At 49.0% G+C, this 70,064-nt stretch overlaps 2 protein-coding genes across 12 annotated transcripts; one reads left to right on the top strand and one right to left on the bottom strand.

The window, feature by feature from the left end:
* The first annotated feature begins 18,721 nt into the window (after positions 1-18,721).
* On the top strand, positions 18,722-33,900 carry ETV4 (ETS variant transcription factor 4). Of its 9 annotated transcripts, none has more exons than XM_070483311.1 (14): positions 18,757-18,962; positions 19,496-19,606; positions 19,797-19,890; positions 20,115-20,162; positions 22,069-22,144; positions 27,118-27,171; positions 28,629-28,755; positions 29,246-29,407; positions 29,634-29,902; positions 31,658-31,732; positions 31,857-31,925; positions 32,108-32,280; positions 32,545-32,646; positions 33,026-33,900. In XM_070483311.1, exons 5-14 carry the CDS (start codon positions 22,069-22,071, stop codon positions 33,248-33,250), a joined length of 1,332 nt encoding a protein of 443 aa, XP_070339412.1. In that variant the 5' UTR covers positions 18,757-18,962; positions 19,496-19,606; positions 19,797-19,890; positions 20,115-20,162; the 3' UTR covers positions 33,251-33,900. The 9 variants fall into 9 exon arrangements, with proteins under 9 accessions (XP_070339410.1, XP_044602127.2, XP_044602129.2 ...); XM_070483312.1 differs by having other exon boundaries at positions 18,806-18,962; positions 29,264-29,407; XM_070483309.1 differs by lacking the exon at positions 22,069-22,144 and having other exon boundaries at positions 18,722-18,843; positions 29,264-29,407.
* A 1,382-nt stretch (positions 33,901-35,282) lies between these two features.
* DHX8 (DEAH-box helicase 8) lies at positions 35,283-66,635 on the bottom strand. 3 transcript variants are annotated; one of them, XM_070483308.1, is made up of 24 exons: positions 66,343-66,633; positions 61,750-61,835; positions 61,135-61,207; positions 60,638-60,723; positions 59,596-59,705; positions 58,834-59,205; positions 58,003-58,147; positions 57,707-57,910; positions 56,952-57,039; positions 55,455-55,552; positions 54,314-54,461; positions 53,080-53,261; positions 51,056-51,250; positions 50,319-50,504; positions 49,990-50,200; positions 49,451-49,632; positions 47,187-47,327; positions 43,367-43,522; positions 40,406-40,543; positions 39,781-39,909; positions 39,404-39,600; positions 38,764-38,943; position 38,515; positions 35,283-35,501 (listed from the first exon to the last, which is right to left on the bottom strand). In XM_070483308.1, exons 1-24 carry the CDS (start codon positions 66,488-66,490, stop codon positions 35,415-35,417), a joined length of 3,543 nt encoding a protein of 1,180 aa, XP_070339409.1. In that variant the 5' UTR covers positions 66,491-66,633; the 3' UTR covers positions 35,283-35,414. The 3 variants fall into 3 exon arrangements, with proteins under 3 accessions (XP_070339409.1, XP_014704792.2, XP_070339408.1); XM_014849306.3 differs by lacking the exons at positions 35,283-35,501; position 38,515 and adding an exon at positions 37,324-38,031 and having other exon boundaries at positions 66,343-66,635; XM_070483307.1 differs by lacking the exons at positions 35,283-35,501; position 38,515 and adding an exon at positions 37,324-38,031 and having other exon boundaries at positions 60,624-60,723; positions 66,343-66,541.
* Between the last annotated feature and the right edge of the window lie 3,429 nt (positions 66,636-70,064).

The raw sequence follows: 70,064 nt of genomic DNA, 5'->3' as shown, positions 1-70,064 counted from the left end.
CAACCACAGGCCCCCACTGGGCCCCAAATCCAATCTCCAAAGGGAGAAGAAAGATTCTGGGCCCTGTTTCAAGGTGATGCGCACACACACAAAACATCTCACACACTGACAAACACAATCATACTCACACACACACACACGTATCATACACACACAGTCACACCAATGCATAGGGACACACTCACACTGCATCTCTCACACACTTACAAACACAATCACATCCATGCAGATACACACACTCACACACACACAACACATCTACTCACACAAACACACTCATACGCAATCACAACCACTTATACATACACACATCACACCACACACACACAAACGTCTCACACACTCACTCACACACACCTCCAACTCATGCATTCACAAACCTAGTCACAACCACTTGCACATACACACAAGTCTCACACCACACAGATATACACACACTCACAAACACAATCACACCCACTCACACACGTACACGTAGCCACACACACTCACACAGTTTCTGTGTTCCAGTGAAGACTAGCACCTTCTCCGTTCAGGTGGCAGATGGTATCTGGGCCGGTGAACTTTGGTCTCAACTGCACAGCTTTTCCAGTAGTGTCCTTTGCTGCCCAGCAGAGCAAGAGGACTCGGGTGACATCAGCATTGCCTTCCTCTTCCTCCAACTAGACTCACCAAAAGTTCCCTATTTTCCCAGACTGCCTTTGGCACTATTTTACGTACAGTTTATTGGAGTAGAACATCCACCCAGAAACGTGCCAAGGTCATAAGTGTAGGTTCGATGCCTTTTCACAAAGACCAGTCTCGGATCAAGGGGCAGAACATTTCCTGAGCCCCATGCCTGCACTTAGCCCACATGCCTCCTTCCAGGGGTAACAACACTCCTGGCTTCTAACAACATAGAGTAGATTTGCCTGGTTTTGAACTTTATATAAACGTGGTCAGAAGTTCTCATCGAGGCTCCTAATGACGCCAAGATCAAGAAAGTCATCACACTGACACCATGGGACAAAGAGGACTAGGAAACAGGAGTGGAGTGTAGCGTTTGTCGCTCTGTTTAGACAAACGTTGAGGAAGGGCTTTGAAGAATAAAACTGCACTCGACAGACGCAAGGGTCCTCTGATCCATCAGGCGAATCCAGCCTCCCAGAGTGAAGCCAGACTTCTTGCGGCAAGACGTGGGCCCTGGCAAAGGGGACGTGAGGGATGAGACTCCTCCCTCCATGGGCATTTTTCAAAGTGGGTTGAAACCACCACACTGAACGCAGACTCAGGAGATCTGGGTTGGAGTCTCAGCTCTGCCACCCCTCCCCAGTGACCCTGGGTAAGTCACCCTGCCTCCCTGCCCCTGCGCTTGCTCACCTGTGGGGGGAGAGTGATAACTAAACTTTCTTGAGCACTTGCCATGTGCTCTGACTCATTTAATCCCCTAGACCAGGGGTCAGCCAGATCCAGCCCCACACCTGTTTGTGTACAGCTTGCAAACTAAGAAACATTCCCACATTTTTAAATGGTTTGAAAAAAATCAAAAGGATGAGATTTCATGACCCAGGAAAATGATATGATACTCACATTTCAGTGTCCATAAGGAAAGTTGTATTGGAGCACAGCCATGCACATTCATTTATATCTATGACTGCTTCCAGAGTAGCTGTGGCAAAGACGTTCTGGGCCACAAGCTGGAAATATTTACCACCGGCTCTTTACAGTAGAAATTTGCTGACCTCTGCTCCAAACCTCCCTCAGCTTGGGCACTCTTTTTATCATCCCCTTGTAGCAAATGAGGCAGCTGAGACCCAGAAAGGTTAAGAAACCTGCCAGGGGACCCAGCTAGGAGTGGGAGATGTGGGCTAAGTGCAGGCGGGCTGGCTCCAGTCCACCCACTCCAGGGAGCTGCCCACCATATGGGAGGCCCCCGAAGGCAGTGGGCATGATGGCGTCGCCTGGTGAACTGCAGAGAAGGAAAGAAACGTGAGACAGGTGCCTCGTTAGGCTCCCGGCAGGCATCACTGACTGATTCTACACTCACCCCTCAGATCAAAATGCCCCAACACCCCACACATACCACGGCCAGCCCAAACACCTCCTGATTAACTAACTAGTGATTTTCTACAAACTTCCACCTCAGAGGCAGAGGGTTGAGTTAACCATACTCTCCATTCATGGCCTGTTATCATAGTTAGTCTTTGCAGGGCCCTGCTCTTGGTTTCATTCATTCATTCATTCACTTTTATCCTCTTAGCCTAGATCCATATGATAGTGTCTCTCTTCCCTGTTTTCTGAATTCTTGCAGAATGGGTACTGCTATTTCACATGCATGTGGTTGGTTATTTACATAAATGGTATTGTGCCATATCTTCACATTTCCTACTTTTTTTCCCTCGGCAACAGTTTTTGCTCTTTACTCTCCTGTTGAGGTATAACCCACATACAGTAAAGGGTGTAATTCGTACCGATCTTAAGAATAAAACTCAATTTTTAATCTATGTATACAGCTGTGTAATCAGCAACTAGCTCAAAATATAACACATTTCCAGCATTCCAGAAAGGTCCTTTGTCTCCCTTCTCAGTCAATAAACTATTCCTGTCCCCCTTCTGCTGCCAGAGGTAACCACCATTCCAGCTTCTGTCACCACCCATCAGTTCAATTCGTTCTTTTTTTTTTCTTCTCCCCAAAGCCCACCCGTACATAGTTGTATATTTTAGTTGTGGGTCCTTCTAGCTCTGCTATGTGGGACGCTGCCTCAACGTGGCCTGACAAGCGGTGCCATGTCCGCATCCAGGATCCGAACCGGCGAAACCCTGGGCCGCCGAAGCAGAGCGCGCGACCTCAACCACTCAGCCACTGGGCTGGCCCCCAGTTTGTTCTTGAACTTCATCTAAAGGGAATCACACAGTGGGTCCTCTTTCACGTCTGATTTCTTTCACTCAGCTTGTCTAGGAGATTGCTCCCTGTGGTAGGGGGAGCCATAGTTTGCTCTTTGGTTCTGCTGGGGAGCGCTAAGTTTTTAAGATCTAGCCACGTGGCTCTGTGAACATCCAGTCTGCTTCTTCTTGATGCTCCATGGTGCATCCTCCCCATTTTACCTTTCCTCTCTCCCAGGGAGGGACACACACAGTGCCTTGGTGATCACCCTCATCCATGTCCCCTTGTGTGAACGTTTTGCTGTGATGAATACCTAGGAGCAGGATTGCTGGGGCACAGGGTCTGGGCAGGCTGAAACTGACAAGATCTACCCACGCAGAAGCAGCCAGGAGAAGGCACAGCTGCCCCGGTCATCCTCCCCTGACCCCAACCTCCTCCCAGCCCCACCTCCAGGCAAGCCTTTCAGCTCCTCCTACTGTCCTCTTGCAGGACCCAGCTAAGTGCCTGGCTTCCTGCGTGTCACTGCCTCCATGGCAGCCCGAGCCATCCTGCTGCATTATAACAAGATGATAATCAATGAACTGCTAACTCTATTGCAATAAAGGAGCGAGCCCAACCTTATATAATTCTTTTTAATTGTTTTCTCACATTACAAGGGTTTTTTTTTTTTTTTTTTGCTAAACTTATTCCGCCATAAGTTATGTCGTTTAATTTCTCAAAGTGCTCATAATTTAATTGCTTCCTTCCTGTGCACAAAGTGCCCGTGCTCTCCTCCCTCCCCGGTGCGGAGATTGTAGAACGGAGTTGGCAGGAATACCTAAGAGGGAGTCTTTTGGCGGCAGGATTTGATGGGAAGCAGCTTTCTCAGAAGTCAGTGTGTGGGACTGGGAACCTGGCTGTGGACTTCAAAGGGGCACGAGGCCCAGCCAAGCCTACCCTGCCCGCCAGCTAGCTAGCTGGAGGGGGTCGGTGATAACCACAGGGGAGGAGAGAAGGGGAAGGAGCGGAGATGAGAGGGGCAGGAGGAGCGGGGGAACAGTGAGGACAGAGGGCGTCCCTCTCCTGAAAGGCGGTCCGGAAAGCTGGGGTCCATCTGCGGCAGGAGGGGTTTAGGTCAGACTCCGGGATGTTCCAGACAGTTAGGACTCTGAGGTGCCGAGTAGACCCACAGGGTAGGGTGGGGAGGTGACATCTGATAACAAGAAATAACATTTATTGAGCCCTTCCTGAGAGCCTGCCTCTGTGCTCCCTATATCATCTCACTTTATCTTCACTCCAGCTCTCTGAGGTGGGCCCTATTATTACTGCGATTTTACTGATGAGGAAACTGAGGCAAAGAGAGGTAAACCTGCTCAAGTCCCCATAGCTCGTTGGTGGCAGAGTAAGAAGAGTCAGCCTCCCGACTCTGTACTTTCATCTGCTACGAGGTAATGCGTCTGCCAGCTGTCTGGGTAGAACGATGGCATCATGTCTTATGTGCTAAGAGACAGGAGGTATAGATCTCAGGACAGGATCAGGGATGAGCCATTTTTGAGGGTTCCAAGGTAGTGCCCTCCCTCCCTACCTCTGTCCAAGATCTGATGGGTCAGAACTGTTTTAGGGGGCCGGACCCGTGACCAAGTGGTTAAGTTCTTGAGCTCCACTTCGGCGGCCCAGGGTTTCACCGGTTCAGATCCTGGGTGTGGACATGGCACTGCTCATCAGGTCATGCTGAGGTGGCACCCCACATGCCAGAACTAGAAGGACCCACAACTGAAAATATGCAACTATGTACCAGAGGGTTTTGGTGAGAAAAAAGCAAAACAAAAATCTTTAAAAAAAAAAGAAAGAACTGCTTTAACACCCCCTAACTCCTTATTGTCTGTAAAATACTATCCAAGCTCCTCCACATGGTCTCCAAAATGTTCACTCCCCAGCCTCACCCTTGACGTCACCACCTGGGACGCATACTTCCTCTTGGGCTTCTGCACCTTTGCAAATGCTGCTTCTTCAACCTGGAACCCATCTGCGTCCCCTGCAGATGAAATCTCGCAAGGCCCGGCTCAAACGCATCCTCCACACTTCCCCAAGCAGAGCCCCTCTCGCAAATCTCCCGGGACACGCGGAGCACACCTCTCTGGGAGGGAGAGCTGGTCTGCTGTATCGTATAGGTTTTTTTTTGTTTGTTTTAAGATTGGCACCTGAGCTAACAACTGTTGCCAATCTTTTTTTTTTTTTCCTGCATTTTCTCCCCAAAGCCCCCCAGTTGTGAATCCTTCCAGTTGTAACACACATAAAACATTTAGCCTGGCACGTGGTGAGTGCTGAAAGAAAGACTGACTGTTATTTTTAGCTGTCACTATGTATTCTCATGTCTTAGGACAGTACCTGGCATGTAGCAGTTGCTCAGTAAATGAATAAAATGCATAAGATAACTAATTAATTAATTCCCTTCCACCATCTCCCCCACCCCAGCCCCAGAAATGCTGCTGTTTCTTCAAGTTTGGGGATCCAGATGTAGCATCTATTTGCTCTTTCTGTTAGCCTGGTATTTCCACTGGAAGGCAGGGCCCCAAGGGTTCCACATAAATTAGCACCTTGTCCCCACCCCCACTCCAACCCAGAGCTGGGGCGGCAGAGGGCATCCTGAACCTGCAACCACCAGGCCTGGACCCTTGTCTGGAATGCCTCCAGATGTGGAGAATCCAGAGCTCCGCCATCCACAGTTCCTTTCCTTTCCACTTTCCATTCTCTGGCTTTAGTCACAATCTCTATCAGCTGGAACCAGGAGGCCTCAGTTGGGACTCTCTGCCTCCTTGCCCTGCTCCTTGGGATGGGGGTGTCTGGGACAAACTTCATATCACCTGTTCTTAGTCTCCTGAGTCCACCAATACAGTGGAAAGAGCACTAGACAGAGAATCGGAGGGGTTCAGGTTCCAACTGCCATTCTTGGCTGTGTGACCTTGTGCAAGTCACTGAACCTCTCTGAATGCCCAGGGTGTGGTATAATGTAGAGATGGGTGAGACTCAACAACGTGAAGCCATACAAAGATTATTCTGATGGTCCCCCTTCCCTGCTACAGGTGCCTGCACTGGGAGACTGAGTGGTGGGGAGGCACCGGGGATCAACAGCAAGTGCCTTGGGATCTCCAGAGTGTGAGGTCCTGGGGGGACTAGGACAGAGGGGTGGAATACAGAGCCACCACCACTACCCTGGCCATAGAAAGGTGGGTGACTTGGAGGACAAGGGCAGACACCCTCCTACCAGGGGGACCCATGGAACAAGGCACCATGATTGTGACTGGGGGCTGCCATCCTCCCCCTTCACGTGCAGTTGCTGAAACTGGTTTTGAGCAAAAAGCACAACTCGCTCCCCAGCACTGTCTGAGCAGAGAAAGTAAGCTTTGCGACTCCTGGAGGAGGTCAGGCATGGGAGGGGGTAGGGGTGAAGTCAGCGAGGCCCCCTCCCGCCTCCCCAAGGAGGAGGTACACATATCAGTGTGGTTCTGGAGTCTCCATCCTCGGCAGAGAGCAGCAGAGCCCAAAGGAGGGCCTGACACCCCAACTGTGAGTGGGAGGGGCCCAGCACAGAAGGATCTCCAGGAAAAGCTGCTGCTGAGCAGAGCGGGAGCTCAGGGCCTCGTCAGACCAGAATTGGGGAAGCCTCCTCCGGAAGAGGCTCCCCCACCATCACGTTGACACATACCTCCCTCAGATGGGCTTTGGTGCCTCAAACTTGAGTTATGAAAAGTGTTATTATTATAAATCACACTGCGACTCCCCCACTCACCTCCCCGACTAGACAGGAAACCTCTGGCAGGTAGAGGCCTGTTTTACACCTCCGTGGACAACCCCTCCCCGAGCACCCAATCACTCCTTCCGTCATTCACAAGGATTTATTGAGTACTGATGTAGGCGCCAGGGAGCGAGGTTGGACGCCTAAGGTTCATTCTTTTGGGGTGTCAGCTGCTAAATCGCCAAAGTTTGCTCTCGCAGGTTCCCAAAGGTAAGATTTCCCCACTTCATCCCAAAGGGGGCAGTGGGTCCAGGCCGGTAAGGAGAAGCCGCATGCTCAGAGGAAACCAATTCCCTCTGTCCTCCTTCCTGCAGCACCGGGGTGTGATGGCCCATGGAAAAGTCACAGGCAGGATCTGGAATCTCAGCGGGGGAGCAAGCCCAGGCTCCATTCAGGGGAATCCCTGCCACCCACACCAGGCCTGAGCCCTGGGAAAGGCGTCCGACGCCACTGGGGTGCGCAGGCCAGGGCAAGGTCAGGGCCAGCTGGAGCCTCTCTTTCACTCACATCAGCCTGGAATTTCTCACTCAGCTTTGTGGACAGCCAGCGCAGACATCAGGCCTGGGGCCACAGATTCCAAAGAGAAAATTCCAAGACAAATATCTCAGGATTTTTCAGTCTCCCTACTTCCCGCAACTCCCTTCCACACCAACCCTGGAAACTTCCCCTAATCCAGCCTGTGCTTCCGAGACTCCTGCCTTTGGTCCTGACATCCTCTAAGTCTGGAATACCCTCCCCACCAGCCCCACACCCAAATCCTACCCACCTCAATGCCAGCTCCAGTGCCACCTCCTCCAAGAAGTCTTCCCTGATCCTCCCAGTGAGGAGAGTCTCTCTCCTTTGAACACCCAAGTTCAGGCTGTGGTTAGGACTTTGGCTTCTGAGGTCAGACAGGCCTGTATTCATGGGCCGGCTCTGCCCCTTCCCAGCTGGGTGACCTCAGACAAGTTCCCTCTTCTCGTTGAGCCCGTGTGTTCCCATGTATAATAAGGAGATAATGACAATCCCCTCCTGCATAGCGCTTTTGAGAGGATTAAATGATTTCATACAGGCTTAGAATAGTGCCTGGCACCTAGTAAGCCCTCAATCAATGTTAGCCATTTCTATTTTACTTACCACACTCTCCCCATGGCAGAGAATGTCAATCTTCTCTACCAGAGAGGAGCTCAACCCACAGAAGGAACCCCAAGACTGTGTGTTGAATGAATGAACAAATGAGGAGGGACAGGGCCAGCACTGCAGGTGTGAGCTTTCAAAAGAGTTGCTGTCAGTGCTGCTCAAGATGGTGTCCTGGGGTTGATCCCAAAGGTGACCTTTCCCCCTTTGGTCCCAAGGAAAGGCCACCCAGGCTCAGGGTCCTCTGCTCATCTCTCTGACTCCTGACTGTTCTTCAAGGCAGGTTCCCAAGTGTCTCTGGCTGCCCGGCCTCCACCACACAGGTGCAGGAGGGAAGTGGGGAGCACCAAGCACGCTACTTGAATCCCTTTTTCACAGGTGGCGGAGGGCGAGCTGGGGCTGACCCCAGTGGTGCAGTGGCTGAGCCTTGTCACCCTGTGGACTCGGGTCTAGAGTCCATGGTGACGGGCAGGGCTCTTCCCTGAGGATTCTCAATCTGCTTCTCCATCTCGTTCTGAAAAAGTCAGGCTTCAGGAAAGAAAGAACCCGGTGTATTTGGAGCCCCTTCTTTCCCTTGTGCGGGTCCCCCATTCCTACACCCCAGAGGGCTCTGGGAAGAAGCAGGGAACTGGAGCCAGACGGACATACCACATGGAAGCAAACCCGAAAGCCCCTGCCTCTTTGTCACCTAACTCTCCACCCTCCACCCCTGGCTCTCCTGACCCGGGAGGACGCACCTCCTACCGTCCTTCTCAACCCAGACTCCCCACCGGCAGGGTCGTGCTGGGAAGATGCATCTCGGGCTGCCTTTGCCCCTAACTCACCCAGAGACACTCGGCCCCTCCCCTGAGCGGCCCCCCTTCAGCATGGACTCCCACTATCTATGCATCAGGTCCTCCATCTGCACTTTAGAGCAAGGCTCCGCGAACTTTTTCCCCCGTAAAGGGCCAGAGAGTGAATATTGTAGGCTTTGCAGGCCGTACCATCTCTCCCGCAACTACTCAACCTGCCGCGGTAGCACAGAAGCAACCACAGGCAATACGTAAACAGATAAGCATCCTTACGTTAGGCCTCTATTTACTGTGTCCAAGAAAACTAGTAATGGATGCTAACATGTGAATTTCTTATATTTTTCATATGTCATAAAATATTATTTTTCTTTTTATATTTTCCAATCATTGAAAAAGGTAAGAACCCTTTATAGCTTACAGGCCCTACAAAAATAAGCACTGAGCCTAACTTGGCTCACAGGCCATAGTTTTCCAAGCCTTGCTTTCGAGGTTCTAGTCCTTCCAAGCCTCTCCAGAGACCATCCCCTGGTGGAAAACTCAGTTCTGGGGGCTCCAGAAAGCAGCATCTTCAATTCAGCCTTAGCAGGCAGTTTGCAAAACCCTGACTATTCCAGGGGCTGGGCTGGGCACCACAACAGAGTACAGAAAAGGAGAGAGGGGGCCGTCCCCATGGCATAGTAGTTAAGTTTGGCATGCTCTTCAGCAGCCTACGTTCAGATCCCCAGCACAGTCCTATACCACTCGTTAGCCATGCTGTGGCAGCAACTCACATATAAAGTGGAGGAAGATTAGCACAGATGTTAGCTCGGAGCTAATCTTCCTCAAGCAAACAAAGAGGAGGATTGGCAAGAGATGTTAGCTCAGGGCTAATCTTCCTCAGCAAAAAAAAAAAAAAAAAAAAGGAGTGAGGCACCCAGCCTGCCCTCAGGAAACTTCTAATCCAATGAGGGATGCAAGACAAGACAGAGGAGGATTCTAATACAAGGTCAAGGAAGATTGTATCACGAGAGAGACCTTACCTTGTCCACTGAATAGGTAAGTTCTCCGCAACTTGGATTGGGAAGGTCAAAGAGAGTAAGTGGCTCCCTGGGAGATTAAACGTACCAGGAAAGATTCTATGGAGGAAATGGCTTTAGAGGCAGACTTGAAGGAATAGAGCTCCAGGACCGACACTATCACCCCTAGTCTCTTCCTCCAGGGAAAGGGGGCCCTCTGGCTTTTGCCCAAAAACACTGACATACAGTATTGTTAGAGCATAGTTACTCCCCACCCCCACCTCCCATAATGCCATCACCAGAGGATGGGCTCCTTGGGGCAGGGGTAGGGGCCTGACTCAGTTCTGAGCCTCTGGACCCCAAGAACATGGTTTTTTTTTTTAAAGATTTTTTATTTTTCCTTTTTCTCCCCAAAGCCCCTCGGTACACAGTTGTACATTCTTAGCTGTGGGTCCCTCCAGCTGTGGCATGTGGGACTCTGCCTAAGTGTGGCCTGATGAGTGGTGTCATGTCCGCGCCCAGGATCCAAACCGGCGAAACCCTGGGCCGCCAAAGCAGGGCGTGCGAACTTAACCACTCGGCCATGGGGCCGGCCCCCCAAGAACATGTTTTTGCACAAAGTATATTTTGGTAAAAGCTGGCTGAGACTGAACTGAGGTTGGGGTTAGGGGCGAGGAGGACAAAGAAGATTTCTGATGGAAATTGGACCAAATAGATTGTTCCCTCTATTTTATGCAGCTCCCCAGGCCTCAGGAAGACCTTTCCCACAGAAGGTGCCAGCTGTCTTGGGGGTAACCTTAGTGTCTCTTAGAGGGGACTCCTCATGCTGAAGAAATTACTGCAGCCTTCTGACTTCTTGGAAATGAGAGCGAAGGGGCTGGCCCTGTGGCCTAGTGGTTAAGTTTGGCCCACTTTGCTTTGACGGCCCGGGTTCGCTTCCTGGGCACAGACCTACACCACTCATCGGTGGCCATGCTGTGGCGGTGACCCACATACAAAGTAGAGGAAGACTGGCACAGATGTTAGCTCAGGGCGAATCTTCCTCAAGCGAAAAATAAAAGAAAAAGAAATGGGAGTGAAGCAGTCACTGTTATAACCTTTGTACGTGCACACACACACACACACAGATCCACAATCCTCCCTCCCCCAACAGCCACATCCTGTGGCTTAACTGGACCCCCCACTTCTCTGCCAAAGAAAGTGGAGCCCCTTGTGCCTAGAAGCATAGACAGCCCAAGAGCCCCTGCAGACTGGGCCCTCGGGACCCCGAAGCCACCTCACCTATCCAGATGAGCCTAGCCAGCAAACCCAGTAAATGAGAGGCCACTGCCTCTAAGCTGGCACACCAGAACCATGGCCAAGCAGTTGTTGATGCCTCCCCAAGACGGCAGCATGCAGGAGAAGTGGGGGCAGGGGAATAGCGAGGACAGGCTGAAGAGAGCCCCCTCAGGCAGCACCCTACCTGCTTTCTCCTTCTCACCCTGGTGCCGTGCCTGACTGATCTCCCTGAGAGGAGTTCTCAGGATAGAGGACTCAGCCCCTCCCCGATGGATGCCTTTGACCCATAGCTACCCCAGCACTGCCCCCAAGATCTGCCATCCCATCCAAACGTCAGCCTGTACACTGGGAGCAGAAGAGGCCTAAAGTGGAGGAGGCAGTGAAGAGAGGGTGTGCAAGGGGAAGGGGGCAGCCACAGAGACCTTGCACATTTCTGTGGGTGCACGCATATACCGAGCGATTAAAGGAGGCTCATTCCTGTTAACTTGGCATTTACAACACGTTTATCTCTAGTCTCCTCATTCCTGCAAAGTAATTGAAATCAAGAGCCAAGGTAGAGCATGTTATCCACACTGGACAGATGAAGAAACTGAGGCTCAGAGAGATCGACTCACCCAGATCACAAAGCCAGTCAGAGGCACAACCAGGATTTGCCTGTTTCAAAACCCATGCCAGGTAATCAGACTAAGATTGTGTTTAGGGCTCCAGCAAAGCGGAGGCACCAAAATTCTCTTTTTCACGGAAGTATTTTGGTATTGGGAGTTAGGATAAAAACAAACCTTGTCTGGACTTCCTCTAACTTATTCTGTGGTTTATATTGTTATTTTTATTTTGTGGGAGGTGGGGAGTGAGCATGATGGTCCTAACAGTACATGGAACAACCTCTAGAAACTCTAGTCCAGCCTGAATTGCACCTTGCGCTCTGCTCATGCCAGGCTCTGTCGGGATGGACTTTCTTTGCCTCTGGATCCATTCGTACCAAAGTGCTCACAATTCTACACTATTTTTGTGAACAAGGAGAGGGGATTAATGAATGTGTGTGAGGCCTGTATTTGTTGTATACATACGCATGGTCTGTGTCACCAAGAATGCACCAGAAATTGAACATCTTGCCTGCCTCTAGGAAGGCAAAATGGTTTACCAAGGGAGAGATGACAAAATTTCACCGGAGAGCATTACATGGCTTTTGAATTTTGTACTTTGTGAACGTCCTACCTACTCAAATAAATAAATATGTGTTTTACAACATTTACAACTTTGTTTTAAACAAAAGTGACATAAAATAGCTTCTGTTTTCAACTCTGCAGATACAGCTGGGACAAGAAAAACAAAAGTCTGGTTACTACCTCGTCGTAAGGTAGATAGGAAAATACAGAGAACCAAATACAATTTAAAATCTCACCAAATGAGATTCACGCAGAATGAAGATCCCACCTGGGAAGCCAGGAAAGCCAGCAGGAGGGAACGGGTTAGAGAAGCATGGGTACCAACTAGGGAGGTAGGGGGAAGGGGCTCCAGGAGCCAATCCCCTCCCGGCTGAGTGCACACTGGGGACTAGGGGGAAGGGAGACATTTAAAGGGAGAGGAGCAGAGGCAGGGGATGCCTGCCCTTGTGGTACCAGTAAGTTGAAGTAGGGATGGAAGGTGGAGCCGGGAGGAACCAGCCCCTCGCACATCACTGGAACTTCAGGGGTCCCTTCCCCAATCTGAGACTCAGTTTCTTTGTCTATAAAATGAAGGGTTTGGCCCAGAAAGATCTCCAGGTGCCTCGCAGCTCTAATATTCTCTGATTTGATGGCTGCAGCCTTCTGCAAACGTGCATAAACTAGATTAGTTTTAGCAGTAGTAAAAACAAAACTGAAAATCAGATTTATCATTTTAATTAAATATACTTTACATGCTCAATTTCTAGGGAGCAAAATGCTCCCCCCGCCATCAGTTTTCCCTTTGTGGGAGCCGTTCATGTCTGATGTGCAATTTAAGAAAATGCCGAACCACCCCCTAAGAAGACACACAATTAACAAGACCCTAACAGGTATTTCTTAACAGGAAAGTGGGACTTGTAGGGGGGAAAAAAGAACATAAAAAGGAAATGTCAGGGAGGGTCAGGTCAGGTGGGGTCAGGATATCAGAGGACTGGGGATCGGGCTGGTGAGAACAACCTGCTTTTGTCACCACTGGGCTCTCAGAAGCAAGTGCGCGGAGCGCGGACAGGGACTCAGGAGCTGGGAGTTTGGTCCCTTTGCCACCCCCCTTCACACACCCCCACCCCACCCCAGGGGTGACATAAGGCAAATTGCTCTCTGAACTTTAGAGTGCTCAACTATAAAATGGAACTAACAATACCTACTTGGAGGAACGCTGGGAAAATGTAATAAGATAACATATCTGCACAGGCTTAGGAAAACAATGAAGTACAAAGCAGACGTCAAACACCGTATTTTGGAAACTTAAATTGGGATCCAGAGCGCCTGGTCCCCATGTGGTTAGGCATTGTGTCCTCCCAGCATGCATCCACCTAACATCCTTCCTTTGTGCCATGCTCTTGCCCACCCAGGCGCTGGGTCCCCACAGAAGCCAGAAGAAAGCAGCGCCTTCACCCAGGAGGAGCGTCATTTCCTGGGCTCTGGGCACCATGGCCCCAACTCGTAAATTAACAAGTGAGGCTGTAAATTACGAGATAAATCTGGGCTGGGGTCGCCAGCAGAATAGATGAGAATCAACAGGAGAAATAAATCTACAGCAGCAGCTCCTTGAGTCCCAAGGAAGCCCTAGAAGCCTCAGGGACAGAGGGGTGGAGGGGTGGGGTCGGGTGGGTGGCAACAGAAGGGGGAAAGACTTTCCGTTAGAGGAAAGAACACTCAGAAATGAAACCAGGAATCCCCAGCCTCACCACCATTTCCCCCAGAAAGAGTCCAGGATGAATCAAGTCCTCAGGCTTCTGCCAGCTGTGGGATTTCCTGACACTGTCTTAGTGAGCTGGGGCCTCCACTCGGCTGCCCATTATTCGTGATGACAAGAGCAAATATAGGCACTCTCAGAGAACTCAGGAGAGACTAAGTGGAATAAATGGCAGCGTTTAATCTTTAAAAAGAGCAACCGCCTTCCCTGGGCAGAGCCCCGCCCAGTGGGAGCTGTGGCCCCTCATAATTCAAGTCCACACTTAATTAAAAAGGGGAGCATCCTGGACTCTGCCCAACTGGCACTGATTCCATTCTAATCCTTCAGGCTGCTGACATTTGTCCGTTTGTCTCTCTTTGACAGAAAGGGAAAAAATTCAAAAGGAAAAATAAGATGTTATATGCCGCAGCTTTCAGCGAGGGCCTGTCCTTGAGCTGGGGTGCTTCGTCTCAAAACAGAGGGTTGAAGTCTAAATGAACAGGCGAAGAGACAGAACAGGACAAGGAAGGCTCTGCATTTGGGGGGAGCCCTGAGCGGCTGCAGGCAGCAAATAGGACAAGCTGAAGTTACCAGCACCTTCTAAAAAGAATTACTTTCCTTGGGCTGCCCATGGTCTCTCTTTGGCCTCCCAGACAGATTCTTTTCCCAGCCTTAGGCTGAACCCCTCCTCCTGGACAATGTTCCAGATGAAAGGAGGGCGCATTTATTCAGGCCTGTTTAGAATATTAAAATGCTCTTCACTGGGTTCTGACAAGTTCCTATTACAGTTCCCCAAAAGGTGACTCCCCAGGAGGAATTCCAAAATCATCCCCTCCCGGGATTGGCTTGGTCCCACAGAGGTCACTGTGTCCAGCCCGCTGCTCCTGAGAATTTCCTAGCTGTCACGCCCAGATGAGGGTCTCTGGGGAACCAGAAGCTCCCACCTCAGCTCCTCCTGACTGCCGGCTCTACCCACAGTAGGCGAGCCCGAGGGGGTGGGGCTGGGGTGACCCTCTCCTCCTTGTTCTCCCAAGGTTCTTGAGGACATCCCAACCCTACCACACTCAGGGGAAAGAGAGGCTCGGTCCCCACCCAAGCCCTCATTTTTAGGACTTTTCTAATGAGACAGCTCTCCTCCACCGGAGCACCTCTGGAGTTGAGCAAGACACCAGCTTTACCTGTACCTTCCGTCTGCAGCCCCAGCTGCTCCCAGCCAGCTTGCTGGAGCTCCTGGAGGGCTTCCTTTTCTGTGGGATCTCAAGAGAGGTCTTGGGCTAAGTGGAAGGCAGAGAGGAACAAGGGAAGCAGTTGTTCTGCCCTCTTCCAACCACATACTCCAAAAGTGGTGCCTTTCCAACCATTTTTGTTAAAGATTTTATTTTTCCTTTTTTCTCCCCAAAGCCCCCTGGTACATAGTTGTGTATTGGGTCCTTCTAGTTGTGGCATGTGGGACGCCGCCCCAGTATGGCCCGACAAGCAGTGCTGTGTCTGCGCCCAAGATCTGAACCAGCGAAACCCTGGGCCACCGAAGTGGAGCACACGAGCCCAACCGCTCGGCCACGGGGCCAGCCCCTTTCCAACCATTTTTAAGGTAAGATCTATTGACAAGATTTATGATCTTGTAAAGCCATCCATGAAAAAAGACATTAGCACAGTGGTTCTTAACCCAGGGAGGGGGCTTCACACATCTGCTCTGTGATGACCTTGATAAAAGCTATGGACCCTCTCCTCAGCAAAATGCACACACACACGCACACACCAGTGCACGCAGTGGGTCTCAGGGGCTTGCACACCCATGGACCCCAGGTTCAGAACCCCTGCTGTTTAGAGGAAGCAGTGTGAAAGTGGGGCTGTGAGACACGGACAAAAGGAAATCCAAGCGTGGCACTTCTGTTTTGGTGGTCCTGACCCACCAGCCCATGGGGAAGACCCATGTTCCCCGACCCCTAGTGCCTGACCCTGCTCTCTGGTTCATTCCCCCTGGTGACAGCTCCAGTCTGGGAGACAGTAAAGGGACATAAGATACCACTTAACCCTGTTATTTCATCTCTCTGTCCTTCCTAGCTGTCTCCCTAGGGTGCCCTCTGAGTTCCCCCCTTTAAGCCTCTGAGACTCTCAGCTCTTCCAGAGTCAAGGATGAGTCAAAGGAAGCCGGACCCTTGAAGACATTTCTGTCTTCCCCTCACAGTCCGGCTGCACAGGTCACCCAGCCCCCCACCACTACACTCTCTGGAGGCCGCTGGAAAGAGCCAGCATCTCTGACGGCTCCTGGGCCTCTTGGTCTGCTCCAGGTGCGTCAAATAGCTTCCTCTCCCTTCTCATCCCAGTGCTCCAACCTTCCAGCTCCCTGAGCAAGCCCCAGGCTGCCTTTGAATGAATATTTGCATACCTAAAATCCACATTTACATTTTATAACTTAGACTCCTGGGAAACAGGTCAGAGTCCAGCCCCAATAGACTAGAGGAAAGGAAGTATTTACCTGTGCGACCCCTACCAAAGATGTGTTGAGGGGTGAAGGAGTATGTTGTGTGTGCTCTCCATGAAGCTGTGTGTCCAGGAGGGGACTGTGAGCGCCCTTAATCCGGTGTACCTATGTGTACTCTCGGGCTCAGGCTTGTCCCCCATCTGCCCTGTTGTATGTTCCCTCAAAGGGTAGTGTTTGCGCCTATGAGTCCATTTGGGGTGTCCTCAGTCTTTTGAGTGGACCCTTGGGGTAGATGTGTGTCTTCGAGGTCTCGGTTTCCTCACTTGTAAAGTGAGGACGCCGCCTCACAGGACTGCTGTGAAGGCCGCATGAGTTAACGCAGGTCAGGCACTGGCAGCAGCGTGTGGCAAGTGCACGCGCTCACTAAGTGATGGTTATTGTCATGTGATTTCCACAGAAACCTCCAGCCCCTCCTCTCCTCTCCCCAACTACCTGGGGCCCTGGAAGAGGCTCGAATGTTCCCCCCAGAGATGTTACTGCGCTGAGCCTGCAGGTTGATTAGAGGCCAGGTAACAGCAGTGTCGGCAGCTGAAGTATCTTCTCTCACTCAGCCTGTATGCTGAGCCGTAGCTGGAGGAGGAGGGCTCCCCAGCCACGACCCTGGATGGGGAATGGGGAGGAGTGCTTACTCTCTAGGGAGCCAAGGGCCCTTCCAGAGAAATGAAAGAACTCAGAACCAGTAGGGCACCCCGAGAGAGCCACAACTGGAATGCTCACTCGGGACCCACCGGACTCTTCCTCATTGTCAGGGAGACCACATCACAGCTGCCTTCCCTGGAAGAACCTCTGTCCTCCTCCCCGACTTCTCTTGGCCCTGAGACACAAGCTCCTCCCTAAATTGCTTCCATCCAGCCCTAAGCTGGGATTTGCTTGGGCTTGTCTCGCCTTCCATGGGCAGGGTTCCTGCTAAGCTCGATTAGTTTGGTCTTTATTGTACCTATTCACTGAACAAGTATTTTGCAGGATACTCACAAGATTGAAGCAGGCTGGAAGAGGACTTACAGAAGCAAATGAGACCTCCTCCGGGCCCTGGAGAGCTCTCTGTACATAGGGATGATTATACCATGAGGCAGAATTGAAGACATATGCACCAGAGATATAGGCAAGAATGTTGTGGGGCCGTTAAGGAACTGATTCAGGCTGTCTGGAAGGCTTCCAGGAGGAGATGGGCATTAAATACGAGACTTAAAGACTATTTCAGCAGAGAGGAAAGGGAAATTTATTTTCATTTACCCAAGATGATCGCATGGAATGAGCCCTAAACAGGTGTTCTAGTCCCAGTTCTGATTGACCAGCTGAAAGAACTTACAGGTATCATCTTCTCTGAACCCCTGCTGCCTCATCTGTAGAGTGATTTTGAAAGCAGCCCCTACGGGCCTGGGGTTTGTCCAGTCTCTTGTATTTATCACAAACAGGAAGCAAAATCAGGCTGTCCTCAAAGATCGCATAGACTGTAGACCCAGAGAATTGTCTCAGAAAAAAGGCCTGGGGGATTTTATGTCCTGTGTGTCCCCATGGCTGCAGCCGAAGCAGACCAGCTCCCGTCAAGTGCTTGTCTTAGTCACAGCTGCCTGCCTGGCACCCAGCATTGTATCTGGCACAATAAATGTTTATTGAATAAAGTGAACGAATGAGGTGACAGAGACTATGACAGCTTTTTGGCTAGAACTGAAACCAGTCCTGCCCCCAGATCATCAGATCCCTTGAAGGTTTTGCTCCCTAATACACTATATGTGCTCTCAGGATAAGAGGAAAGATGGCTGAGAGGGAGCTATGCTTTCAGAGGTCTACGCTGGGGCCTCTGGTTTCTGCTGCAATCAACAGAAAGTGGGTCACAGAACAGCTCTACAGAGCACAGACCCTTGAGGAAAAGCCTTGATTCCGTGCCAACTTACATCTATTGTGTACCTACTGTGTATCAATTGTCACACAGCTTTAATTCATTTAATTGTGGCCTCAAAAGGCTGTACAGGAGAATGCGGAGGGTTGGGGGCTGTAAGCCTCACCGTGCTGACTGTGACCTCAGCAGAGTCACCGCCCCTCTCTGAGTTTTCATTTTCGATCTCTGTAAAATGGAAACAATAGAACCACTTCGCCAGGTTATGGGAATGAAATGAGCACGTGGAAGCAGAGCGCTTCATAAATGCTAGTTATAATTGTTCCTCTGGGCACCCAAGTCCGCTCGCCTTCCCCCAGGGCGCACACACAGACATGTTCACACTGCCACGTACGAGCAGAAGCAGAGACGTGTGCAGACGCCAGCTGGAGGAGCTCGCCGAGCCTCAGACCCCGGGCCACCTCCAAGCCCCGCAGAGAAGCCGTCGGGTCCCCGGCTTCGCTCCTTTTCTCTCAGCTCTTATGAATGAACTCCGGCCGCGAGTTTATTTTTTTATGAATGGGAGCGCAGACCGTGAATGAAGCCGGGAGCCAGCCCCTGCGTTCTGATTGGCCCTCGTGGCTGGGAAACTCCGCCCCCCGGCTCAGCCGGGCGAGTCTCCGGATTGGCGGGCGTGCCGGCCCTGGGGTTTCATTCACAAAAGTCAATGAAACAAAGGGAAAGGGGTGGGAGGGAGAGAGAGCCGAGGCCGAGGCTAAGGAAATGCACCAATCAGCGGCTCCCCCGGGCTCACAACTGTCGGCGACGCCGGGAAAACAAGCCGGTGAGCGGGGAACCCGGGGCCGGGGCCGCCTCTCTCCACCCTAGCCCCGCGGTCCTCGGTGCGGCCCCGGAGTATGCTCGGGAGCCCCCGCGACTCCAGCACAGACGCCCCGGCCTCAGGTGAGGCTGCGGGAGGGGGAGGGAGGGAGAGTGTCCGTGATTCCCCTCACGCCCCCAACAAACACCACACTCTCACCGCCGCCTCCGCAGATTCCAGGGTGGGGGTGGGAGGCGCTGGGATTCAGGGTTGGAGGGGGCGCAGGAGTTGTGGGCGTGCGAATGGTGCGCGCCTCGCCTGCTCCTCCGCGCGCGAGCACGCGAGCGCGCTCGCGCATGCACACACACACACACACACACACACACACACACACACGTCTTATGTAACCGAGCCTGGTCATAGCAGGGCTGCAGAAAGCAGCCGAAACGGCAAGGCCGGTTCCCAGAAGCAGGTGGGACCGCCTTTGGCGGGAGGGGAGTGGCGGCGGCGCTCAGCTCCGCAGGCGGAAATCTCCCCATCGCCGAGTGAGTCGGAGAAGTTTTGCCGTCGGACCCATTGCCTCGGGACTGCCCTCTCCCTGCCGCCCTTACCCGCCCCCACCCCGCTGCCTTCCCAAGACAGTCTGCGAACGCAGCCCCACCCCCCCCACCCCCAGGTCTCTGCCCCCGCGCGGGGCCCGGGCCGTGCGGCCGGAGGGAGCGGCCGGATGGAGCGGAGGATGAAAGGCGGATACTTGGACCAGCAAGTGCCCTACACCTTCTGCAGCGTGAGCGGCGCGCCGGCCTCCACGCCCGCCCCCGCCCTCATCCCGCTCCTCCCCGCCCCACAGCCCCGTACCCGCGGCCCCAGAGGGGTCCAGAGCTGCCTGGCCCCTGAGTCACCCCGGGACCCCAGCCCCGCCCCCCGGACCTGGCGGCCTCAGGGTGACTCGGGGGCATTCTTCCCCTGCCCGGCAGAAATCGTCCGGAAATGGGAGCTTGCGCGAAGCGCTGATGGTCCCGCAGGGGAAGCTCATGGACCCAGGCTCCCTGCCACCCCCCGACTCTGAAGGTAAAGAGCCGGAGAGACAAACTGCGACCCTCCTCCCCACCACGCACAACCCGAGAGCCGATCCTGGAGCCCTCACCCTTTCCCAAAATGGCTTGCCCTCCAAGGGACTCCGATCATTCTCCGCGCCTAACCCCCAAGGCGGGGGTCACCGGGCTCACTAGGGCTCCCTCTCTCTCACCATCACCTCCACCTCACCTTCTCCAATTCCATTATTCACCCCTCAGATCTCTTCCAGGATCTAAGTCACTTCCAGGAGACGTGGCTCACTGAAGGTGAGTAGTTTTGTGACCGTTTCTCCTATCGGGATGGGGGTGCTCTCTGACCCGGTGTTACAACTTAGCCCACTTCCTCTCTCCCTGGCCTCTAGGAGCTCTCCAAGGCCCCCTCCCTAAGTCCTCTGCCTCTCGGCTCTCCCCAGCGCCCAGAGTGGACACTTACATTGATATTTATTTTCTCTGCCCTGAGCTAGGCTGGTGTGACTAGGCCTGGGGATGAATCAGACCATTGTGTGGGGTATTTGCTTATTTGAATGGAACTTGGCCCCAGGCCCGTTTTCCTGGTTGAAATTTTCACTTGCAAAGTTTGTTTGGCAGCGGTGTGGAGGTGTGTGTTGGGGTCTGGAGGGGGAGTTGAGGGACAGGAGGATGAGGAGAAGGAGCAGTTAATTTGTTACCTATCTTACAGAGTTGCCAAAACATTGGTTTTTACTCCCTTGGTTTCTCTTCTTTCCAACTCCCAGCACCAAACAATTTACTGTCTGAGCCAAAAGAACAATAAAAGTTTAAATAATTTCCTTTTGCAACACTTTGGCAAAGAGGGCCCAGGGCTTCCCCCCCAAGTAGCCTTGATTGTAGTTCTGACGGCAACTGGTCCTCCCTCCTTCTTTCCTCCTGAATTCCTCGGCCCCTGGCAAATTCCTCCTCCTGGGTGCTGGGAGGTTAGCTGCAAGCTGGCTGGGGTGGGGTGGGGTTAGTAGCTGGACCTTGGCTGGCTGGGGAGTGTGTTCTGGGCATCTCCTGGTGGGATTCATTGCCTGTTTTGGTGGGGCCTGAGGGTGTCGCTGGCGGGGCTGCAGGTAGGAGGCCAATGGTGTTTAGACAGTCTCTGAGAGGGAAGGGTTAACACCCCCATCTTACAGACCCTTTATTTATTTTAACACTCTGAAAACCAAGAAACCACAATATTAGGAACACCTTTCTGAGGGCTTTTTCTCTTCCTTAGGATCTCCCCATCCCTCCACCTGGGTATCTTTGGTGATTTTTTTAAGCTCAAACCCAGCTCCTCTGGAACCCTCTATAAAAGCTTGGGGTAGAAGGGAAACACCCCTGACTAGGTCCTTGGAGTGGAACTAGGTCCATCTTGACCACTGTGGTATCCCAAAAATATGTATGTTAACAGGACGACTATGTAGCATAGAGCAGGCACTTGAGACATTTTGTGGAATTCATGGCTGGACAGCTGCATGGGCGCTGGAGAAGTCTCGGGGTTCTGGGTATTTTGCACATCTTCCCCAACTCTGCAAGCCCTGCGTGCCCAGCTCTGAGTTACAAGCAGAGCTATGCCCAGTCTGCCCATCCTCCTCCTGAGGTTCCGGAGCTGGGCTGGAGCTGAAGAACGCAGAGGTGTCAGTTTCCAGGGTCTCTCAAAGACTTCCTTTCCCAACGCCTGATTTCCTTCTGGCTCTCGCCAAGCTCCTTGTCTGTCAGCTGAGGGTCCCTGCGCTCCCGACATCGGGCAGTTCGTGGGGCTGTGATCTAGGGGTAGGCTCAGAGGCTGGCGTTTTGGCAGCAGCTGGTCCATTTGTGCCTGGGTTTGGAATGGGAAGGGGAGGAAAACGTTCTCCTCTCTCAACCTTGGAAGCCCCACCCCTTGGCAGTGGGGGGCTAGAGATTGTATGTGTGTCTATCTGCATGTGTCGGTGTGACAGTGAGAGAGTGTGTGTGTGTGTGTGTGTATGTGTTTCATGCTGCTGCCCTGGGAGCCCCTGTACATTTAAATCCAGTGGGTGGGGAGGTGGGGGTGGGGATCGCAAGGCAGAGGGGGGTGCCTGGGATCTCCTTGGTTCCCTCTCCTTCCTTCTGAGGGAGCAGCTCAGGTTCCCGGCTGGCGATGGATGGCCAGGCCTGAGGGGGGGATGCTGAGGCCACTCGCTCCTTCTCACTCTCTCTGCGGAGACAGATGCAGCTGCCGGGGCCCTGTCCCCCTGCACCATCCCAGCACCACCCCAGCCTCCTCTCCTGCCTCTTCCCACCAGGTCAGTGACCCCTGCAGCCTAGGGGGAGCTTTGGGGTGGCAGGGAGGGACTAGCTCCTTTGGAAACTTGCCAGTGGTGGGGTGCGTCAGTCGGAATGGGGGTCGGAGCCCAACCTCCTCCCTCAGCTTGATTTCTTCCTAAAGCCCCAATTTGGAGAGAAGCAGCGGATCCTTGTAGTGTGGGTGGGGCTGTGAAGAATTCGGGGGATGCCCAAGTTGGATCCGGGCAGATGTGGTTGCCGTTGTGGGTTCAGAGTCCGGTGTCCTGGGCATCACTGGGGGTGAGTGTGAGTGGTGCTGTGTAAAGGCAACTTAGACATCTTTGGGGTTGGGGTTTTTCTAGACAGAGTTGGGGGGAATGAAGTGAGGCCGAGAGAGCATGTCTGATTTGGGGGTGCCCGGGATCCGTTGAGTTACTGAACAGAGGATCAGGCTACGGGAGGGAAACCCAGGTTCAGGCAGACAGAACCCATGCTGTGCCTGCTTTTGGTAAAAGATGTGCTGCTTCTGGGCGCGGGTTCTTTTCCCGGCTTGCTGGGAGCCCCCAGGAACGTTCGGGGACAATGACTTTGGTCTATTTGGTAGAAAGGAACATTGACTCTGCGCCATGTATGTCCTTTGTGTGAGGCTGGAGTCCATAACCTGGGGTCTGTGGATTGCTAGCAGCTCTAGATAGGTTGCAGGGGTCCCTGAGTCCTCTGATATCGTGTATAAAATTGTTGGGGGTGCACCATCCACAAAGGAATACAGATTTTTCTAGGAGGAGAATGATCCATAGCTTTTATGAGATTCTCAAAGGGGTGTGTCTGTGCTCCCCTTTTCATAAGAATCACTGCTCCCAAATCCCCATCCAAGGTTTCCAGTCCCCTTGCCCTTTGATTTTCCCCCATGATATTTATAAGTCCGAAAAGGGACCCCGTGTGTGAAGGGTGTGCATGGAGGCTGTGTTTCACTCGTGTGCTGCCGTGAAATTAAAAGCAATTAACGTGTGTGTGAATTCATGTGTATGCACACTGGTGCCTCAGCACATCTGTGGGAAGGGATGAGGTTAATTCCCTCCCCCAGTCTTTCTTAGCTACAATGCCTCCTTCTACATCTTTCTGTCTCCTCCCCTTCCAGAAGGCTCTTGGGGACGAATGTCCCCTCCATAGATAGAGAACTGGTTCCTTCCAGTACAGAGGCTGCCAGGGTGGGGGCTGGGTAAGGGTGAGCGCTGAGCCCAGTGGTGACACAATGGAGCAGAAGCTCCGGAGAATGCCTTCCCTCTCTCCCTATCTCCACTAGGACTTTTTAAGAGGCCCCTTACCCTGTGATTGGATCCTAGGAAGGGGACAAGGCGATGGGGCATATATGGTGTAGGTGGGCGGCTAACCTGAGGTGGGCCTAGCTGCTTGGCTATTTGAACCTCCCAGTTCTCCTGGAGCCCAGCTTGGAGGGCCCCCAAGTCCCTCCTCTTCTGCTGACTCCCCTGTTGGAGGGATGTTCCTTAAAATTCTCTCTCTCTAGGGATTATGCTGGTTTGGCACTTTTCCCATCCCCTCCTTAATCATCCGCCATGTCCCCAGGGAGATAAACTTCACCTTACTGCCAGGATAGATTTGGGGGCAGACCCTGGCACACTGGCTTGGCAGCCAAAACTCAGCCAAGTCAACAAACAAATAGAGTGGCGTACACTCAAGACCAAACATGGTAATTAGAAATTCTCCTGCTCTCCAGGAACACAAGGCTCAGTGTCAGTGTTCCTATTTCTATCCTTTTTGACAGTCTCTGAGCGACTGAGGCATTGTCCTGCCCTTTTGGGAGAAGCCAGTGTTCTGGGGAGGGGCCAAGCAGGACTCAGATTCACACCATAGCCCATTTTTGCTTTTGCTGATCTCTCTTGGCCCTAGGAACAGGATGGCACCACCTCTTTTGGGGTGTGATCTGTGTGCTGGGGGTGGCCACCCCTGGGACTGCTGGGGAGGAAGGGTTCTGGTCAAACCTTCAGGCCTGAGGCGGGAGGAAAGGCAAGAGGACCCCTAGGGCTCTCCAGCATTATGTGAACTGGCCTGTGATGCCAGCAGGAGATGCCCCCAGCCCATTACCTCAGTGGAAACTGGTGATTAATGAAGCCCCAGAGGGGGCCCAGCCTGCGTCAGCCTCCCCCGTGTTCTGCACCCCTCTACCCTCGGGACCTTCCGTGCCTAGGCAGCAGGGAGGGAAATGTTGTTCATCCTGTTCCCGCCACCCTCATCCTGCCACCTTTGGGGGTGTCACCTGTGGTGTGTGGCCAGAAACCACACCAGCATGAGCCTGGGGCTTGGCCCCTGGGCAGCTGAGCAGGTTTTGCTTCCTTCTCTTTATCCAGTGTTTCCCAAACCCGCCTATTCCTAAGCGCCACTAGAGGCACTGGTTAAAAATACAGACTCCTGGGCCCCACCCAAGGCCTATGGAATGGGACTCTCGGGGGAGGGGGCTGGGTACTTTTCACAATGCCCCAGAGGAATGGCTGCCTTTGTCCCTTGTGCTCCTGAAAAGATGTGTGCTGCCTGTGTGTGTGTTTGTTTTTGCCAAGGGATTTCAGGTCCTACTGATTTATTTGATCACTTTAGGATTGTTTTATGCTGACTTTTCATAAGTTCTTTAGCTGCTGGGGCTCCTGATTCTTAAAACCCTTCAGCCCAATCCTCTGTCAAGAATCATCTATCTGTAAACATCTATTTAAAAGCACTTGGCACCTCTGATATTTAAAGCAAGTTGAAAGCAATTGATCACAGTCAAAAGTGTCCCTTGTGAGGCGTGCCTTCTCCAGAGGCCCTGCCTCTGATGGTACCTGGCTCCAGGAGGGGGGCACTGGTGGGGGAGGTGGGGGAGCTGGTTGGTGAGGATCTCTTCAGTTCTTGCTCCCAGACCCACAATGCTGGCTCCCACCAGCCTGAGGACAGGGGTCTTTGTATGTTTATTCACATAGTCAACAAATAATGCATCAAGTGTCTGAGCCAGACCCTCTTCTGGGTACTGGGAGATCAGATGAACAAAACAGATAAAACCTCTGCCCTCAAGGAGCTCAACTTCCTGGTCCAGAAGATGGACAAAAACATGTAGACATAAATTCATAAGATAAGTTCAGGTAGCCACATGTGCTAGGGAAAAAATAAAACAGATGCCGTAGAGAGCCGGGAGGGACTGCTTTGTTTTGGGTGCTCAGAGGAGGCCTCCGAGGAGGTGACAAAGGGAGCTAAGACTTCAATGGCTGGAAAAAACAGGCAGGCAAGGATTGGGGGAAGAGGGATCAAGTCGATCGTGTTTGAGGATTCGAAAGGAGACCAGAGCTCTGGAAAATAAGGGGCAAGAAGAGGCAGGTCAGAGAGGTGAGCGTTTCCAGACCATGTGGGGCCTTGGAGGCCGAGGGGAAGAGTTTGGGGTTCATGCTGGAAGCAAGGGAGAGAAGCTATTCGATTTCTGTTGTACAAAGATCTCTCTGCCAGCTGTGTGGAGAACGACCGAGGGCAGGTGACCATGGAAGGAGGCAGTTCTGACAAGAGTCTGTGGCTGAAATCCAAGGCAGAAACTCTGGAGCCTCAGCCTGGGAGGGAAGCAGTAGAGATGGGTGTGCACCTGTATCGGCTAAGAGGAGCGGAGGTGTTCTCCAGCAGTCTCCTCGTATCCTTCCCGCTTACCAGCCCTCCTCCACTCTCTGGTCATTTCATCCATCAGTTTCCCCACTGTCCAATCTGACAGCAGTCTCCAGGGAAAAGAGACCCCTCTCCTGGGGTTCCTTCGCCTCACCTTAGAGCCATTCTCTTCCTGGACGATCAGGAAGTTCCTCTTGGTGTCTACCCTTGCCCTTCCTGCTGTGATCTCTTTATTCCCAAGAGAGGGGCAAAAGTGGGCAAAGGCTCTGGGGTCAGGGGAAGTACTCAGTCGTGTACTCACCTGAAGTTGGTATGGCCAGGATAAGAACTAGGAATCGAAGCCCGGATATCCAGGTTGAAGGTCACAGATGAGCTGATGTTCTATTTTAGTTTTGCTGCGTAATCCCCAAACCCCACTCCGCCCACACTGGCACCCTGGGAGTGCTCCTCAGACCTCCAAGCTTGGGAAGCCCTCCTCTCTCCTAGCTGCACATCAAAGGAATGAGGCATCTTGGCCTGCCACTGTCGCCAGCCTCCTCCTCTCCCATTGCCATACTCTTTTGCCATCCTCATTTAGCCTCTTTTTTTTTTTAAAGATTGGCACCTGAGATAACATCTGTTGCCAATCTTTTTTTTTCCTTCTCTCCCTTCTTCTTCTCTCCAAATCCCCCCAGTACGTAGTTGTATATTCTAGTTGTAGGTCCTTCTGGTTGTGGCATGTGGGATGCCGCCTCAGCATGGCTTGATGAGCGGTGCCACGTCTGCTCCCAGGAGCCAAACCAGCGAAACCCTGGGCCACTGAGGCAGAGCACGCAAACTTAACCACTCGGGCACAGGGCCGGCCCCTAGCCTCTCTTGAACTACCCTCTTAACTCCATTCCGTCTCCTTTCCCAGGCTCTAGATTTCTAGATTTCACCTGGGAGTTGTATAAAATGCAGATTCCTGGGCCCAGGCCAGATGCAGAATCTCCCCCTGTGATTCTGAGTCCACAGGATCTCACTCCTCGTAATGCCTGCCCATCCTGGATGACTGCTGTGGCTTTGAGGGTGTTTTGCAAACTCTGAGGGGCAGGGCTGTCTTCCCTTCAGGAAAATGGAGAGAATAAAGACAAAGCATCTAGGAACAGACTGGAATCTGCTCTGACAGGTTCTGGGAACTTGAGCCTTCCCTCCAGGGTCTTAATGGAGCCCAGAGATGGAGGGCACTAGGACCTGGGGTGGAGTTGCCTTCAGTCCTAGGAAGGCTGGTTTCCCCTCGGGCTGGTGCTAATCTGCAGGGCTGCAATACTGGTGTCTCCCAGGGGCTGCCACTGGGCTCCCACCCCAGACTTACCTCTGACCTCTCTCTCTCTCTCTGCAGCTCAGGTACCAGACAGTGATGAGCAGTTTGTTCCTGATTTCCATTCAGAAAACTGTGAGTAGAGGGCCCTGGGTAGAGGGAATGGGAAGTGGGGGAGGGTAGGAAATGAGTCATGGGGATGGAGAACCACCAAAGATCAACTTGTTCTCTCCTAAAGAAAAGAGTGAAGGGCAGGGCTCCCCGTTATCGGGTTTGGACTCAAAGACCAAGGCAGTAACTGGAAGATGAAGACCTTGGTTCAAACTGGGGCTTGCTCCGTCCTACCTGTGTGACCTTGGAGCAGACACTTCATCTCTCTGTTCCTCCATTTCCTTATTTCTGAAACGAGAGGCATGAAGCAGTTAGCAGAGTCCAGTTCTCCCATTCTAAATTACTTTCCTGCAACTGGGGGCAGTTTTGCCTCCCAGGAGACATGTGGCAATGTCTGTAGACATTTTTGTTTGTCACAACTGAGGGTGGGGTGCTACTCGCTTCTAGTGAGTAGAGGCCAGGGATGCTGCTAAACATCCTACAATGCTCAGGACAGCCCCGACAACAAAGAGTTATCTGGCCCAAATGTCAGTAGTGCTACTGTTGAGGAACTCTGCTTCAGTGTCAGAGACTTTGCTCTCAACAGTCTTCACCAATGAAATGAAACAGGACACAAACAATCGAAAACAGCCTATAACAGAACAGTTGATTGCAGGCATTTGACTCAACTACAGTCTGACAGAATCTCACACTCGCCCAACTTAGAACCAACTCTTTGCTGCTCAGCCTGGTGGCTGGAGTTTTGTGGACCCAGCAGGGGCCACAGGAAAGGCCAACGTTCTTTACAGATAATTAGGAGCATATGTATAATGTTAGTCAGCTGAAATGCAATTGGGCTAATGTACAGCCTTAACCAGAAAAAGAAAGATTCTTTATAGCCCCAAATAAGAAAATATTGCTCTCCCTTGGAATTTCCTAGGGCACTCAGGAAAACCACAGGCCCTAGCTTGGAGATTCTCTCTCCTACAAAGGTCTTTTTTGGGTTTGGGGTTGCATTAAATGTTGAACTTTAGACAGTTTCTTTGGTTAAAATTGGGCATTCATGGGACTGGCCCGGTGGCGCAACAGTTAAGTGCGCATGTTCTCCTTCCGCAGCCCGGGGTTCACTGGTTCAGATCCCGGGTGCGAACATGGCACCGCTTAGCAAGCCAGGCTGTGGTAGGCATCCCATATATAAAGTAGAGGAAATGGGCATGGAATATTAGCTCAGGGCCAGTCTTCCTCAGCAAAAAGAGGAGGATTGGCAGCAGTAACTCAGGGCTAATCTTCCCCCAAAAAAATGGACATTCACCTGACATAATGTAAATAGCCAAACTGCTCTTAAAAAGTGTCTGACTAAATTCTCTGAAAGCTGAGACCCAGAGAGGGGATGAGGCTGCACGGGTTACAGCTGGTCCTCCAAGAGCGGAAGGTGTCGGGACCTCTTCCTGCCACTTCTGTGACGCTCTCTGGCCTTGCTCTGCCTCCCCCTACCCCCGCAGTAGCTTTCCACAGCCCCACCACCAGGATCAAGAAGGAGCCCCAGAGTCCCCGCACAGACCCGGCCCTGTCCTGTAGCAGGAAGCCGCCACTCCCCTACCACCATGGCGAGCAGTGCCTTTATTCCAGGTGAGCCCCAGCCCGGTCCTGGCAAAGGGTAGGATGTCAGGAGGGTGTCAGGAGGAGGGAGGCACCATGAGCAGAGGTGGCAGTTGAGGTGCAAGTTAGACGACAGAGAGGATTTCCGAGCTGTAAGTGAGGGAAGGAGCGATACAGCTCAGGATTTCCTGTGAGTAGTCAGAATCAAAAACACAGCAGAGGGCTCAAAGGACGTGTGTAAGGCTGGGGCAGTCTGTTTCCACTGGAGAAGCCACTGTCTAACCCAGCCCAGTTGCTCTGGACTGGGGAGAGGTGTTCTCAAGATTACACCCAGCTTCAGGATTGATGAAAGGAGAAAAAGAGTTTGCTTGGGGCTGAGTCCAGCTTATGCATTCCTTTCCCGGCCCTCGACTCTTCCTTCTCCCCTAATCCCTGTGACCTCACTTCCCTGGGGATGAAGGGTTCAGAGATGCTCGCCCAGCTTCTCTGCCTCCTCACCCCTGTCTCCCCTCAACTCCAGTGCCTATGACCCCCCTAGACAAATCGCCATCAAGTCCCCCGCCCCCGGGGCCCCTGGACAGTCGCCCCTGCAGCCCTTTTCCCGGGCAGAACAACGGAGTTTCCTGAGATCCTCTGGCACCTCCCAGCCCCACCCTGGCCATGGGTACCTCGGGGAGCAGAGGTAAGGAGACCCACAGAACCTGTGGGCCCAGCGCCCACCGGTTTTTCCTCAATCCTGGAGTGTTCTCCATCTGCCCTTAAGAGAACTGGCGTGGGGGGAGGTAGGGAGGAAGGGATATTGACAGAGACCTCCATGCTAGAGCCCACTCTGCCAGCTTAGGGGGTGGCAGGCACAAAGCAGGGCTTAATTTAATAATTTCTTCTCTTCTCCATCCAACCACATGCAGCTCCGTCTTCCAGCAGCCCTTGGATATTTGCCACTCGTTCACATCTTCTCAGGGAGGGGGCCGGGAATCCCTCCCAGCCCCCTACCAACACCAGCTATCGGAGCCCTGTCCACCCTATCCCCCGCAGAGCTTCAAGCAGGAATACCTTGACCCGCTGTACGAACAGGCGGGCCAGCCGGCAGTGGGCCAGGGTGGGGTCAATGGTCACAGGTACCCAGGGGCGGGGGTGGTGATCAAACAGGAGCAGACGGACTTCGCCTACGACTCAGGTAAGAGATGCTCCCGGGAGTGGGTGGAGGAGTTTGGGTGGGATTGCCGGGTGGCATGGCATGTGACCAAACCCAGAATGTCTTCCCACAAGTTTTTTTACCTTCCCATCCGTTTACCAGTTCATATGTCCAAACCACTCGTTCACCTTTTTTTTCACAGATTCAAAACAAATGTCATTTTTCAATCGGTAAACTTATATTCAGAAAAAAAAGATAAGTTGGTTGTAGGTCCTTGCCCTCAGGTAGCTTGTGACTTAGTAGGAAAGTTAAGGCATTTCTATTTCTATTTAGCAAGTGTATGGGGTTTTAATTAACTACTGAGACCAAAGGACTGTGCCAGGAACATGAGGATGTGTCATTCATTCCTGTCTCCACAGAAAATCAAAAATACAGCAGGATTTGAATGAAGAGAAACATGAACTTGAAACTAGCCGGGCTCATAGTTCCCAATTGGAACACGGGGTTAATATGTGTTTCCACATCCTGTCAAGCCTCCAGGTTGAGGGATGGCGCACCATCCCAGCCAGACCTGGGTACCAGAAGTAGGGGCTTCTTTCAATTCTAGTTTCACCTGACTGTTGACAGCAATGAGATGCACTCAGCATATTTGTAAAGAGCTTTGGGTCAAAGCCTCAAGGTTTGAGGGAGGGCCATTCTCATTTAGGAAGTGCCCAGAAAACCTTGGCTTCTGTTACGTTGTTACCATCCCCAAACTTGAGTTTAACTGCAAACTTGCATGAGAAAAATAAATTCAGAGATTCGAGCTAGCTAGAGCTTTCGAATTTCCCTGTTCCTGGGACCCAGTCTTTCAGCGGCAGGGGGAGTGAATCACAAACCCCCAGACTGCCCGAGAGAGAACCAGAAGGGTGCGTCTCTCCTCAAACCCCAGGCAAAAGCCTCAGCCTGCCTGGCAGTGAGATGGAGGAAGGAGGAGGGAGACGCTCTTGCCGCTGACCTTCAAAGGATGTAGACCGGAGGGGATCCTGTTACATGCCCTTGAACTCCTGCCCCTCCCCCTTCAGCTTCCTCTGAATGGAGTCAGGAATTCCATTCACAAAATGGAGGCATGAATGAGCCCACCCTCCCCGCCTCCTCCCGGAGGTGTCGGGTTTCACCGTCTCCTCCTTCATCGGTGGGAGGGGCGGGGGTAGGGCGAGAAGGGGCTGGAACTTGAATGGGTGGCTTCACACGACCGCCTCCAGGTGGAGTGGGGAGGTTTCAATCCTATGGAATGGAATGTGCTTTACTGACAGACCTGAAAAAACCCGGCCCAGTGCTCACTGCCTCTTCCCCAGATAGAGACACACGCAGTCCCTCTCTCAGTCCCCTCACCAACCCCTCTCCTCCCTCTCCCCTCTCCCTCACGCACTGGGCTGGGAACCTGACCTGCTGACCGGACGTGCACCATTCCAAGGGAGTCTTAGGCATGGACACTGTACCCTTTCCCCGGAGGTTCATCCCCACCCCCCCTCCTCCCCCTAAACACACAGGAAACAGCTGCTCCCTGGAATCTTGTGCCTTGTGGAAAGCGTTGCCCAGTCCCAGCTGCTGCCATCCGTGCCCTGGAGCTGAGGAGTTCAGGCCTGGCACTCCCTCAGGGCAAACTTCCCCTGGGATTTGGTGGTGGGCAGGCAGCTGGAAAGAGAACCAGCAGGCAGGCTGGCAGGAAGACGATCTTGAACGTGTGTGGGACTGCTGCCTCCACCCAACCCCAGCCACCTGTAACATCACGCTTTCTTCTTTCTCCCCTGGCAGACGTCCCTGGGTGTGCGTCAATGTACCTTCACACAGAGGGTTTCTCTGGGCCCTCTCCAGGTGATGGGACCATGGGTAAGGCAGCCCCCTTCTCCCTGCGAAGCCCTCCAAGTTGGAGGAGGGAGTCCTGGCCAGGAGTCTCTCTGGGGTCTCATCAGTGAACCCCCAGATCTGAGTGACCCCCAACTTCTTCCTCAAGGTTATGGCTATGAGAAACCTCTGCGACCATTCCCAGATGATGTCTGCATCGTCCCTGAGAAGTTTGAAGGTTGGAGAAGTGACTGTTCATGAGAGGGTTGGGGTCTTACCCATGTCCTCTGACTATGCCCACTCAGGAATCACATTGTTTCATGAGACAGGGCCTGGAGAGACTCCTGGGGGAAAAGGAGGGGGTTGCTGGGGGGACTAAAAGGCACAAGACCTACACCTCCTGTTCCCTGTGTTCCCCAGGAGACATCAAGCAGGAAGGGGTTGGAGCATTCCGGGAGGGACCGCCCTACCAGCGCCGGGGTGCCTTGCAGCTGTGGCAGTTTCTGGTGGCCCTGCTGGATGACCCAACAAATGCCCACTTCATTGCCTGGACCGGCCGGGGGATGGAGTTCAAACTAATTGAGCCTGAGGAGGTGGGCCTCTCAGATGTCCCTACCTCTCCCTCTAACAGCTTTGGGGCCCAGAGACGAGAACTGGGGAACTGGTGGCACGTACCTTGACCATCATCATTACCTAACCTGAATTCTTGCCAAACCTGGGTCTGTGGGCTGGTGCTTAGTTGCAGGGCCAGCTTAGCATTTTCCACCAAGAATCTCAAGTGCTCTTTCTGACCTGCCCCCCATTTTCCCTCTGCTGAGCTAGCACTGCCATCCCAAAATTCTGTCTTCTGTTCCCAGGTTGCCAGGCTCTGGGGCATCCAGAAGAACCGGCCAGCCATGAACTACGACAAACTGAGCCGCTCACTCCGATACTATTATGAGAAAGGCATCATGCAGAAGGTCAGGGGCTAAGGGTCCGGGGCAAGAGGCAGGGCAGCGGCTGTGGGACGGTGATGGGGGCAGGGGTCAGGAAAGCATTTCTCATCACGTTTGTAGGAGCAGATAATGAATCTGAGTCAGAGGAGACTAGAAGCTATGGACAATCCCAAGATTTCCCTCTCCCAAAAAAGTGCTAAACAGTAACTGAGAAGCCCAAAGCATAAAGAGCTTGAGATTAGAGGTGAACAAGAACTGTGAAGGGAATCGGCTTCTTAGAGCAACCAGCAGGGGAGAGAAATGTGCCCCATGCACCTGCCTGGACTTGGAGAAGTCTGCATTCCCCATCGCTACACTGACCTGGAGGCAGAGCCAGGCTGACCTGGCCCCTCTCTTCCCACAGGTGGCTGGCGAGCGTTACGTGTACAAGTTCGTGTGCGAGCCTGAGGCCCTCTTCTCTCTGGCCTTCCCGGACAATCAGCGTCCAGCTCTCAAGGCTGAGTTTGACCGGCCAGTCAGTGAGGAGGACACAGTCCCTTTGTCCCACTTGGACGAGAGCCCCGCCTACCTCCCAGAGCTGGCTGGCCCTGCCCAGCCCTTTGGCCCCAAGGGTGGCTACTCTTACTAGCCCCCAGCAGCTGCTCCCCTGCCACCGGTGGGTGCTGTCCTGTGTACATATAGATGAATTTGGTGTTGGGGAAACTCTCACTCTGAAACCCATAGGTGTCTCTGGGGCAGCTCCCCACTGGCCCCTCAGTTGTCCTGGCACAGACTCTGAGCTGCTCACCAGAGCGCATGGGAAGAAAAGGTGGAGTCCCGGAGACTTGTGGGGGTTTCGCCTCCGGTCTCCTCTTAGGTCCTACTTACAAGCCCAAGCTCCACTCCCTCTCCCCCATCACAGAGAACAAGTTTGTTCTGTTCTGGGGGACAGAGAAGGAGCTTCCCCACTTTATCCTGGCGGGGAGGGGTGCATTGAGCTCCCCAGATCTCCCACTACAGGGAGACAGAAGCCTGGATCCTGCACTCCGCTCCAAGCTGTGGCCCTGGAGGGTCCTGCTTGTCAGTTCTTGGTGCTCTGTGTTCCCAGAGGCAGGGGAAGCCTGGAGGAGGGAACCTGGGCTGGGGTGGGGGTTGCTGGGTGGAGGCGGGGAGGGCTGGGCTCCTGCTCCAAGGGCCCCTCGTCTCTCCTCTGTAGTTTCCTAGGCCCAGGCCTGGCATTTCCCCTCCGCCTCCACGTCTGCCAGACCCTAATAAAGGCCCCTGCTTCTCCTGTTAGTGCTCCCGTGTACTCTTTGCCGCCATGAGAGAAGGACCTGGGGTTGGAAAGAGCTTGGCCTTGGGGCAGATGACTGGAGTTTTGGGGCCTGACTCTGACACTTAACTTCCCCTATGGGTTTGGGAAAAGACAGTTCACCTCTGACTTTTCCCCTGAAAAATGGGCTCAACAATGCCTGCTCTCTCCCAGTCCCGGGATTATTTTGTGACGATCACCAAATAATGGATGAAAGGTACTTTGTAATGTGGCCTGCTGCCCCTTGGCCACCTGCAGCATGGCTCCTGCAGACATCTCCCTGCTTGGGGGCGCAGGTAAGGCTCTGAGCTTCGAGGGCCTCCTGGGGCTTCCTCAGGCAGGGTTTGGCCTGTGGTTTCTATGATCATAGTTGCTCCCAAGACCATGCTACACATGTGTACCCCAACTGGTGTCCCCGCTCCTGCCATGGTTCCACGCTGCTGTTTTGCGGAAGTTTGGGATGGGTTTGTATGGAGAGGGTCTGGAGAATGGGAAAAGATGAAAGGCCCCCAGGAAGAGGGTGCAGGAAGAGGCTGGAGCAAGCCATGGCCAGTGAAGGAAGGACCCTAGATCTTCAGGGGTGAGGGGAGTGGGAAACAGCATAGATTCGCCTTGCCCAAATTTGGGGGAGGCCAGAACCCTGGGGCCGAGTTTCCTGAGGGGGTGGGGCAGAGGCATGGCTGATAAAGTGGCGACACCTGGAGAGGGAGTGTGTGACTGAGTAGATGTGACAGAGGGGTAGCTGAGGAGGTGGGAGGGGCGGAATGAGCCCTTGAAGAACAGCCACTGTGTAAACAGCTTCCGGGAGCCAGGCTCCGGTAAAATGGTGCTCTCTAGTTAAATCGGAACCGCGGCGGGGTTGAGGTGGGGCCGGCACGACCCTCATCAATGCCTGGAGGGCTTGGCCCTGCAGCCCAGGCCTGGTACTAACACCAAGACCGTGCAGCGCTCACAGGAACAGATGCCTCGCAACCCACAAATCAAAAAGCAATATTCATTTTTTTCCTAGAAACAAAACATCAATGTACTGACTTCTACAAGCAAGGAACAGAAGATTTTAAAATAGAAGTTTAAAAAAACATGATTTAGGGGCCGGCCCCGTGGCCGAGTGGTTAAGTTCACGCGCTCGGCTTCGGCGGCCCAGGGTTTCTCCGGTTCAAGTCCTGGGCACAGAGATGGCACCACTCATCAGGCCATGTTGAGGCGGCATCCTACATGCCACAACCAGAAGGACGCACAACTAAAATATAGAACTATGTACCGGGAGATTTGGGGAGATAAAGCAGAAAAAAAAAAGATTGGCAACAGTTGTTAGCTCAGGTGCCAATCTTTAAAAGAAAAAAATTTAATTCCACATGAAAGCCAGGCTATTACCGTGGGAAGAAGGTGTAAAAGTTGAGTGGAAACCCCGAGGGCCTGAGTACAAGCACACGAGAAAGCAGCCTTCTGGAAGAGGTCTCCACAGGCTGAGACGTGACCTTTGCCCTCTGAAAGCCACTCCTCACAGCTCTTTGTTCAAATCCTTAAACTTGGAGGGGCACTGCTCCCAGGAGAGAGCTACAGCAACCGCCAGAGCAAATTCTTTGGGCTGAAGGAGAAACAGCCCAAACCAAATACACTCCAAACTGCATTAAGGTGGACCCTGGACCCAGGAGCCTGACCCAGCAGTAGAGCCTCCGCACGCCCCGTGGGGATGGTTCCCCACACAAACAAGCACAGACCCAGCACATGGGCAGGGGCAGGAAACTCCCGAGCCAGGCTCCCAAAGAGGTAGGGTGAACAGTATACTTTAAGGGCCGAGAAGATTCCAGCTCCCTGCACGGGAGCCACATCCTCTCCTGAGCTGTCACTCAATCTCAGGAAATATTGGTTCAAGGAAGAGAAACAAGGGCCCCATTGTGTGGGAGCAGCAGGCCGGCCTCCTTCCGAATCTGGCTGGGAGCCCCGTTCTCCCTCTGAGCAGGCTCAACGATGCTGCCCACATGCCATTTCCTGATGGACAGTCAGAAGGTTAGACTCCAGCCACGCTGTCATAGCAGAGGTGACCCCAGCTCTCGAGGGAGATGTTCAAGGAACACACAAAGCTGGGGTCTTTTTTGCTCACCTAACCCAGAAGTTGACCAGCCCTGGTGTCAATCACCTTGGCCTGTTAAACATCCTCTTCTCAACCTCAGCTTAAATCCCAAACCTCCCTCCCTGGAGGTAATGATCTCAGAGGTGCCCATGCCGTCAGTGCTGGTCACTCAGCTGGGACAGGCAGGCTGCCAAGCCCAGCGTTTGTTCCTGAACTGGAGAGACCTGGGCTGGAATTAGGATTGGGGAGCTGGGCGCCAAGCCCGCTTTCCTTTGGGTTCCTCTGTCGGCCCCTGCACTGTCTCTCCCCAGGAGACCTTAGAGGTTAGCACACAAAGACCCCCCGCCATTAGTTACTGGCCTGGGCTTCCAGCGGTGCCCACTCAGCTCCACGATGGGGCAGGGACCTCAGTGAGCAGACTCCTGGCCTGCACTCCTCTCCACTGGCTTCTCTCTGAATTGTCTTCAGGGTGGTTTGTCTGCTGTCTAATGACAGCCTACCTTCCTTCACATCTGAGAATGTCACACGGTCTCTTAGTATCTGGAAAGTAATTCTATGGTAGTTCTAATATTTGTATCATTTTACTAGAATGGGGATGGGGAGGCAGCGCGGGCCAGAACATACGATGTGCCCCATCCTCCAGGGGCGTCCCCACATCCGGGCCAGAGGTTCCACAGCCTGGTCTGGCAGCATCTGCCTGATGTTCTGCCACATCAAGAGCCTCCTCAGAAACCGTGAGAGGGCAGTAGGAGGTGACCAGTCCCCAACCGAAGGCTAGGGGAAAACCTAAGCATGAGGCCCGGAGCACAGATGCTGGGCAGCACAAACCAGCTCCGAGAGGTGTTAGGTTGGTTTTCGGTTTGGGGTGGGGGAGGAGAGACTTTGACCATAAAAATCCTTTGTTAAAAGCCCATCAAGAACCTTAGGGGAAACAAATAAAAACAAAGTAAAAGCTGTGTCGTTATTTGCATGTTTCAAAAGGAAATAGGACACGTTGCTCATTGTGAGTGTGGTAGGCGGGAAAGGGAGCCAGGGAGAGCCTTCTGTATTCAGTATGTGGCATCTGTAACCACTCAGGCACCCAGACTGGAGCGCCTGTGCCGTGGATGTGGTTACTCACGGGGTGATCCGCCACAGAGCCAGGCTAGCACGGGTGTTGAGAGATAAGGCTGGAGGTCTGGGCTGTGCGTCACTTCCCAGCCCCGAGAGGCCCCGGGCTCTGGTTTCAGGGGACTCTCCACCATGTGCACCGAAGCCACAGATACTAAACCTCCTCACCCTGAGTCCAGGCCAATATCCTAACCTTTCAGCTAAAAGAAGCAGCCACGGAAAACCATTTTTGTTTCCTTAAGAAAATAAATATTTCCTGGAGGTTAAGTGAAAGTACAGGGGCTGGACAGGGGCAGGAAGTGGGGTCAACACTGTCAATGAGCTTCGAGGCTCCCTCCTCCAGAGACAACCAGCTAGAGCATCAAGGCCCTCACCAGGTAGGCGTCAGACGCTTGCGACTCCCCTTTCCCATCCTAGGGCGGCATGAGTTGGCTCTTTTTTGGAGATGACGCAGTGTGCACTGTGCTGGCTGGGAGCCCGAGCCGGCCCGGTGACTTGGAGTGGTGTGGACTGGAGGTTCTGGGTCAAACCAGGCCTAAATCCCTGTTTCTATTTTACCACCAGGGAAGAAATGAGAGTCAAGTTTAGAAAATGCCCAGTTAAGATATTCAGTCACTGGACAGCTGTATCCACAGGACCAGCTCTTCATCAGTAAGAGTGAGTCCAAGCCCTGAGCCACCACTGCAGGAGAGGCGAACAGGCGAGTCTTGCTTTTCAGCGCCGCCGGAAGGCCCGGGATATTCTCCAGGCGTTGGGCTCCTCATAACGGTTGTACAAGGGTTCAAGGCGCTGCTGCTTTTTCTGCTTGCTTAGCTTGGTCGGGTCGGAGACCTTGAAAAAGGCGGGAGCAAACTCCACGAGCCAGCGGGGGTCGATGGTGGTGACCTCGCGCATGTACTCCTTCGTGGTCAGCACCAGCTCGTGGTACACCACCCTGAGGGGGACAGAGACAGGGCTCAAGCCTCGGGTACAGGCTCCACTCCAGTCACCCTGGGCCCTGGCAGGCCTCAGGTCAGCTTGCATTTTACCCTCTTCTCTCTCCTGCCTGACCCTCAGGCAATGACAGTCTGTTTACGACAGCCAAACCCCAGGACTGAGGAGCCTGCACACCTCTAACCACAAGAAAGCTGTCAGGATAATGTATTCCAGTCCTGGCTCTGGCTCTAACTAGTTAAGTGACATGGAGCCAATCACATCCCTTCTCTGGGCCTCAGTTTCCTGCTCTGTGAAATGGGAGGGTGGTTTTTCAGGCTGTCTCCACAGAACTCTAGGGCCCTGAAAAGGAGCCTCAGGGGTTGGCACGAGGGGATGGAGGCAGCCAAGGCTCTACATCTCCAACCCTTCTTCTACCATGGTGCCACAGCGCTTTTAAATCGGTTTTATATTAGGGTGAGTAAGATCTCAGTTTTTTAAAAACACTACTTGAAAAAAAATTTTTTAAACCACCCCATAGATGATCTCTAAGATCTTTCTTAGCTCTCACCCTTATAATTTTATTTCTCTCAAAAGGACCTGATATTATGCCAAATTCAGGCTTCTGCTGCTCTAGAAACGTAAGCAACGTTAGAATAAGAAGTGCTATGCGGGGGGTGAAGACACAAAGTGCCAGTAAATTTACAGGTTCTCTCTTCCCAGAAGCCCCCAGACCCAGGGCCTGCCCACCTACCATTCCGGCTGCCTGTTGAAGAGCGCGCTGGAAGGATGGATGTAGACCACCTGCTGGTCTATCAGTGTCCGGTAACCCTCCTGCGGGTCTTTCTTGGCAGCATTTCGGAAGAATCCACTGCAGATGGCCTTCTGCACTCGGACTGTGGACTTCCCACAGGAGACCACATCCAGCTTGTGTCTATCAGGAGAAGAAATCAAGAGAGGACAAAGATGTGAGACTACTCTGCTTTCAGAGGTTCGATCTTCCAGAATGATAGCACCCAAAACCCCCATTTTGGGTCCCCAGAGGGGCCCCAGGACCCTCCTTCGAGTCCTAAGTGTTCTACAGGGGCAGCTCTACAGAGTGGGCAAGACGGACGCAGTGAGAGCCAGGGACTTAATTCAACTCAACTAATAATGTTCCAGACAATTGTAAACAAAGCATTTTTCAACAACAAATAAATCATCCTCCTCTTAGGAACTTTCTGGAATGATTCCCAGCAGCACACTTGCCTGGGGAAGAGTATAACAAAGATGGAAAAGCTGGAGGAAAAGGGTTATGTGAGGAGCCTTTAGCTTCCCAGGTACATACAGAGACGAAGAGACGTGACAGTCAAGGAGGTTCAACTCAAACACGGGGAAAAGTCACCAGCTGTTACCTGTCCATTATGCCTAACATCTGCTTGCGAATGTCCTGGGCCCGGCGCAGGGAACGAGCCTGGATAAAGTTCTCATAGCACCATGGGTTGGAGAACTTGTTGTTCTTCCAGGAATTGTACACGGCCAGCAGGGTGAGGTGGTCCCCTTCGGTCTGGTGGAATTTGGCCTTCTTCTGATCTGCAAGGGCTTGTTTATCCTGCCAAGCGGTGGGACAGAGGATCATTTTCCGCCCAACAGCTACTAAGTGAACATCCAGCAGTTCCAGGGAGCCCTACATGGCCCTGTCAAGCGTCCACATTAAGCACTGCAGGGCCAATAGGCTGATTTCACCCAACTTCACCGCACCCCTATCTGAACGTGGGTCTGAACTCCTTACCTTGGGCCTGTAGAAGACATTCTGCACAGACAGCATGGACACGATGGTCAGCATTTCCTCACTGCAGCCCAGATGCACAGACATGATCAGCATCTTGCACAGCATTGGCTCCAGGGGGAATTCTGCCATCTAGAGGGAGAAGAAGAAACTACAATTGCTTCCCTGGGGAAGACCCATCTGGACTTGCCAGTGTGAGACACTAGTGAGAGCAGGCAACAGACCACAGGAGGTTTACCCAAGCATGACGACGTGGGATGCCTGGCTCTATCAGAAGAATGCTGTTGTTTTTTATTTCCCAAATAAATCTCAACACAATGTATGCAACCAAGAACATAACTACTGTTGGGATAGGTGGGAATTCTGCAGATATCTTTTAAAATTAAGGCTAGACTGAATAATAAATGCTGAGGTAAAATGACAGTGGACAGAACTCTTTTTTCTATAAAAAGAAACTGTTTTAAGTGATAGTGGAAAATCCAGGTTAAAAACAGGCATCTAGAATTCAACTCAAAGCCTCTCGAGAGCCTCAGAGCTTGATTTTGCAATCAAGAGAACACAGAACAGAGTATGGAAGACTAGCCGGGGCAGCATCTCAAAAGCATTGGAAGTTAAGCCCATCCCCTACCCTGCGGCCCAGGCGAGTAAGCAGGCCCTCGTCGTCCAGGGCCCCCAGCGTGTACAGCTGCTCCATGGCTGTGATCAAGGTTTCCATTGGTGGGGCATCCATGAAGTCAAAGGACAGCAGGTCATTGATGCCCATGGCCTACAACAGAAAGGAAGACAGTATGTGATGGAAGGGCCAGCCTCACCAGTGTTAACATAGAGACTCCTTGTCAGTTTCTGGGTTTTTTTTTTGCTGGGAAAGATTCACCCCGAGCTAACATCTGTTGCCAATCTTCCTCTTTTTTTCCACCCCAAACGCCCAGTACATAGTTGTATATTCTAGTTTAAGTCCTTCTGGCTCTTCCATGTGAGCTGCCACCACAGCATGGCCACTGACAGATGAGTGGTGTGGTTTCACACCCAGGAACCGAACCTGGGCCGCTGAAGTGGAGCATGCCATCAGGACTGGTTCTATTTGTGACTTTGTCTCTTGTTTCCTCAACTGCAATTAGGAAGCGACAAGAAAGATTACCAGTAACCTCCAGGGCTGGACCACACAAAACTCAGACTAGTAGAAAGCATATACTTTCTCAGGAAACTTTCAAAGACACTCCCTCAAAATGACAGTACAGGGGCCAGCCCCATGGCTGAGTAGTTAAGTTCATGCACTCCACTTTGGCAGCCCAGGGTTTCACCAGTTCGGATCCTAGGCATGTACCTAGCACACTCATCAAGCCATGCTGAGGTGGCGTCCCACATGCCACAACTAGGAAGACCCACAACTAAAATATACAAATATGTACTGGGGGACTGTGGAGAGAAGAAGGGAAAAAAAAAACAACAGTGCATACAACGCAACAAAAAGACAATTAAAAAATGGGCAAAGAACTTGAGTAGACATTTCTCCAAAAAAAGATATAAAAATGTTCAAGAAGCACATGAAAAGATACTTAACACAGCTATCCTAATAACTAGTAATTAGGGAAATGCAAATCAAAACCACCATGAGATACCACTTCATACCGACTACGATAACTATAATAAAAAAAAAGGAACTAAGTGTTGGCAAGGATATGGAGAAATAGGAATCCTCATACACTGCCGGTGGGAATGTAAAATGGTGCAGCCACGGTGGAGAACAATTTGGTGACTCCTCAGTAAGTTAAACAGAGAGTCACCACATGATCTAACAGTTCCACTTCTAGATATATACCCCCAAAAAGGGCAAGCAGGGACTGACTACTTGTGTACTAACGTTCACAGCAGCATTATTCACAAGAGCCAACAGGGAGAAACCACCCAAACGTCCATTGACAGCTGAGTGGATAAACGAAACATGGTATATACATCTAAGAGAATATTATTCAGCCTTAAAAAGGAATGAAATTCTAGCACATGCTACAACATGATGAACCTTGAAACATTATGCTAAGTAAAATAAGCCAGATACAAAAGGACAAATACTGTATGATTCCACTTACATGAAGTACCTAGAATAGGCAAATTCACAGAGAAAAGAAAGGAGAATAATGGTCACCAAGGGCCAGAGGGAGGGGAGAAGGGCCAGTTAGTTTAATGGGTGCAGAGTTTCTGTTTGGGATGATGAAAAAGTTCTGGAAATGGATAGCGGTGATGGCTACACAACATTGTGAACGTACTTAACGCCACTGAATTGTACATTTTAAAAAGGTTACAGGTAATGTGTTGTGTATTTTACCATAATTTACAAAAAGGATAATACACCAGCTTGTCCTATCTCTTACATGCATAATTTCCACTGTGTGTCCAGGAGGTGCCTCATACCGTGTTAGGTGGTAGGGACATGAAGGTGACTAAGATACGGGCCCTGCTCTCAAGAAGTCCACAAAGGTGAGACACATGGACACAAAACCACAAAACTCACTGCAATCTGGATCCCTGGCACAGAGTAGGCGTTCAACACATTTGTTAGCTAATTTGACGAAGAAACGAATGTTGTACTATCCAAGTGTGTATAAAAGACAATGTGGCAGAACGTAAGCTTTCTGTCTCTTTCCCATAAAGTGACCGTGACCATAAACACAGCAGGTGTTCAACAAATGCTTATGGTATGAATAATAACTACCAGGAATTATGTTAGCAATCAATAAGCAGTGTGCCAAGTGCCTTTACCTGCATTCTCTCATTTATCTTCAAAGAGATATGATTAACACCCCCGCTTTTGAGAGAAGAATACAGAGTAAAGGGCTGAGCAGATAAATTTGCCAAGGACACACAGCTTGGAGCAGAAGTGTGAGCCACAGATGCCTCTCAGTCTTCACTCCGGAGACTGGAGCAGGGTTTTTGTGAAGCTCTGTTTTAGCTTCTCTTACAGTGAATGAATAATAAATTACCACAGAGCACTCTGTACTAGTAAAGTGCCAGGGCTCCAGGGTAGCATCAGTGTCAGGGGGCGGGGATGTCATCATCTGGGAAATTACTCATGCAGCTCCCCTGCCAAAAGAGGATGAAGGTCCTCACTGGGGACTGAGAGAGGAAGAGCAATGATTCAGAATGAAAACCAAGCCCCCAGGGGGCCAGTCGGAAACCTGTACTGATGGCTCCCTTGCAAAGTTTTTGGATTGGGAGTTTTGCTTCCGTTCTAAAAGAACAGAATGGGATCTGAAAGCTAAAGGGTTGACGGAAGTGTATTTGTCCACAGTGTGGCAGTGATTAGATTTTTCTAATATCCTTTCAGAAAATGCTCCTAACTAAAATTCTTCATAACCAAATATCCTGCTGGTTATTATAGTAAGAAAAAAATGTGTGTTCACAGCAGACATGCCAACTTAGCCCCAGACCCGCGGTGGAGAAGCTGTTATCACAGCCATTTGCATTTCATTCAAAGGGACTGGCTCCAGGTTACTAAAGTATTTAACAAGGTTCATAAAACTGAGATGCATTTACTAAGGCCATATGATTGGACCATTCCACCAACCCATTCTAACATGACAGTGATTGCTACCTTGAGCGAGAGCACAGTGCTGGCTAAGTTGGTTCTCTGGATTTCCGGCACATTGGTGGTCAGCATTTCATCTCGGTAGGCACGTTCTGTGTACAGCCGGTAACACTTCCCCGGGCCTGTTCTCCCAGCTCTGCCAGCTCGTTGCTTTGCCTGAGCCTAGAGGATGGGCACATAAAAGTAACATTATCTGTCAAATATTGCTTAACAGCTTTACCCAGGAAATCTGTTAAAAGGGGGCACTCAGCAACTGGCAAATCTTAAATGGGGTCTATTTCACTTCCTTAAGGATCATTTCCAAGACTACCAATGCTCTTACCATCCTCCAACACTCAGCATTCAGGAAAGTTTGCACAAATGAGGCAAACACAAGCAAGGTGAATAGAAGAAATATTGTAAAGGTCACAGAACTATACCTTCAAAATAGTGTGGCACAACATAAAAGAGAAAACATAAAACAAGATGGCAAAACACTCCATAGTTATGGCCAAAAATGTAAGTGAACTAAATAAATGTCTGATTAACATTATACCAGTGACGACTCTGCAGCCATTTTAAAAATAGGTTTGGGGCCGGCTCCGTGGCTGAGTGGTTAAGTTCACGTGCTCCGCTTCAGCGGCCCAGGGTTTCGCCGGTTTGGATCCTGGGCACGGACATGGCACCGCTCAATGGGCCACGCTGAGGCGGCATTCCATCACATGCCACAACTAGAAGGACCCGCAACTAATATATACAACTATGTACTGGGGGGATTTGGGGAAAAAAAGCAATTTAAAAAAAAAAGGTTTGAGACACTCAATGACAGAAGGAAATGTTCACTCACAGAGGTGAAAAAGCAAGTTATAAAACAATAGAATACTAATTTAGTAAAAAAAAAATCTTTATGCATATACACAAACTACCAGAAAGAAAAAAGCCAGGGAAAAATACTCTAAAAATGTTAACTGTGGCTAACTCTGAGGGTAGGTTTGCAGAGAAATTTTATTTCTTTACTTTATCAAATACCCAATACTGAACATTGTATTACCTTAATAATCAGGAAAATTAAATACTTAAAAAGTATACAAAACTGCATACTTTCTAGCTACTAGAATTGCAACCAGGAAGGAAACAAACATGAAAAAAGACAGGCAAGATGTCATCAAAGTGATGACAGTGGTGGTGGTAGGATTATGGGTAATTTAATTTTTTTCCTCCTATTTCCCAAAAATAACATAATATTTATTCTGTACTTAGGACAGAGGGGCACTGATTTTTGAAATTAAAAAAATATGTAGTTTAGACATAGGCTTCTGGGAAACAGTGATTAGCAATCCAAAGAGGGCTATTTTCTGACAAAACCATCTATCTTACAAATAGTATCAGGATTTATAAATTCCTGTGCCAGCTCCAAACCAAAGGACGGAGTACGAAAGGTCACTAACCACACAGAAGCAGACATCAACCACACACTGTGGCAGATTCCACAGCATTCTACAGAGGTCTCTCTTCAAATCGGAGACAGGAAGCCTAACTCATTTCTTGATTACTGAGTTGCATGTACTACCCCGAGAGGAGGTAGAGAGCACATACACTGGGGCCAGACTGCCCAGGTTCAAATCCTGGCTCCACTAGTTGTGAGACCTTAGGCAAGTCACTTAACCCCTCTGTGCCTCAGTCTCATCTGTGAAATGAGGATAACAATACTACCTACTATAAAGGATCAATGCGAGAACGTAACGAGTTTGTGTATTTGCAGGTACCCAGGACAGCGTCTGGCACTTAGTAAGTACCCTGCAAGTGTTAGCTATTATTACTTAAGTTTCAAATGAAAATGATTTTCATAGAAACAATTTTCTATATGGCTTCCTATGGTTTTCATAGAAAATGAAATAATACGTCTCTTGTAAAATTCTAAGACAATATATAAAAGTGTAAAGAAAAAATGTCCTTGGCCCATCAGCACGGTAACCAGCAGTATCATAGAGAGATAATCTTGGCTGACATTTTGACCACAGGCTTTCAGCTTCAGGCACACTCACACACATCATGCACATGCACACACCATTTGTTTTTAAACAGAAATTAGATTATATTATTCACGCTATGTTGAAGTCTTTTTCAAATAATATACCAGTTATACACTTACATCATTAAATATAGATGAGCACCACCATGCTACTGGCACGTAAAATTCTATGCATGGATATACCGTATTTTATTAAACTACTTCCCTTTTGGAGTGTATTTAGAATTTTTCCAGGTTTCCTCTAATACAAACAATGCTTCAGTGAACATTCTCTTCTATTACCTTTGGATATGTGTTCAATCAATTCTAACTTTCAGATATAGTTCTAGAAGTGGGATTGTTAGGTTAAAGAAATGAACTTTTATTTTTTTAGCTTTTTTTTGTTTTCAAGTGTACATCCTTATACGTCAATTTCTGCATAGTTTACACACGTTCCCCACCCAGAGACTAGTTACCATCCGTCACCACACTCATGTGCCTAATCGCCCCTTTCACCCTCCTCCCTCCCTGCTTCCCCATGGTAACCACCAATCCAATCTCTGTCTCTATGTGATTATTTGTTGTTGTTTTTACCTTCTATTTATGAGCAAGATCATATGGTATTTGACTTTCTCCCTCTGACTTATTTCGCTTGGCATAATACCCACAAGGCCCATCCATGTTGTCACAAATGGCCAGATCTCATCATTTTTTATGGCTGAGTAGTATTTCATTGTGTATATATACCACATCTTCCTTATCCATGTGTCCCTTGATGGACACCTAGGTTGCTTCCAAGTCTTGGCTATTGTGAATAATGCTGTGATGAACTCAGGGGTGCATGTATCTTTACACATTCGTGTTTTTATGTTCTTTGGATAAAACCCAACGGTGGAATAGCTAGACCATAAGGTAGGTCTACTCTTAACTTTTTGAGTAATCTCCATAGTTTTTCATAGTGGCTGCATCAGTTTGCACTCCCACCAGCAGAGTACAAGAGTTCCCTTTTCTCCACATCCTCTCCAATACTTATTTCCTGTCTTGTTAATTACAGCCATTCTGACCGGAGTGAGGAGCTATCTCCCTGTAGTTTTGATTTGCATTTCCCTGAGAGTTAGTGATTTGAACATTTTTTCATGTGCCTGTTGGCCATCTGTAAATCTCCTTTGGAGAAATGTCTGCTCAGGTTTTGTGCCCATTTTTTAAATGGGTTGTTGGTTTTTTTGTTGTTGAGATGTATGAGTTCTTTACACATTTTGGATATAAACCCTTTATCAGATATGTGGTTTGCAAATATATTCTCCTAGTTGTTAGGTTATCTTTTGGTTTTAACGATGGTTTCCATTGTGTGCAGAAGCTTTTTAGTTTGATATAGTCCCATTTGTTTATTTTTTCTACTGTTTCCCTTGCCCGGTCAGACTGAAATTTTAAATTTTGCACACACTGTGGCCAAACTGCCTTCAAAAAGGATGATCAGGTTATTCATTTTTTAATATAATTTAAGCAGAAAATTATTCCATAATTATCTTATAAATTATTACTAGATATTTGTGGCTAAGTACAGTCCTTTAAAAATATGTTCTTATGACTTGAATTAGATCATCTAGGGTGCTAAAATTCAAACTTTTTTTTTAAGTTTTATGAGGTTATTTAATGTTAAACACTACTCTCAAAATTAAGGACAAACAACACAAAAATCTCCCTTATCTCATGAAAGCACCAAGTATCTTAAAAATCCATCTTTGAAAACAATAAAGTTCAAAATACAAAACCATAAAAATTTCAGAAACCCCTAACCAGGATTTTCAGGAAAGCTGTTGGTAGAAGCCACCATACCTGAGAAATAGGGGTCACCACAAGCTGGTCAATCCCTGTCTTGGAATTATACACTTTCTGCTTCACGAATCCAGGGTCCACCACATAGTAAATGCCGTCAATAGTCAGCGATGTCTCAGCAATGTTGGTGGCAATCACGACCTGCAGGTGAGAAAGACACAGCTGGACTGAGCTGCCCAGGCTCAGCTCCCAGCTGTGAAACGGGACTTCTGAACTCAGGTATCTTCCAAACGAGTGTGCAGGTATCTCCCTCCCTAGACAGTTAGAGAGCACTTAATCTCATTCTGGCCTCAAATGTGTGGAAGGGGAGGTGCCTTCATCTTAAAGGTTAGGTTTGGGAAGGGGTGGTACCTAAACGGAGAAGTGGAATAGGAAAAAGCGAAGGCCAATCAAAGCCAATGTCATTTGGCGCAAATAGCCACATATCTCATTCTCTAGATCCAATGTTGATTACTACAATTTTAATTTTCCAGCATGCTGGGAAAGCAGAGATTTCCTGGCATCACATATGCCGGTGCAAAATGAGATTCTTCTTCCCCCACAGGGACATCTGGACTACAAAATGGGCTGTTTGCGTACGTGGAATAAGACGGAGATTTTTTTTTTTTTCTGATCATAAAATGAACCACGAGGCAGCAGAGGAATTTTCGTGGTTTGTGTGTATGCAGTGGTATATGTGGTCTAGAAGATTATTGGTCTCAGTTTGGCACTGCCACTGTTCTCCCACCCAGAGGCTCAGCTAATAAAATACAATTGCTTGGAAAAATCATTGCTAGGAGACACCAGAACATCTCGCATCATGCCAGCATCTTACTGGCCCTGGAAGGCTTCTATGTGCCACAGAGCTGCAGAAGCCCTGCTTAGAAAGCAGTCCAATTATCAGGAGCAGAACAGAGGAGGAATCACCATCTTTCCCCCAATGCCTGCTTCTCCTCCATGTTTCCCTCCTCAGCGCCATCTTCCATCCAGCTGCCCAAGCCAGAAACCTGGGAGTCATTCCTGACTTCTCCCCTCCACCTCTGGGCACCCACTATGTCTTGTCTGTTCTAACTCTTTAATGTTATTCAAATTCATCTGTCTTCCACTCCTAAGTATATACTCTAAAGAAATAAAAACATGTCCACATTAAAACTTGTAAACAAATATCCATAGCAGCGTTATTCATAAGAGTTAAAATGCAGAAACAACCCAAATGTCCATCAACGGATGAATGGATAAACAAAATGTGGTACATCCACATTTTGGATATAGAATGATATTCTACAATAGAATATTATTCAGCAATAAAAAGAAATAAAGTATTTATACATGCTACAACATGGATGAACCTTGAAAACATGCTAAGTGAAAGAAGCTCGTCACCTAGGACCACATATGATATGATTCTATTTATATGAAATGTCCAGATTAGGCAAAGTCATAGAGATAGAAAGTCGATTAGTGGTTTCCAGGGGCCGAGCAGAGGGGTGAATGGGAGGGTGACTGCTAAACGGTACAGTTTTTTTGGAGGGTAATGAAATCGTTCTAAAATTAATTGTGGTGTTTAATGGATTAATCACCATTAATCATGATAATTAATGGTTGCACAATTCTGTGAATATACTAAACAACCAATGAACTATACACTTTAAAAGGGTGGATTATATGGTATCTACATTATATCTTAATAAAGGTGTTATTTTAAAAAATTCACCTGTCTCCCTTCCCATTGTCTCATACACATACTCAGAAACTCAGTTCCAGCTACTATAACTGCGCAGCTCGCTGAACCGGCCACACTCTCCCGCCTGTAGGCTACCACAGGCTGTCCCGCCTACTCAGAACACGTGCCCTCCTGCCCTACTCGCCTAGATGAACTTCCACGTGTTCCTGAGGACTACCTCAGATCCTTGCTTTCTTTAGGCGTCCTGGGTTGGGTGTCCTCCTCCCGGGGATCCAGAGCACCAGCAGCACTCTCACACTACATGTTAACGGCCTGTCTGCCAGTGGATGCCCCACAGCAGGTGGAAGCCTGTCCTCAGACCGCAGCCCTGGCATCAACCCCAAAGCCTAGGATATGCTCAAAATATATTTGTCAAACGGCGGAAAGGAGAGGAAGAGGAGCAGGGTCACATACAGGACCCTCATTCGTTAAACTGGTTGGACTATTCTCTAAAACATAATCAACAAGACGTGCATGCACCTTAAGCAAACCCCATTAGGGCCCGCTGCATCCACAACACGGTTTCAGAACACAAGGGAGCTTCATTTCTGCCCAGTGTTACCTTTCTGCTGCCAGGTGGGGCTGGGTCAAAGATTCGGGTCTGCATCTCACTGGGAAGAGCAGAGTACACTGGGAGGATAATCAGCTCAGGAACATCAGGTCCCAGGGATTTCATTCTTTCATACAAGATCTCACAAGCAGTATCGATCTCTTCCTGCCCAGTCAGGAAGACCAGGATATCACCTGAGAAGAGAAGAGGAGCATTAATTTACTTTCTGTGTGTGTTCTATACAAAGGCCACGGTGACATTAACCAAACTCCAAATGACAGAAAACACACTCAAATTCTGACCTCCAATAAATCAAGAGGTTTTCATCTGTCCATGTTTATTGTTTTAAAAAATGTTTGTTTTATTTATTTGTAATTCATGCCTATGTTTAAAAGAGGCATTTAAACACACACATCAGTTTATATTTTTACCACCATTTCAATCATGCAAACTTGAGACTTATAAAAAGATCAACATTTAAATGGCATTTTTAAGAAGAGGAACAAAAAAGAAACCAACGTTAGGACTTCCGGCCTAAGAGGGAAAAATACCTGGCGGTTCTGTTAAATGGATCTGCATGACCGTGATCAAGCTGGCGTCCAGATAGTCTGTCTCAGGCTCCTTTGTGTACAAGATTTCCACCGGATATGTTCGACCTGGGATGGTGAAGATGGGAGCCTCGTAGAAGTACTGAGAAAACTTCACTGCATCCAAGGTGGCTGAGGTGACAATCAGCTTCATGTCCTGCCGTTTCTGAACGGTCTAAAGGGAAATGTGACGTGGCTTACTAAAGGACTACCCAAGCGGCACAAGGACTCAAAGCCAAATCTCCGCATTCAGTTCCCAACAGGCGAAGGGTCACCAAAGAACACCTAGGTACCTTTTTCAACAACCCAAAGAGCACGTCAGTGTGAATTGTTCTCTCATGCGCCTCATCCAACATGATGATCGCGTACTGAGTGAGATCAGGGTCAATCAGGCACTCTCGGAGCAACATGCCATCTGTCATGTACTTGATGACTGTTTCCGGGCTGGTGCAGTCCTCAAATCGAATGGTGTAGCCCACCTAAAGCAGAAAAGAAGCTGAAAACCTCAGACACAAACTTCTCCTTTTTGCCATTAACCAGGCAAGATTTCTGCCCAGATTGGTATCCATAATCTTAATAGCTAAGAATTTTGAGCAGGGGCCTGGCCCTGTGGCCTAGCGGTTAAGTTCAGCGTGCTCCACTTCAGTCAGTGGCTGGGGTTCAGTTCCCGAGCGTGCATCTACACCACTCATCAGCGGCCATGCTGTGGTGGAGACCCACATACAAAAGAGGAAGATTGGCACAGAGCAAATCTCCCGCAAGCAAAAATAGGAAGATTGGCAACAGATGTTAGCTTAGGATGAATCTTCCTCAGCAAAAAGAAAAAGAATATGACCAAAAGGTACAGTAATTTCCTCACAGTAAAATCTGCCTTAGACTTGATCCTGAACAGATCAATGATGACAACAAGAACCCTCTCTTCCTCAAGAGAAACTTGAAAAAAGGTATTATCATACCCATTTTATAGATAGAGATCTGGGCCTTTACACTTTCTTCAGACATTTCCAGAACAGCTTCACTACCCACTTACCTCCTGGCCTAAGCAACAACCAAATTCCTCTGACACTCTCTTGGCCACTGACATGGCTGCCACTCTTCTCGGCTGGGTACATCCGATCTTGCCCCTGGAAGTGTAGCCTGCCTCCGCCAGGTACTGAGTGATCTGCGTTGTCTTCCCAGATCCTGTCTCTCCGATAACAATCAGGATTTGATTGTCATGGACAGCCTGAAAGCAACAGAACATAAATACGCTCATTACAGTTTACCAAATAGTACTCTGGAGTGAAATAATTAATGTTTACGTTCTACAACTAAAGAAGAAAAAGGGGACAAAACAGTATATATGTTAAGATTACAACCAGGGTTTAAATTACTTTTAATCATGCATAGAAAAAAAATTAATGCTGATTTTCCATGGGTGATGCTCTTTCTTTTTTCTTTTAAAGATTTCATTTTTCCTTTTTCTCCCCAAAGCCCCCTGGTACATAGTTGTGTATTTTTAACTGTGGGTCCCCCTAGCTGTGGCGTGTGGGATGCCACCTCAGCAAGGCCTGATGAGCGGTGCCATGTCCACACCCAGGATTTGAACCAGTGAAACCCCGGGCCACCGATGCAGAGCACTCAAACTTAACCACTCGGCCACGGGGCCAGCCCGATGCTCTTTCTTATTTTAAATGCATGTACAACTTAAATTACAAACTTCAAATTTTATGGGTATTCTTTTTTTAATTGACTCATTTATTTTTTTATTTATATTTTTTTGAGGAAGATTAGCCCTGAGCTAACTGCTGCCAATCCTCCTCTTTTGCTGAGGAAGCCTGGCCCTGAGCTAACATCCGTGCCCATCTTCCTCTACTTTATACATGGGATGCCTACCACAGCATGGCTTCCCACGCGGTGCCATATCCACCCAGGATCCGAACCGGCAAACCCCAGGCCGCCAAAGCGGAACGTGCACACTTAACTGCTGTGCCACCGGGTGGCCCCAATCACTTATTTTTTTAATTTATTAGTTTTGTTAAATTCCTAAAAACATAAAGATGCTGCTAAAAGCACAAACTATCACCCAGATATCCCTGATTTTTCAATATATATATATTTTAAGTATTACATGCTCGTGATTAAAGAATTCAACAGTAAATAAAAAAGGTATAGGGGCCGGCCTGATGGCGCAGCTGTTAAGTGAGCACATTCCGCTTCTCAGCCGCCTGGGGTTCACCGGTTCGGATCCCAGGTGTGGACATGGCACCACTTGGCAAACGCCATGCTGTGGTAGGCATCCCACCTATAAAGTAGAGGAAGATGGGTACGGATGTTAGCTCAGGGCCAGTCTTCCTCAGCAAAAAGAGAAGGATTGGCAGTAGTTAGCTCAGGGCTAATCTTCCACAAAAACACAAAAATAAAAAGGTATATAAAGTGTTCCTTTCTACTGCCACTCCCAAATCTCCAGTATCTTATCCCCAAAAGTCATCTTATTTCTATACTGTTTATAACAGCAAAGGATTGCCATCAACCTCTATGTCCCTTAATACAGGAGTAATTAAATACGCTAGAGCACATCCACATAACACAGCACTAAAAAAAATAAGGAACAATCTCTGAGCTATATCATTAAGGGGAAAAAGCAAGATGCAGAACAGTGTATATAATATGTTGCCATCTAGAAACACAAACAGTAGCCATAAACATATAATGTCTGTGTGTATACATATACATTTGTACTTCCTTGTATAATGGGATCACTGGCCAAGCAGCCCCATTTTTCTTATTGACGGGAGCCGTTGGTCTGTGCAACACCACACTCTCCCCACTGGAACTGCTCTAGGGTCCCCCAATTCAAACAGATTTACTTCCACATGGGAAAAAATAAACGTGTAGACTGATAAACGTATTTTTAAAAAGAACCTGGAAATGTTCTGCTTTTTTCCTATCCCCTTGGAAAAGCCATTTCAAATGTGCACATAGATGTCCAGCTAATTTCCATTAAAACATGTCATCCTTCTTCCAGAAAACATCCCCACTCCCTCACCAGTACATCATAAAGGGGCTTCTGACCTGGACCAGCTGCTCCTTCAGTTTGTAGATGGGCAGGCTCTCTCTCTGCTCAATGATTGACATCTGTGTCTTTTTTCCATAAGAAGCTTTATTGCCCCCAAATGCATGTTTCTTCCACTCGGGAATGTCATTGGGCATCATCCCAATACCCCTCATGTTGGCAGCAATCTGCCTGCCTTCCGCTGTAAAGGAAAACAGGCAGCTTAGTATTATCCTCAGGCTACCTCACTGCCCCCTCCCCAACGTTCAACACATCACATTTCTCCAGTCCATCCCTCCTCTCCGCTACCTCCGTGTTCCAGCCACCATCCTCTCTCCTCTGAACTATCATGTAAGCCTCCTAATTCATCTCATGCGTCTATTCTTGCCGCATCCAACCCAGTCTGCAGGACACCCTCAACAATCCTCTGATCATGCCACTCCCCTGCTTGGAACCTTGCAACATTTCCCAGAGAACTTTAGAACTGAGTCCCAATTCCTAATGCCATCTACAAAGTCCTGGCCTGTCGCACCTCATCCCCTACCATTCGTCCACCACTCTCTGTACTCCAGCCATACAGGCCGTCTTTCCCAGCTCATAGGCCCAGTACAGGCCATTGCTCAGCCTGGAACACACTACCCAAGCCCCATCCCCTTTCATAGACTGTGTCTTATGTATCCTTCGGGTCTCAATTTTCCCAGGGAAGTGACCCACCATAGCCCACGACACCACTTCATAGGGCACTGGTCATGATTTAATTAATTAGTTATTTAGTAAATATTTGATTAATGTCATCTTCCCCACTACATGGTAAGCCTCACAAGAGCAGGAATTATGTCTATTTACCTCATAGCTGTATTCCCAGTTGCCTAATACAAATTAACAAGTACTTGTCTTGACTGTGTCCAGTAGTTAGTTAATATTTACTGCATAAAGAATTATATGAAAAGGGAAGTTTCAAAGCTGTACTATCTTCAGAATAAAAATTTTTAAGTCATTCAGAAGAAAAATTCAGCCAGTTTAATGATTTGACCAGGGTTACTAAAACATCTTTGGTTATAAACATTTGTTTCAAAAACAAAACAAACAAAAACATGCTTTAACCGAAGGGAAAAACCAAATCACCAAAGCCATGGCTAACGGCTGTGGGTTTCAGCCAAGGCTAAATGTATGTGCTGGCAATGCCCCCTCCCTGTGTACTCAAAGGCTCAGAATTTTTTTTGAAAAGTCCACACCCGCCTCCCAAGGTCCTACCATCAGGCAGAGGATCAACCCAGTGTTTGTTGAGTCCCATGGGAATAGAATCCATCTCGGCTTCCCGCTGGGCCTGCTTGAGTTCCCGCCTTTCTTTGGCCAAAGCGCTCTGCATCATCGCTGCTTGGGAGAGGGAGCCATCAGGGTTCTAGTGCAACAGAGGACAAAGCAATCTCAGAAGGGGATCTCAGCACGCATTAAACATCCGGGAAATAAAATGTCGACGTTAAGCCACGAATCGAAAAAATGAGACCCACCTGGAAAAAAGTTCTTATCAATGTACAGATTACATGAAAAAAACAGACAAATTGTAACATATTCAGAGAAAGTAAATGAGGACAATGACAAATGATCGAAAGAACTGGGGATGTTTGGTTTGAAGATGAGAACTCCAAGAGAGATAGGACATATAAGAAAGGGATAAGAATTCCTCTGTATGGTCCCAAGAACTAAAATGAAAACCAATGCAGACATTTCGGTAAGACAGATTTCAGTTCTGCCTAAAGAAGAACTAAAGACCAGATCCATCTGAAGATGGAATGGGTCTCCTTAAGGGCTGGTGAATCCCATCACCAACAATGTCAAGCAGACGTCAGAAGGCTACGTGGGAGGAACGCTGCAGAGGGATACGGGGGTGGATTACAAGCAATGTAGGTGTCTGGACTGGGAGACCTTTATAAGATCCCCTTTTCCAAGCCTAAAATTTTATCATAACTCTTCCATGAATTCTTCCCCTCACAGCTCTGCCCTCCACAACACCCAAGTGCTATAGTTTCCTGCTAGGGGCCAGCCCAAGGTTAAGAGAATCTTTCAAAACTGCCTTTGAATCTGGAAGGTAATGAATGATTCAAGCCCTAAGGCCTGGGGAAAGCTAGTGATGACAGATCCAGCACTCATATTTATCTCTGCTTCCTCCCAAAACAGACTACACTGAGAGCGAAAGCATTAAAAATGCAAAGGCAACAAAGCCAAGTCCATGTCCCTTTAAAACAAAAATAATCTAGACCTGGACCAACAGTCAACACCACCTCCTGCCGCCTGAGTTCTGCTTACACAGACCTAATAACCTGCTCTGAAAACTGAACTGTAACTTGAAGAAATTCACTTGACACGTGCAGGTTGGAGTCCCAGCTTTTCTCACCTTAACGATCTTAATAGGGCTCATGTCCATGCTTTGCTTGGTGTGTCCTCTCAGGAATGGAGGCTCTTCTTCAACCAGTTCGATCTCAAGGTCCTCATCTAAAAGTTCCCCCCAAAAGAAGAATTAGCCAAAAACAAAAGAGAGAAATGACCAATAATTTCAGCAAAACAATTAATTTCCACAGGTCCCAGCAATCTATCAAAGACAGCTCCGAAGGTCAAAAGGAGAGCAATGCAAGTGAAACTCTAATGCAGGTGACTGTTGCCCCACCCCAGCCATTTCTAGGGCATTTGTGCTCCAGCCCAAGAATGGATCAGAGCTCCTTTCAAAAGAAGTAAAACCTGTGGAAAAATGCTATCTGACATTCTAACTGGTACTAAGGCATTCACCATCCAATTTCATTATGGAATAACTCTCAACCCATAATAGATTGGCAAAAAAAAATTAAGTTGGACGACAGGACAATACCAAATGTTGGCAAGAATGTGGAGCAACAGGAACTCACTTATGGGAGAAGTGTAAATTGGTACAAAAACTCTAGAAAACAATTTGGACTGCCCGGTAAAGTTGAACATGCACACTTCCTACTACCCATAATTCTCCTACATATTTAGGGAAAAGAGAGGGTCTTGCATATGTGCATTAAGAGACAAATACAGGAACTGCACAGCAGTATTTTTCATAAAGGTTAACAAAAAACCAGAAATAGCCCATATACCCACAAAAAGTAAAATGGATAATTTATGGTAAACATATACAGAAACACTCTAAGCAGTGAAAATGAATGAAATACAACTATAAAAATCAACATAGATAAATATCAAAAGAATAATGATGAATCCAAAAAAAAGAATTAAATTCAAAAACAGACTAACAAAAAGATATAATGCTTAGGGATAGATATATAGATGGTAAAATGCTACAGAAAAGCAAGGAAATGATTAACACAAAATTTAGAATGGTGGTTATCCAGGGAAGGAAGAAGATCTATTCAGAGGGGCATGTAAGGGCTTCAACGCTGGCAAAGTTCCGCGGAAGCCAGGATGTAGGTACGTGTTCATTTACTATTGTTATATAAATTACATATGCTCCCAATATAGGAGTTATTTCTTAATTTTTAAAAATTGTTAATGGGTGGAGCTAAAAGTTGTTTCCAGGGCAACTCAGAGGTAATCTAGGTGGATCCAGGGTTTTCAGAACACTTAAGTAAGAATATGAGATCAAATTTACTCCCCAAAATATAACTCGAACTTTTTATATCCCGAAACATATTATAAGCAACAACTGTAACAATATGTAAACGTTTGTCTGAAAAATGAGTTTTTTTGCTTCCATCATGGAGGGGCCCTCGTTCTTCGAGAGATGAGCAGTGAGACCCAGGAACAAATGAGTTCAACCACTGGGGTTAAACTACAAACAAACCACCTCATCCAGTGGCTCTCAACTTGCCAGCTGTGCTCCCGATCCATGACCCCGCTCGGTCCAGTGGCCAATTACCTTCTTCATCATCCACCTTAGGGAGAATGCCGGTCTCCTCGTCAAAGTCTGGAAACTCCTCTTTGGAAAGGACATTGGCAGCGATCATCTGGCCAAAGGACAGAGGCAGCACTTGTAACACACTGGGATCAAAACTTTTCTTTTGTAGGAGAGTTAATACAGAGGTTTCACACAGGAAAGCAAGGTTTTTTTCCTCCTCTGACTCAGGACTGCAGGGCCTCACACATCACATATCCCATCCCTAGGAGGCACAACTACATGGTGCCCAACAGCATGGCCCAAGGGTCTCACCCCGAGGAAGATTTATCTGCTCCTTCCCTTGTTTCCACAGCACTCTGCACATTCCTTAACATGTAATTACTTGTTTCTATCTGTCTCCCCCACCGGACTTTGAGTTCCTCAAGGGTAGGAACTCTGTAGCCCTGGCATCTACACGGTGCCTGACACACCGTGGTTCTGATGTTCACCGATGAATGATGGAAAGTAAGAACAAACACTACATAGCACTCACCAGATGTGGGCGCCAACCTAACAGCTTCACTTCTATTAGCTCACTGAAGCCCACAGTGCTACCATCGGCCCTATCTTACAGAAGAGGGCACGGAGGCACAGAGAGATAGAGTAACTTGGCTCAGGCTCACACAGCTGGTAAGTGGCCAGAAGTCAGCCTGGGCCTTCGTGCTCAGGGGCCCACACTCCCAACCACTTGCTACGTGCTGAATGCCCATGTGGCCATAAAAGCAAACGGCCCCAACCTGTTTGATCTCCCACTTCTCTGGGTCAGAGATGCGGGTGAGGCGCTTGCGCTCCAGCGAGTCATCCTCTACTTCAGGGGCGCTGACGAGGGAGAGGTGAGTGGGTCTGTCCGGATTCCTCATTGACGTCTCCTCATTGGTCTCCCCGACAAGATTTCGTCGCCGATTTGGGTTTAGATCTTCTCCAGTCTCTTGATCTACATCCTAAGGCACAAAAACAAGGGAGTCAGCTCACCTGCTGTCGTCTATGTTTCCCTGGCCATCAGATGTGGAAACACGCTGGCTATCTTACCTACCTTCATGCTCAGGCTGGTCTTGGTCCCAGTGAAGGACAGCACTTTGACCTTGACCCTCTGGCCTTTGCTCACCACATCAGCCACATTGGCCACACGGCCTTCCCGCCGGAGCTCAGAGATGTGCACCAGGCCTTCCCACCGCTTCCTGAAGGAGAGGCAGACATATCTGGGGCATGCCTAGAATACCTCTTCCCCAACCAACTTCCACCCTTGTTAGAAGTGAACAAAAGGAAATGGTCTTAAACTCAAGAACAAAGTACCAAACAGGTGGTCAAACAATAAAATAGTATCACCACCCTCCCAAAGAAAACATACTGTGGGCGGGGGGAGGCTGACACAAATTCTCATCTGTCTAAACCAGCAAAAGGGCAGGGGCCGGCGGTGGCGCAGCACTTAAGTGCACACGTTCCCCTTCTCGGTGGCCCGGGGGTCGCTGGTTCGGATCCCGGGTGCGGACGTGGCACTACTTGGCAGGCCATGCTGTGGCAGGCGTCCCACATATAAAGTAGAGGAGGATGGGCACGGATATTAGCTCAGGGCCAGTCTTCCTCAGCAAAAAGAGGAGGATTGGCAGTAGTTATCTCAGGGCTGATCTTCCTCAAAAAAAAAAAAAAACCAGCAAAAGGGCAGATTTCCTGAAGGCAAACGAAGGATATTTCCAAGAAAAAGTCAAATTCTATTACATTTCCAATAAAAAGTCAATTTCTAACAATCTCCTATGGCTGATTTGATTAAAGTGTCATTAACCACAGTAACTTTTTAGAATGTGAAAATCCCCAGTGATGAAAGAAATTCTGCCCATCACTGGTGTGAAAGAGCACCAGCCATTACCTTAGTCCCTCCAGCTGCACAAAGCATCCAAACTGCATGATGCTGGTAACTTTGCCATTGTAAATGTCCCCGATGGCAGGCTCTTCCGGGGGAGGGCGGTCCACATGCTTATCCCGCCATCTGTCCAGATTCCTCTCCCCATACTTGTCTCGGTCCTTCCGGTCTTTGGGGGGACTCTGACTTCTGCTCCTGGACCGATATCTAGACTTCCCTTTATTCCTCTCCCGGGTCCTGGAATGTGACCGAGAGCGGGACCGGTGTCTCCGCTTGTGGTCCCTATCGCGGTCTCGGTCTCGCTCTCTGTCTCGATCTCGATCTCGGTCGCGGTCTCGCTCTCGGCTCCGGCTCCGCTTCTTTTTCTTTGTCTTGTCCCTAACAAATCAAAAAGCACCTGTTTGAAAAAGAAAACCAGCCCAATTTCACCTCTGCATCCCCAAGCACCCAGCACAGTGCCACGCACATGGTAGGTGCCTACCAAGTGTCGAACTAAATAGTGTAAACAACTACGACATCCCTGCAGGCCAATAAAGAACGAGGTCACAAACATATTCAGCCTTTTTCAACCCAGGTTTCCATCCTCTGAACATCTTAGCATCTGCTGCATAAAAACTTTCGACAGTGAGCAATGAAAATGGATCCAACAATATGGTACATGGCCAGTCTGGATTGTGTAAACTTGCCCAAAACTTGGCTTGGCTGGCCCACAAAATTCACCTATCACAGTATCCTAAACTTCCAAGGGAAAGGACACTAAGGACAAACCGGTGCTCAACGTCTCTTTGCTTCTCCTGGGCTGCCGCGCTGGGCATTAAGGCCTCCAGTTCCTTCAGGACATCCACAGCGACTTTCACATCATCCTCGTCCAGCATGGTCTACAGGGGCAGAGGCCAGCAAAGTTAGGAGGAGAGGGGAAAAAAAATCACTCAAGAATCTGGACTTCAGGTCCATCTACAGATCTGACAGCCCCTTATCACTGACCACCTAGGTGAAGGAAGCAGAAAGGGGGGGAGATGTCCAATACAATTTGAGATAGAGGCAGAAGGAATGGGTGAAGGCTCTCAGAAGTTATTTCTACATTTGGCAAATCCCCTTTGTCCTTAATAAAGCCTACAGAAGATATCACCCCTCCTGTGAAAGCATGCAAGTAATGATTACAAATAGAAAACAGATGTTAAAATTTTTAAAAAGCAACTCCCCCTCTGCACTCCCTTCCCCTGCTTTATTTTTTTCCACAGTTCTTATCACTATCGGCTATATTATACACTTATTTACTTGTTTATTGCTGTCTCCTCCCCACTAGAGTTTACATGTTTATTTCCTGCCCCCACCCCAATACTAGGACATCATCTCCAAGAGGGCAGACGCTCCAGTCTGTTTTGCTCACTGCTGTATCCCTGATACTTACAACAGTGCTGGGTACACAGTAGGTACTCTATAAATACTTGCTAAAATGAAATTAAAAAATCAAAACTCTTCCAAAATTAGCCCTTCTAACATGTAACGGAGCAAACAATCTAATGTCATACATTAGGCATCTGTTCCAGAACCTTAAGTTATTTCATACCTATTTCATATCCCTGATCTCTGCTTCCCACTATTGCCAACCTCATTTCCCTCGAACATTGTTCTCTGAACTCTTTAACACTACTCTATTCTTAGTATACGCTCAGGAAGGGATCAAACACTTTCACTTTGAAAAATATGTTACAATGAAGGCAAACTTAAAATTAATAACTAATGAGACAAGCCGGCGGGAGAAGGGGAAAGGCAGTTATAGCAGGCGTTCTCACAATGGTATCAGTACCCGAACGGAAGGGTTGTCTGGTTGGCAAAGCACTGGGAAGAGTTCCTTCAGCTTTTCTTTTTCAGTTTTGGGTTTAACAATTGGATCTTGTTTCAGTGAAGAGCGTGAGTGGGTAAAAAAAAAAAAAAAAAGATCCATTTAATATTCTTAATGGTTAACAAAAGAACTTCAACATTAGATTAGCAACAAACTAACAACAGGGCATTTTTTTAAATATTACTCATATACATTACTACAAACGTGATTTTATTTAAAAAACACTGATTACAAAACCCTCAACAAACTATCTGGGTATGTGGCAGGGGGGTGGACCAGTATTAACTTGATTGATTATATCTTATAATTTTAATTTTGTCTTAAGTCAAAATTTTACTTGAAAATTTTTACTAGAACATTTACTTGCTCAGTAGCTGCATTAAGGGAAACCAACGCAATTTACAGGATGCTCACAATCTAAACCATTCCGGAGGCTGAGCTCAGCTACAAGCTCCGCTCACCTTTGCTAGTAGAAGGCTTCGCTGGAGGTCGCATGGTTTGTATGAGACGCAGCAAGTTACTAATAAGAGAATCCTTTGAAAAGAAACAGAACAAAAATTGTCAGTGCCTAGATCAGTGCTTAAAAACACTAAGAAAAGGGATGTCCTTTAGAGAAGGGTGGTCACACACCTGAATTTAGCTAACTGGAACAAATGAAGCAGAGTGTCAACTTGATATGGCATAAACCTAGTAAAATGGCTTCAGAGAAAGCTGATATTTAGGACTCTTTGCGGGGAAAAGTAATTTAGTTCCCTGCAACTGTTTTATTTTCCATAGTTTAGAACTATCTCCAAATCCTAGACTCTTGTTTTTAACTTCCTGATTCATAGAACAAGAATGTAAACACCCATAAAGACTGAATGGAAATCCTGTCCCATTTTCATAGAGAGGTGTCACAGGAAATCCGGCTCCCTCACCACTGCTTAGTGGCATGAAAACGTTACTCACTTAATGGTTTATTTGATTGATATGTACACATTATCTCCTTTCTTTAGCAAAATCCCATACTAAATCCTATCAAAATTTAAATTTGATAGTGACAGTAAAGCAAAAGAGGGGTCTCCAGATACACGTACCGTGAATTCTGCACCATTTTTGACCAGAGAAGCCTTAAAAGTATCAAAGGTGGTATTTTTCTCAGCAAGACTGATCACAAATTCAGCTACAAATGAGAAAAGAGATTAAAACAAGAAGAGTGAAGACTTGAGCAAGAAATCAGTTTCAAGTACATTAAAACCAAACCAATCAGGCTATCCAACCAAACACCACCATCCAGGAAGGGTAAAGAAAGAGAATTCAGACTACCGAGATTATCCACGCGTGTTCTAGTTAATTTTTATAAAGGAAAAGAAGATATTACTACAAAATAGCTCACTCTACAGTTTCCAGAAGGACAGATCCAATCTACATATGAGGCCCAGGCAGCTGCCAGATGGCACAATCTCCAAGTTAACGAAAGACTCACTTGCCCCCCAAATTTTTCTCTACAAACCTGCCTAATTCTTGAAATTTCTAATATTAGAGCTATTTACTAATTAAGAGACTCAAGAGAGAAGTGCATTTTGTGACAGGCTGAGATAATAAGCCTCATACTGCAAGTCCCACACGAAAACTTTAACAATTTCATTTGGATTTTAATCCTAAAAAATAACAACAACATGGAAAGGTGGCTAACTGAATATGAACTAGTAGTCCATACCGCTTCCATGGTGGAATTTGCCTTTACCTTTTTGATGACATTAAGTGAAAGCCAAATGCCATCAGACGACATGGAGAGAGCTTCGGCATAACGAGTTAACAACAACAACACTAATGGTTAAGACTTGCTGTTTGTTTTTGTGAGGAAGATTGGCCCTGAGCTAACATCCGTGCCAATCTTCCTCTATTTTGTATACGGGATGCCGTCACAGCATAGTTGGGTAAGCCCTGTGTAGGCCCACGCCTGGGATCCGAACCCATAAACCCCTGGCTGCTGAAGTGGAGCGCATGAAGTTAACTATTACGCCACCGGGCCGGCCCCGTTTAAGACTTGTTGACCATCTACTACCTACCGGGCACTATGCTCCGTGCTTCACACGGGTTATCCCCATGACTCTCACAACAACCCGGGTGGGTAGGTACCATTATTGTCCCTGTTTTACAGACGAGGGGGCTGAGAGTTTGAGACCTACCCAGAAATAATTGGTGCAGCCAGCACTGGAACCCAGGCAATCTGACTTCAGAGCCCACATTCTTGAGAGAAACGTGGAGAGAGAACTAAGTCACACGGTGATAGGCAGGCAATGCTCAAAAGAGACTATCCCAAAGCAGCCAGCAGCATATTCATACTGCAGCCACCATGAATCAGGGATGGTTTTTAATTTTCAGAATTCTACCAGGGGCATCATTAAATTAACCGAACTATGAAAAATGGACTGGTAGTTAAAAACAAGTCCATTACTGAAAACAGGAAAAATAATGACACTGACGTAAATAACAGTACATCAAGGTCAAAAGCAAAAGAATCAAGTCAACAAATAAAACATAAAAGAAGTAAATATATACCTTTTGTTATCAAACCCAACTCTGGCAATTTAGTTTCAACAAAACAATACTATCACATTTTTCCAATGTTAGTATTTTTAATGTTATTGGTTATGTAATTCTGTGTTTAACAGTATGATATTGTGATTTATAAGAAATATATATTGGTCTTCATCCCAGTTCCTGGCACAGAGCTCCTAAAACTCTTGGAATTTCCTAAGAGTAGAGAGTGAGGAAAGTGTCTTTTGTTATGTTAATAAGGTGACTTTAGGAAAGCCCCTAGGTAACACCGGGTTGGGGGCTGGTTGTCAGGGGAGCCAACCAGGTGGTTAGAGGTTGGAAGTTTCAGCCCCACCCCTGACCTCTGGGGGAGGGGAGAGGGGCTGGAGATTGAGTTCAGCCACCAATGGCCAGTGATTTAATCAATTATGCCTATGTAACGAAGCCTCCATAAACACCAAAAAGGACGGGCTTGGAGAGCTTCTGGGCTGGTGAACACGTGGCGATTCAGGGACAGTAGGGAACTCAGAGAGCATGGAAGCTCCTCTCTCCTTCACATATATATTGCCCTATATCTCCCATCTGGCTGTTCCTGAGTTATATATTTTTATAATAAACCAGTAATCTAGTAAGTAAAATGTTTCTCTGAGTTCTGTGAGCCGCTCTAGCAAATTAATTGAACCCAAGGAGGAGGGCTGTTGGAACCTCTGATCTAGAGCTGCCCGGTCAGAAGCACAGGTGACAACTTGGACTTGCGACTGGCATCTGAAGTTGGGAGCAGGGCAGTCTTGTGGGCCTGAGCCCTTAACCTGTGGGATATGATGCTATTTCCAAGTAGATAGTGTCAGAATTGAGTTCAATTGTAGGACACCCAGCTGGTGTCTAGAATTGCTTGGTAGTATTGGAAAAAACACACATCATAATTCGTGTCAGAATTGGAAACAGAAAAAGCATATTTGTGGTTTACTTGTAAATTAAATAGGGTCTTTTAGGGTCTTTAATTATATATAAGCTAGAAAATTATGAAGTTTATACCTCATTTTTTGTATGTAGTGAGGTTAACATCAAAACAACTTAACACTGGAAGGTCTCAATATCTTTTGGTTTTCTCTAAAAGTGGTCAAAGGGCCAGCCTGGTGCCATAGTGGTTAAGTTTGCACACTCTGCTTCGGCAGCCCGGGGTTTGCAGGTTCAGATCCTGGCAGCAGACCTACACACTGCTCTTCAAGCCATGCTGTGGTGGCATCCAACATACAAAACAGAGGAAGTGGGGCCGGCCCCGTGGCCGAGTGGTTAAGTTTGAACGCTCTGCTTTGGTGGCCCAGGGTTTCACGAGTTCAGATGGTGGGCATGGACCTAGCACGGCTCATCAAGCCACGCTGAGGTGGCATCCCACATGCCACAACTAGAAGGACTCACAACTAAAAACATACAAATATGTATGGGGGGGGCTTTGGGGAGAAGGAAAAATAAAATCTTAAAAAAAAAAAAAGATGTGGGGCCAGCCTGGTGGCGCAGTGGTTAAGTGCGCACGTTCCGCTTTGGTGGCCCGGGGTTCATCAGTTTGGATCCCGGGTGTGGACATGGCACCGCTTGGCAAGCCATGCTGGGGTAGGTGTCCCACATATAAAATAGAGGAAGATGGGCACGGATGTTAGCTCAGGGCCAGTCTTCCTCAGCAAAAAGAGGAGGATTGGCGGCAGCAGTTAGTTCAGGGCTAATCTTCCTCAAAAAAAAAATAAAAGAGGAAGATTGGCAACAGATGTTAGCTCAGGACCAATCTCCCTCACCAAAATAACTAACTAAAATGAAATAAAAGGGGTCAAGGCACTAGTAGTTCAAAAAGAGAAAGAAATGTAAGCTCCATGTCAGCAGGAATCTATCTTGTTCCTTATTGTATTCCTAATCCCCTAGTTCAATAAATATTTGCTGAATGAAGGAACATATTACCCAGATAAATAGCAAATGGACAAGAATGCCACCTCATTATCATCTAAAAGAGGAGACTGAGGAAAGATAATACAGGACAGGCACATCCTGACTGGGAGGCAAGAGAAAAGTGAACTAAAATATACAAGGTGCAGGGCATCTTCCTAGGTGTTACATGGAAAGCCTGTGAAGGGTCATTATCATCCCCAATCCACAGATGAGAAAAACAGCTGCAGAGAAACTAAGTACCTTACCCAAGGCCACACATCTAAGGTCCCTGACCTCTCTTGTCATATGCCCCTTCCCTTCCATCTCTCCAGTTGATAACTTCACTTCATCTTAATTTAGAAAACAGAACAGTCAAATGGACCTCTCTCCCTCATCTTCCTTCCACCAACCCCTAAACCTATTTGCATCTGCAACCACATTCTCTGTCCTCCTTTCTGTTAAAATGGACGAAGCATCCCTGTACCTATCAAAGGTCAGCCCCTCCACTCACGCCCTTGATCTCATCCACCCCTTGGCCTGCATAAGGATTCCACCTGCCTGTGGCCTGAGCTCTAGGACTCTAGCCTTTTCCAGTTCCTCAGTTTGGGTTCTCCACGTGTACAGTTTGCCCCAAAACGTCTAATAACTGGTGTTTGAGAGACAGTATAGGATGAATGGTTAAGAGCACAACTAAAGGCACAGACTTCAAAGACTTGCATTCTAGACCAGGCTCGTATTTGATATGGGATCTTGAAGGGTGTTACTTAATAATTCAGACCCTTGTTTTCTTAATCTAGAAACAGATAATACTATCTCACAGGGTGGTGTGAAAACTAAGTAAGACAATCAAAGTAACACTGAGCATAATATCTGGCAGGTAGTGAGAAGCCAATAAATGTCTGCCATTATTATCATCATCACCATGTGACTGCTGCTTTCGTTGTTGTTAATGCTGTTTAAGTATCTGGGGCTGAGAGAAAAAAAAAAAAGAAAAAAGCAAGCAGCGATGGCCGCTCCGGGTTCCACTGACAGCTCCGGGAAATGGTTTCTAACAGCTCGGCCTGGAGGGCTCTCAAGCGGAGGCTACGGCCACAGGTTCCCTGGGCCCAAGTCGCCGGGACATAGAGAGAGACTCACACAGGGACACACACTCAGCCCATCAACCCCATTTCTCCTTCCGCTTCCCTCAGCCCCAAACCTAGAGGCCGCAGGGAACTCCCGGGGCTCACCCAGATCCTTGTCGTTGATCCCCAAGTGATTGTCCAGCTCGGTGCAAACCTTCGACACTAAAGACAAGTACTCGAGTTTGGCGAGTTCTTCCGCGGGGCCCAGATCCGTCCCGTTCACGGCTCCGGCCACGGCCACAGCCACCGCCATGGCTACGGCTTCCCCCCGCCTCCCCACTGCCAGCCTTCGGAGCAACTCCGGCCTAGCTCCAGTCTCCACTTCCGGGTCGGCGCACCTCCCTTTTGTTTACGGTAAATTGAAATCTCCAGGAGCGTCTCGTGGCGTAACCGGATGAATCAGAGAGATCAGACAGGAAGTGCTTAAGGAAGGGACGGCCGAGTAGGTTACTCGGCCCACCGGCAGGCGCCCTCTACAGGCCAGCGAGCTTCCTGGCCGGCTCTCAGGCCCGGAAGCGTTCACTCTCGGCGTGCTCCCACCCTATGTCGGCAGAGGGCGCGCGTGGCCTGCGCTAGGGGCGCGGGGAAGAGTCAGGACCCGCCAGCGCCCGCGCAGGCGCTTTAGGAGCCTAGAGAAGGGAATCCGAATACAAGTCTGGAGGAGGCAAAACTCTCTTTACACCAGATCCGTATACTTCTGGGGCTCTGCCTCTTCGTGGTTCGTGACTATCTCAAGCGACTCTGTAACAAACGAGCAGGCGAGCAGAGTCCAGTTCTGTTATGAGCTCATTTTACAAATGAGGAAACTGACCCTTCCACTATCTAGCTGAGTGACCTTGAGCAAATTAATCTCTGGGGCCTTAATTTTCTCATCTGTAAACTGGGATAATGTGGCTCTAACTGGGTTTAGGTGATGACTTAAATGAGATAACTGTTCAAAAAGCCTGACACCTAGTAAACACACTACAAATGGCAGTTAACTATAATCCCAAGGCCCAGCAAACAGTCACGGTAAAGTCTGTGGAGCACAGATCCCTTCAGTCTGAGAGCCGCCAGGTTCCTCTCTTGTGAAAACTATTTCTCAACCCCCGATTTTCTCTATGACAATACCCTAAGTCCTCTCAGAATTTCTTCCCCCAAATATCAGCTGTGCTGTGAACCCAAGGTCATAAGCTCAAGTCTCCCAACTTGTACTCCAGGTCCCCGTCTCCTTTGTGGCAACCCTATGGTGAGGTGAGGATTTTCCCACACCACACTGCTCTGTGTGATGAAGAAGGATACCCAGGCCCCCCACAGTGAGTGGCCCTCCAACTGATCACAAGGGAGGAACTCAGACCCTTTTGCTTTTAGCTTCAGGCAATATTACACTGCTGCACCTTTGGACGCTATTCCTCCAACATCTCGCTATGGACCAAAGAATGGCAGACGGACAAAATCCCAGGGCAGTAGTTCTCGCTGCCTCCAAGAGCTACGTGTTTCCAGGTTCCTGAGGAATTGGTACTGTACCCTCTGAGTTCTTCCCACTTTTCCCCATGAATGGAATGAAAAATCCTTTGCTTGATTAGACGTGCTCAACTTGCCAGCTTGGAGTTAGGAAATAAGGGACTAATTCCATTTGACTTCCTTTCTTTGTGCTTACATTCTGCTATCCTCCAATATTTAACTGGAAGAGGGGAAAAAACATGGAGTTTGTTTTGTTTTAAAAGCTCTATTGGGGGGCCGGCCCGGTGGCGCAGCGGTTAAGTTCGCACGTTCCGCTTCTCAGCGGCCTGGGGATTGCTGGTTCAGATCCCGGGTGCAGACATGGCACTGCTTGGCACGCCATGCTGTGGTAGGTGTCCCACATATAAAGTAGAGGAAGATGGGCACGGATGTTAGCTCAGGGCCAGGCTTCCTTGGCAAAAAGAGGAGGACTGGCAGTAGTTAGCTCAGGGCTAGTCTTCCTCAAAAAAAATAAATAAATAAAAGCTCTATTGGGGGGCCGGCCTATGGCGCAGTGGTTAAGTGTGCATGTTCTGCTTCAGTGGCCCAGGGTTCACAGGTTCAGATCCCCAGTGTAGACATGGCACCACCTGGCATGCCATGCTGTGGTGGTGTCCCATATGTAAAGTAGAGGAAGATGGGCACAGATGTTAGCTCAGGGCCAGTCTTCCTTAGCAAAAAGAGGAGGATTGGCAGCAGTTAGCTCAGGGCTAATCTTCCTCAAAAAAAAAAAGGAAACAAATAGCCTATGCTTAGTCACTACTCATAGTACCACTCATGATGGATAAAAAATTATTTCCCACCACCCTCCGTGTAGCAACAAGGCTTTGCTTTTATGCCTATTCCTAGACTGATATATGTGTCCATCTCCAAACACAATTCCCACATCATTTCTACTCTGTCCCAACAGTGGCATCTGGTTAAGAACGTAGGGGTTGGAGGAAGGTAGAAAGCAGAGAAGAGGGGCCAGCCCGTGGCCAAGTGGTTAAGTTCTCGAGCTCTGCTTCAGTGGCCCAGGGTTTTGCTGGTTTGGATCCTGGCCGCAGACATGGCAGACATGGCACCGCTCATCAAGCCACTCTGAGGCGGCATCCTACATGCCACAACTAGAAGGACCCACAACTAAAAATACATGACTATGTACCAGGGGGCTTTGGGAGAAAAAGGAGAAATAAAATCTTTAAAAAAAAAAAAAGAAAGCAGAGAAGAAAGTATTGGAACTCTTAGCAACCCTAGCTTGGATGGGGGAGGGCAGCAATCATCTGTGTGTGTAACTGAAAGGTGACATTCTCAGGGAAGTTGGTGAGAAAAATCACAGTCACCAAAACAAAATGATGTCACTGAAACCAAGAAAGCCTGGCTTTTTCTGCTGGGGTATAATGGGGCTTTTAGGGGAAACACCTCTGCTCTGGAAGGCAAAATCAGGACGATTTGCTTCTAAGCACATAACCGCCACTCAACTGTTACTGTTATTCACTCAGGGAGACTTCAGAAAAAATGGCACCTTCTTCACTGATCTACTGGGGCCCTGACGCAACCCGAGAGCCTGTGAACCAACCTAAAGACATTGATGAGAAGGGCCTGAGCCCTTTCATCTGAGGACTTCGAGGACAGGGACGGGACCCCAGAGAAAGTGAAGTCATTCTTCACTCTTAACTTTTCCCCCAAATTTATCTCCAAATATGAGTCAATTCATCAAACATGTATTGAACATCTACTTTGTGCCAGGCCCTGTGGTAGGTTCTGGAAAGGATCATCAAGGGTCTGAAAGTGGAAAACCATCAAGGAAGAACTGGAATACTCTAAATGCCGCCCCCGTGGGTGGTGGCAGGGCTTTGTTTATAACTTGGCTCTCTCTGCTGCCTAAACATGAGGGCAGGTGATTGGAAGACAAAGAACAAAGCAGGGCTGCTCCCTGTCGTCTGAGGGCAGCTGGCTGCGGGGAGGCGAGGGGGCAGACGGGGCCAGGGCCATCCCACAGGGCCGCTCCTCTGCTTTCGATCCACTGTTTGTCTGCCTTATCTTCTAACCCCCAAGCACAGCCTCAATTTTGCCCAAAATGTCCCTGACCTAAAATTCCCTCTCTTCTTATGCCATCCACCCGCCCTCAGCAATAATGAATCTTTGGGCTCTAAATTCTCCAAAGCTTTCTAGTATTAGGCAAAAAAAACGATCCTCCTCAAAAGGCTGCTTCTTTTTTGTCACAGTCAAGCTTCCTCCTTTCTCTCTCACTTTAAGGGCTGTCTTAAAAATGTCAGGAAAAAGGGAAAAACCAGACACCCTTATGAAATGAACTTAAGAAAATGTATTCTCCCATTTCCACCTCCTCACCTTTTGTAGGATGG

This window comes from Equus asinus, chromosome 13 (genome assembly GCF_041296235.1).
Source record: "Equus asinus isolate D_3611 breed Donkey chromosome 13, EquAss-T2T_v2, whole genome shotgun sequence".
NCBI lineage: Eukaryota > Metazoa > Chordata > Mammalia > Perissodactyla > Equidae > Equus > Equus asinus.
Note: the sequence above shows the minus strand (reverse complement) of the source record. Positions and strands in the feature narration are given on the sequence as shown.

What these genes read in the sequence shown, in the direction of transcription:
- ETV4 (XM_044746192.2), top strand. Translation starts at nt 18,727, where the DNA reads ATGAAACAAAGGGAAAGGGGTGGGAGGGAGAGAGAGCCGAGGCCGAGG. An exon ending in TCCAGGTGATGGGACCATGG is followed by an intron (nt 31,733 to 31,856) that starts GTAAGGCAGCCC and finishes TTCTTCCTCAAG; the next exon opens with GTTATGGCTATGAGAAACCT. An exon ending in CGTCCCTGAGAAGTTTGAAG is followed by an intron (nt 31,926 to 32,107) that starts GTTGGAGAAGTG and finishes TGTGTTCCCCAG; the next exon opens with GAGACATCAAGCAGGAAGGG.
- DHX8 (XM_014849306.3), bottom strand. Translation starts at nt 66,490, where the DNA reads ATGGCGGTGGCTGTGGCCGTGGCCGGAGCCGTGAACGGGACGGATCTG. An exon ending in AGACCAGCCTGAGCATGAAG is followed by an intron (nt 57,911 to 58,002) that starts GTAGGTAAGATA and finishes TTTGTGCCTTAG; the next exon opens with GATGTAGATCAAGAGACTGG. An exon ending in TGGTGACCCCTATTTCTCAG is followed by an intron (nt 43,523 to 47,186) that starts GTATGGTGGCTT and finishes CCCATCCTCTAG; the next exon opens with GCTCAGGCAAAGCAACGAGC.